Source organism: Nicotiana tabacum, chromosome 3, assembly GCF_000715075.1.
Source record: "Nicotiana tabacum cultivar K326 chromosome 3, ASM71507v2, whole genome shotgun sequence".
Classification (NCBI taxonomy): domain Eukaryota; kingdom Viridiplantae; phylum Streptophyta; class Magnoliopsida; order Solanales; family Solanaceae; genus Nicotiana; species Nicotiana tabacum.
Window position 1 is genome coordinate 123,090,003 of NC_134082.1, and position 72,089 is coordinate 123,162,091.

A 72,089-nucleotide genomic window follows, 5' to 3' on the forward strand; every position below is an offset into this window, starting at 1 on the left:
GTTAGTGCAGTATGTTAGACTTGTAGGCCCTGTACGTACATTTTGTTGGCTTGTCAATTGTAGTAATTATGATGGCCTTGCCGGTCCAGCTTTATGTTGACATTTAGTCAGCGTTAGTTTCTATTCAGTTTTATATTTTTGCATTGCACATTATCTTGCAATGTGGCCCATGGCCAAAGTATGATATTACATGTTTAGGGTCTCTTAGTCGAAAGTGGTATGCAAGTATAAGTGAGGCACTGAGTGCCGGTCTCTCCCCCAGGCTCAGGTGTGACAAGGCTAACCCAGTCAGAAATGTCCCCGACCAAAGGAGGGGGCGTAGTCTTGGCTGCACGAAGAAGGGACAAAATTTCAGGGACTGCGACTAAAATAGACAGATCAAATGTTTTAACAAAGAATAAACACTTATGAGCATAATTCCAAGTCTCAGGGAAGCCGTTCGCGTTGGCCATGTCACGCCCCTTTTTCTAGCGAAATCGCGTTTTGACGTTGACAACTCTTTTAAAGGAAGGTGTTTTAAAAGAGAGAGTTGCCACCTAACAGATTAAGGTGCATTAGGGTGCCTATTTGCAGATAATTCTGCTTAACCAGTTCGTGCCACCAGAGATCGGATAAGGACTCGAAATTACCTCAAAGAGAAGGGGTTAAGCACTCTTCAAGGTCCACAACTGTGGGTCCCGACCGAACTCAATTATATGAATTAGTCTTATAAAGAAACGAGGGAATTATTTAATAAAGATAGGGGAGTCCTAAGTTTTTTATCCTAAAGGATCACCCCGTGCAACATAAATAATACTTCGTAACTCCCACGAGATGAGGTGTTACTCATATTATTCAGCGGGCACAAACTATCATCTCCTACTACTAGATTATTATCTTTAAGTTGTTTACCTAAAGCGATATAATCAATTCTAACTCGTATCCTATACGTGCACTACCCGTCCCTCACCTATGGTCCTTGAGGCATTGAGACCTCTATTTTGGATGGTTCTAGACTCTACTTAGGTTGCTCAAAATTGCAAAACTAGGCGACATACAAAATAAGTTGGACTTTCATACAAGAACAGTTAAAGGCTCATTTTAGCCTCCACACACTAAGCAGTAAATGCACGCAAATAGATTAGCATGTTGACAGTTTTAACAGTTACGACTATTGGATCCTATGGACATGGTTTCTACATGATTCTAGATTTTTTTAAACATGCTGACAATTTATGAAGGTAATTTCTAGGTGATTCTATAATTGCCCATAGATTTCAATTACAGGCGTTTAAACCTATAGGCAGGTTTTCTATGTGATTTTCTCGACAGTCGACAAAAATGCTCAGAATTATTTAGTTACTCCTATTGGCATGCTTTCTAGCGGCATTTAGCGAGACGCTATGCAGAGTTCCAATTTTAGTATCTGGCACAAATAACAATCATCCCTATAGGCATGAGTTCTAAACAATTATCCCTATAGATAGATTCGAATGCACTGTAATGCAACTTGAACTTGGTTATTTTATTTCCTATAGGCATAATGTTTAGTCATGTAAAAAGTAGGCAAGATATTCATAGAATTTTATTTGAGCTAAAGCAAGTTCCTATAGGTAGGTTTTCTAACAATAATAGTGAATACCTATAGGCATGTCATCTAACATACAATAGCATAAAAGACCTATAGGCATGTTATCTAACATAATAATAGAATGAGCCAAGCAAACACCTATAGGCAGGATTTCTACCCATTCCCATGCAAACGTTAAAACTAAGCCTAGTTTTTCCGATTCACTATTGCCCCAATCATTATTACAAATAATCATTACAGACCACAATCGAATGAATGAATTACAGAGTATATAAACAATAGGAAGCCTGCAACATGCCCAAATGCACCTGGACGAACCAGGTCTTCAACTTGCAGTATCTCCAAAGCACATGTTCATAGGTACAACATGACCAATGGTGAGTGATTCACCCATATCTCATAGATAATCATACAAAACCCAAATCTCTAGTGTGTCAGAGTTCCCAAGGGTTTTGAGAACCCAAGGCAGTGCTCATACTAGAGAAGAATGATTAGAACAGTTCCAGGGAAAACTATGGACCAAATCCTGTTGCGTCAGAGTTTACGAGGGTCTCATAGGAACCCTGAGCAATGCTCACACCAGGAAGGCCAATGGACACAACCTAGATTGTTTTGGCTTTCAGCCAACAAGGAATCATAATTCAGGAGTGTCACACCTCCTTTTTACACCCGAGAGTATATGGGAGTTTTTTCAATTAAAGTGATGCAAATCAAAATGAGATTAGTTAATTTATCAGAGTCACCACTTGGAATAGTTTATTTGATGTTCCAAGTCATCGGTTTATTTTAAAATCCCAAATCGAGAAAATTTCGACTTTACATTTATAAGTCTGCAAACCACAAATTCTAGATAAGGAATTCTGTTAACCCGGGAGAAGGTGTTAGGCATTCCCGGGTTCCTGGTTCTAGCACGATCGCTTAAACTATTAATTATTGGCCTATATCTGATTAATTACAAGTTTTAAAGCTATTGTGCATTTTAAATTTATGACCGCTTCTATTAATTTAAAACTGCTTTTAGGATTTATGGGATTATCTATTAGAATAAAACACAACGCGAATCATGCTACATGAAATGCACCCGCGATTCACGACATGTTTATTTTATTAAAATTCGAAGTTGTTATGATCGGGTTACATGAAATGCACCCCCGAATTTTAGAAATTAGGTATCATAAACTACGTCACGGGAACTGTACCCGTAACTATGTTTATTTTATTTTATTCTAGACCTGGCTTACCCGAGCGAATAGCTCGAGCCGAGGGGTAGCGTATCGGCAATACAGAAGTTTCACCGACTTTGCAACTTATCCGAACCTTATTCTAAAATTGGTATATGACTCTAACAGAAAAGAAGTTACACGAAGTGCACACTTCCCAGATGATTTAGAAGACTCAGAGAGAGGAGGGTTTCGTAGCAATTTATATACAGTTCAAACAATATCAAAGCGGTAAAAAGCGGCAATTAGCACATTAGGATCAAACATGTAAAATTCAGATAATTAATAAAGCCAAGTATAACAGCTATTCTAAGCTCGAATTTTTGAACTCTGAACCAAAAGTTCTGGGTTATGGTCCGTAGTAGAGTCGCCAGAGCTGTAACACCTCCTTTTTACACCTGAGGGTATATGGGAGTTTTTTTAATTAAATTGACATAAATCTAAATGGGATTAGTTAATTTATCAGAGTCGTCACTTGGAATAGTTTATTTGATGTTCCAAGTCACCGATTTATTTTAAAATTCCAAATCGAGGAAATTTCGATTTTACTTTATAAGTCTGCGAAACAGAAATTCTAGATAAGGAATTATGTTAACCCGGGAGAAAGTGTTAGGCATTCTCGGGTTCCGTAGTTCTAGAACGGTCGCTTAAACTATTAATAATTGACCTATATCTAATTAATTACAAGTTTTAAACCTATTGTGCATTTTAAATTTATAACCGCTTTTATTAATTTAAAACCGCTTTTAGGATTCATGGGGTTATTTATTAGAACAAAACACAATGCGAATCACGCTACATGAAATGCACCCACGATTCACGACATGTTTATTTTATTAAAATTCGAAGTTGTTATGATCGGGTTACATGAAATGCACCCCCGAATTTTAGAAATTAGGTATCACAAACTACGTCACGGGAACTGTACCCGTAGCTATGATGATTTTATTATAAACGCGCCTAAAGCAAACTACGAGTGTTTAAAAATGATGTTTTACTATACAAAGTTAATACTTAATGTGAGGACCATAAGTTATGGGTTTTGCTTGTGTATGGAACACCTCAATTTTATTTTTAACAAGGGTTGTATTTCACTTAAGCAAAGTATAATGATACTAATATCTTACTCCTAATTTGGAATTTAATAAGAATCTATTAAATCAAGGACATGCTTAAAGGGTGAAGGACCAAGCTTTTAAATTATTTTTGAAAAGGAGTTTGGGCTTGGGCCAGCAATGGCTCATTACTTAGGAAATTCAGCTTTTGAAAGCTATATTTGGACTCAGGATTTTGGCCCAGCAGAAAAGAGCCCGAAGCACTGCGCCTCTAAAGAGGTTTCAATCAGATTTGCCCACATTGGGCTAGTATCAGGCGGGCCCAGTTATATCTAATGTCTGGGCCTATCTACCTTTATGTTCTAAACTTACCCAATTGCCAAAAGCATTGCAAAACAAACGGTTCATTTTGATATAGAAAATCAGACACAAAAACGTCAAAAATGCAATCCTAATTTGAGGAATAATTTTACTAACATGATTCACAAGACATGAAATACATACATTCATACTATATGTGTACAAAAGGAGACTTTATAACCAAAACTAGCTGTTAATTTTAGTACTCAGGCCCAATGGCCTAAGCCCAGGCTTGTGGAGATTTATTCTTCTCGCAGCTGGGCTCAATTGCAGGCCTAACCCAATTTGGCCACAGAGACAAGCCTTTTAACCTTAAAGGTTTGGCCTGTAGCCTTGGCCATTGCATCGTCTATACTTATGAAAGCAGCATGACAAATAACTATATTCCAAACAGCATTTTTTGATTTAACAAGAATAGAAATTAACTCATTACAAGCCTCCAAATGAATATAAAGCTCTCCAAATCATAAACATTACATTATAATCAATTGTAAACATGAAATACTATATTAACAACTAAGCTATTACAAATTTCATGTAATTGATAGCCTAATGAATACTTTCCCCTTTTTGGATATGACTTATCCATCAGAAGCCTAATCCACCACATAAAAAACACCAGTTTCAACATGCTTTTTGACAGCAGAATCCCATCTTTAGCTTCGATCTAACTGATTTGCCAACTGGTGGCCAAATCTACAGATTATAGCCATGTGACCAACAACAGCAATATCCTTAGGTTAATATCAATCTCCTTCAGTCACACATGCATAAAATTATTGGAATCCTGTATATACCTAAAGCTAGAGCTAAAACATGCAATCTTTAACCATATTACCTTATTCATACAACATTCATACCCTACTAAATCCTATAGATAAAAACAGCTCACAGATTCAGCTTTTAAAAATGAAATGCTAAGGTACCAAATAGATACATTTCAACTATGGACTAACTTATGCTAAATCATTTTACCTTAAAAAGAACATTAATTTAATATGCTGGATCAAACTATGTAACATGCTGGATCAAACTAGATTATGACATAATCATTCCAAACATTAATTTAGCAAGTCAAATGTGATAGATTTCCGGATAGCACTAAACATATACAACATAATATGATACTTGACACAAAAATACATGTACTCAAGCATGGATTAAACAAAGATTTTCATTCAATGGAAAAGTATGGAGGTACAACCACATACCTAAAGGCAGAAAAGAAAAGAAGAACATCAGAAGACCAAATGAGAGGTCAAAATAACCAGATCTGGAGCTCAACCAAGCCTTAAACAAACACAGCAATGAACAACAACAAATAGATCCCAGCAAAAGAAATCTTCAACTTCAAACCATTTTTGACTTATGAAAAAACCAGAAAAAACTCTCAAAGAGGTTCTTTAAGTTTGTTAAAATCAGAGGAAAATAAATCCACTTTTCAGATAAAACAGTTAAACTTTTTAGAGTGTATTTTTAGGGTTCCAAAATCTGATCTTTTTAGTGAAAGAAGAGTCTATATATAGCCTTTTAGGGGTGCTATGTGCTGATGAAAACAGAATGAGAATTATTCCCTTACAAGGCATCTTTTCTAACAAAAATGGTATAGCTGACAGCCTTTGATTGGCTCCAGCATTTGTGCTGGCCAAAATTGGGCCAGCTGCCCAAGATTCTAGAAGTTTCCCTTCTAAAAATCTGATTTCCTATTCCCAAATTAACCTCCTAAGTTTCATCTATTCAATTAATACCCTAAAAGTTCTAAACATTTACAAACCTAAGTAAACATAAAACAAACTAACTAATATCTAACAAACGGATTGAAAGCAAATAAAACTTTAAAGTTGAAAGCTGAGCATCTGAAAACTGGCAAATGAACCCAAACCTCTAAAATGAAATCAATTCATAATGAACTCTAAATTAATCATGAACTAAGTCGGATTATGAACCCTAAATGGAACTTGCACAAATACTGGAATGATTCTGGAAACTAGAATGGATAAATCGATGCACTTTAAAACAAAATTATTAACTAAACATGTCCAAATAACCAACAACAATGCATTGAACCTTTAGCTACACCTAAATTCTTCTAACATAAACTAAAGTCAAAAATTACTATTTGAACAGAATTATTTCATACATTGAACTAAAATTGACATTAGACCTGTGATGAAATCCTAACATGATATTGACTAATTTGAAATCCTAAATACAAAAGCAAAACAAATGACACACAAACCTAAAATGCAGCTAAACAGAATTAAAATCATGATGAGCAAACCAAAATAAGGAAGAGGAAAAGAACATCCGACCATTTTTTTTAATAAAACGAAATGAACCTTAACTAACATTAATCGATTTTCCTTAACAAGGAACAATCGACTAATGAAAGTTTGGGGTTCACTTGACCAACCACTGACCAAGAAAAGAAAAAGGGTAGAATTTAGAGTTTTTCCGGAATCTTAGATTTAAGATTCGACCAGATTGGGGCTGATTCGAGAGGACCCATGAGGATATTTGGGAAGAGGAGGAAGGGGGATTGCATGGTGTGAATTTGGTGGCGTTTGGGTGACTTAGGGTTTAGAACCTGATTTTTGGATCTAAGATTCGAGGGTTTGGGTGGGGGTTTTAGAGAAAAGCTTATGGATTTGGAAAGAGGAAGGGTCAGGGGTTATGGGGTGTTAATTTGAAGGTGTTTGGAGCACCGAAACCGCCGTGAGGCGATTTTCGGTGGCAGTTGGCGGCGGAGATGGTGAGGTATTTTAGGGCGGCTAGGGTTTGGGGTTAGATACAGGGACGATGTGAAATGGGGGGTGTTTCTGGGGTTAGGGGAGTTTCGGCCGTTTTATATTAAAATAAGATTAGTTCCCAGCCGTTAGACTTGTGATGATCAACAGCTAGGATTATGTGAGGCGAAAAACGGTGTTGTTTCCAGGGTGGGGTATTTGGACTGGGTAAGGCTGATTTGGGCTTGGGTTTGGGTTAGTTTGGAACGGGTTTTGTCATTAAAAATGGCCCAAATTCATAAAAATAAATCCGTTTTCAATTAACCAATTATTTCCTTTTTTCTTTTCTTTTTTCTTTAATTAAAACTCCTATATTAAATTCCTAAATTAATCTAAAATTGTAAAATTAATCCAAATATCTAATTATCAAATATTTGGAAATTACTTGATCCTAAATTAAAAGACAAAAATCACTAATCTAAAAACTAAAAAGGTTAAAAATGTAAAATGAGCTATTTTTGTGATTTTTATCTTTTAATAAAATAAATAATTAACTAATTAATCCTAAAAATATAAAAACAAAACCTAAATGCAATGCATGGTATTTTTGATATTTTTCATGATTTTAATAAAAATTAAACTTGCACAAAAATGCAAGCAATTAATAAAAATCCTACAAAAAATCCTATAAAATGGCAAATAATTTGAAAAAGTTTATTTTCTTGGATTTTATAGGAGTATTTCATATAGGGCAAAAATCATATGCTCACAGCTGCCCTTCTTTGCTGGGAAACACGAAGGATTTTCGGGCAAAGATAAAATAAGCAATTACGAGTGATTTTTGCCCGTTTGAAACCCCATGAGAAGCATCTTTTGAAAAAGTCTGACCGAACCTTGCTTCGGAGGTTGCCTACATATCCTTGGCTATAAAGGAATCAGGTCAGTGTAGTTCTGGAAGTTTTGGTTGCTAAAACTACCGGGAAACTGTGATTTCACTGTTGTTGCTGCTGCTACTGCTTGCTGAACTCCTTATTACACAAAAAATAAAAAGCTAAACTAGCTAAGCCTATCAACTACAAGTTACTAGATTCCTATGATTCCTATCTATGAACCTTATGAAGCTTGATCATGAGTCTTGGATGATTCTTCCTGCAGACTTTGATATGAATCTTGATGCTTGTTAGCTGCAACCGCGGGTTCGTTCTTCTTTAGCTTTTCGGATCAAGGCGAGACATGCAAAACTTGTGACTTCAATCATATCTTGGGTAGTCCGCATCTTTTCTTCGCTTCTAGACTTAGAGTTTAACTTCTTTTCTTGTTCTTTTTTTCTTTTATTTGGGTTGAGACTTCTTTTTTTGGTCATCTCAAACCTTGTGCCTCACGGTGAAAACCTATTCAGGTACCAAAGCAAACGAATGAACAAAATTTTCTGCCCCAGTTTTCACTAGAAAAATTTCATGAGTTATTGTAACAAAAATCTAAACCATTTCTTTATTGAAAACAATTAAAATAGGGATTGTGTATCCCTGAGAAAGAGATTAGGGAGTGGAGACCCTATATCTAAAATACAATCAAATGGGGATCGGAGGCCCCAAGTTAGGAAGATTACCAGGTTATGCAGGAGAAATGACCAGGTTATGCCGAAAAGGAAAAAGGTCCTCGGGTTATGTCGGGGAGGTTCACGGGTTATGCCGGGGAGGTCCACGGGTTATGCCAGGAAAGTTATCGGGTTATTCCGGAAAAGAAAAAAAAGTTCCTCCGGTTATGCCGAGGAAAGTCATCGGGTTATGTCGGAAAAGAAAAAGGTCCTCGGGTTATGCCGGGAAGGTCCACGGGTTATGCCGGACAATAAAAGGGTCCTCGAGTTATGCCGGGAAGGTCCACGGGTTATGCCGGGAAAGTCATCGGGTTATGCCGGAAAGGAAAAAGGTCCTCGGGTTATGCCGGGGAGGTCCGCAGGTTATGCCGGGAAAGTCATCGGGTTATGACGGAAAAGAAAAAGGTCCTCGGGTTATGCCAGGGAGGTCCACGGGTTATGCCGGAAAAGAAAAAAGGTCCTTGGGTTATGCCGGGGAGGTCCACGGGTTATGCGAGGAAAGTCATCGGGTTATGCCGGAAAAAGGAAAAGGTCCTCGGGTCGGGGAGATCCACAGGTTATGCCAGAAAAGTCATCGAGTTATGCTGGAAAAAGGAAAAGGTCCTCGGGTTATGCTGGGGAGGTCCACGGGTTATGCCGAAAAAGTCATCGGGTTATGCCGGAAAAGAAAAAAAGGTCCTCGGGTTATGCCGGGGAGGTCCACGGTTATGCCAGGAAAGTCATCGGGTTATGCCGGAAAGAAAAATGGTCCTTGGGTTATGCCGGGGAGGTCCACGGGTTATGCCGAGAATCAACTAGGGAGTGGAACCCTGTAATGAAAAAGACTACCAGGTTATGCTGAGAGCGACTAGGGAATGGGACCCTATGTTGGGAAAACGTAGCTAGAGATTGGGAACCCTAGGCTACCATGATTTCTTCTTTTCTTTCTTCTTTCTTTTATTCTTATTTCCTTTCTTTTCTTTTCTTTTCTTTTATTTTCTTTTTACTTCACTTTTATTTTATTTAGGAGAATGAATGAAGAGTTTAAAAGGACTTCCTTTTTGGGTCAACTTTTGCTGCAGGACCGTTTTGGTTTCTGTGTGCCTTGCTTTTATTGCTCCTGCTTCTTGCAAGGTTGTTTTGGACTGCACCTGTTTTCCTGTTTTCAAACAAAGAACAATTTGTCAGTTTAAAATGGTGGTTGGTTTTGTGGCCTTGATTGTTTTGATCACTTGATCTCGGTCCAACTCTTTTGATGAAAAATCTCTATTGCTCGCTGGCTTTCTGGAGATCGGTTTCCTTTCTCAACCCAGGGATCTTAACTTTCCAAAATTCTACATGACGGTTAACCCGTGTGGGGCTTTGGCCTTTTCACCTTATTTTGCCTTTATGGGCGTTTGACTTTGGATTTCTTTCCTTTTCAATAATTTTGAATCCGGAGCATCGGCCATCATGGCCAGTCGAGATCGACTTGATGCACCTGCTGAGGCTGGGTGCTTTTCCTTGAATTTTGGCTTTTGTTAAGAAGAACCCTGTAAAACCAATCTTGCCATCTTTTCTTTGTAGTTTTGGAGAAGGATTAAACCGAAAGGGATTCAAAGAAAAGTAAATAAAGGACAGGATAATGAATTTAACGAGAAGTGTCCCTTTCGGGGGGAAGGAAAGAAGGACTTATCTGGAGTGCATGCAGACTTCAATAGACATGACATACTTCTTGGACCGAACACCCGATCTGCGCAACCATCCAATCTCTCATAAACCCATCATAACTCGTATCTCAAAATCGAGAAACATCGCCAGGACTCTATTAGTGCCGATGGTTGTAAGGAATTCATTCTTTTCGATCAATGGCGCCCTTTGCGGGTTTTCACCAACTGACCTCTCTCATTTCTCTTCTCACTGTCGTCTTATAGTGCTCTTTGCGAGTTTTTACTAACAAGACTCTCTCATTTTTAATTTCTCTACTCACCATCGCCTTATGGTGCTCGTGTGGGTTTTCACCAATAAGACTCTCTCATTTCATTTCTCTCATTTGATTGTATCAGATCCAACAACCTCCCATTGTGAACTTCTTTACCGATCGATCTGGAGGGCTTTGAATAGGATTTTGGGTAAAAAGAGTTTGGATTGAACTACAACTTTGGAACCTTTCAAGCGAAACGTCGCCGAACCATTATAAATTTTGCCCCAGTTTTAACTTTGGGGAAATGTGGATTTTTGTTTTGGTGTGACCAAACCCCAGAGAGAGGCTGCCTACATATCCTTTCAGAATCAAGTCGAACATAGTTCAGGAAAACTTTGTTTTGATTTTTTTTACAAACGTTTTCGGGTTCCAAAGAGGGTAATCAAGGAAAGGTAATTGGCTCAATGGCAAAGGGTTGAAGTGTTTGGGGTAGCGAGAATAAAAGCCTTCGTCATCCCAATCGGATAATATTGGTACCGCAGAAGGGTTAAACGTAATACCTTTTGACCGCGTCTGCATTGATGGCTATTTCAGGGTCATTTCCTTCAATGTCTCCCAAGTACAATGCCCCTTTCGGCAACAATTTTCTTATAATATATGGACCTTTCTAGTTTGGAGTGAACTGTCCTTTTGTTTCCTTGTGATGCGGGAGAATACGTCTCAAAACGAGTTGCCCCACTTCAAAGTTCCTAGGCCGCACTTTCTTGTTGTAAGCACGGGCCATTCTTTGTTGATACAACTGCCTATGGCAAACTGCGGTCATCCGCTTTTCATCAATCAAAGTCAACTGTTCTAAACGGGCTTTGATCCATTCACTATCTTCAATCTCAGCTTCAACAATGATTCGAAGAGATGGAATCTCAAATTCTGCGGGTATTACGGCTTCAGTGCCATAAACCAAGAGATATGGTTGTTGCTCCAATTGATGTGCGCACGTTGTGAAATATCACAACAATGCAAACAACAACTTTTCATGCCATTGTCTAGAACTTTGAATCATTTTTCTAAGAATCTTCTTAATGTTCTTGTTTGCTGCTTCAACAACACCATTAGCTTTGGGACGATAAGGGGTAAAATTCCGATGCGTGATCTTAAATTTCTCACATATCTCCCTCATCAAATGACTATTCAAATTTGTAGCATTGTCCGTAATGATGGGTGTAGGAATACCAAAACGACAGATGATGTTAGAGTGTACGAAGTCTACCACTTCTTTCTTAGTGACGACTTTGAGAGTGACTGCTTCAACCCATTTTGTGAAGTAGTCAATGGCAACCAATATGAACTTGTGCCCATTTGAAGCTTTTGGCTCGATTGGCCCAATGATATCCATACCCCAAGCAACAAACGGCCATGATGCTGACATAGGATGTAATTCTGAAGGCGGTGCATGAATTAAGTCACCGTGTACCTGACACTGATGACACTTTCAGACAAAACTAAAGCAATCCTTTTCCATAGTCATCCAGTAATAACCTGCTCGAAGGAGTTTCTTTGCCAGGACGTATCCATTCATATGGGGTCCACACACTCCTGCGTGTACTTCATTCATGATTCTTCCGGCTTCTTGAGCATCCACACATCTTGAAAGGTTGAGATCTGGAGTCCTTTTGTACAAGACCTCTCCGCTCAAGAAAAAGCCACTAGCAAGACTTCTAATGGTTCTCTTTTGGTCTCCACTATCTTGCTCGGGGTATTCTTTTGTTTTCAAGAATCTTTTGATATCATGACACCATGGTTGAACATCAGGATCTATTTCAATTGCGCTGTAGTAACCATGCCTTTCTCGAATTTGGATTTCCAGTAGATCAATGTGGACATTTCCTAGATATGGCAACATCGAAGCCAAAGTAGCTAGCGCATCAACTAACTCATTGTGAAACCGAGGAATGTACCTGAACTCGATGGACTTAAACCTCTTGCTATGATCTTCCACATGTTGCCTATATAGAATAAGCTTAACATCCCGAGTTTCCAACTCTCCCTGAGCTTGTCAGATAATCATGTCCGAATTTCCCATGATTAATAATTCTTCTACATCTTGATCGATTTCCATGTTCATGCCCATAATGTAGGCTTCATACTCGGCAGTGTTGTTGGTGCAAAAAAAACCGAAGTCGGGTTATGGTCGGATAGTGCTGACCGGTGGGTAAGATCAAAATTGCCCCAATTCTGACACCTTTTGCATTCATAGCTCCATCGAAGAACATTTTCCAGCATTGCTGTCTTCTGAAATTACCTCGAATTTTTACTGCCTTGTCCGGAAAGTAAGTACTCAGAGGCTGATATCCATCATCAACAAGATTCTCAACTAGGTGATCCGCTAAAGCTTGAGCTTGCATTGTCGTGCGGGTGACATAGACTATGTCGAACTCGGTGAGCAGGATTTGCCATTTTGCTAACCTTCATGTGGGCATCGGCTTTTGGAATATGTATTTCAAAGGATCCAACCTGGTGATGAGATAGGTGGTGTAGGCCAACAAGTCATGCCTAAGCTTCTGAGCGACCCAAGTTAAGGCACAACAAGTTCTTTGAAACAAAGTGTATTTGGCTTCATAACTAGTGAACTTCTTGCTCAAATAGTATATTGCATGTTCTTTCTTCCAAGTCACATCATGTTGCCCGAGAACACATCCAAAGGAATTCTCCAACACTGTCAAATACAAAAACAAAGGCCTTTCAGGTTCGGGCGGGACCAAGACTGGCGGATTCGACAAATATTCTTTGATTTTGTCGAAGGCTTCCTGACACTCATCTGTCCATCTAATCGCCGCATCTTTCTTCAACAGCTTAAATATGGGCTCACATGTGGAAGTCAATTGGGCAATGAACCGGCTGATGTAATTCAACCTTCCCAACAGACTCATAACCTCTTTTTTGATTCTCGGAGGAGGCAAATCCCGAATAGACTTTATCTTTGTTGGATCTAGCTCGATGCCCCTCCGTCTGACTATAAACCCCAAAAGTTTCCCAGATGGAACTCCAAATGCACACTTAGCTGGATTTAACTTCAAGTCATACTTATACAGATGGATTTAACTTGAAGTAATACTTATGCAGACGCTCAAAGAACTTTCTCAGATCCCGAACATGGTCGTCCTGTGTTCTTGATTTAATGATCACATCGTCCACATATACCTCGATTTCTTGGTGCATCATGTCATGAAAGATGGCAGTCATAGCTATCATGTAAGTTGCCCCGGTGTTCTTCAAACCAAAAGGCATGACCCTTTAACAGTAAGTGCCCCAAAGGGTGGTGAAAGCCGCCTTTACCACATCTTCTTCATCCATCAAGACTTGATGATATCCAGCATAATAATCCACGAAAGATTGTATCTCATGTTTGGCATAATTGTCAACAAGGATGTGGATGTTTGGAAAAGGGAAGTTGTCTTTGGGACTTGCTTTGTTCAAATCCCAATAGTCAACACACACTCAGGTTTTCCCATCTTTCTTTGGCACTGGGACCACATTAGCCAACCATGTGGTGTATCAAACCACTCGGATCACACCCACTTTCAACTGTTTAGTGACTTCTTCTTTGACTTGTCACTGATGTCTGTTTTAAACTTTCTATTCTTTTGTTGGACAAGGGGATAACCGGGGTAAGTTGGCAATTTATGTACCACTAAATCAACACTCAGTCCTGGCATATCATCATAGGACCAGACAAACTCGTCTTTAAATTCGAACAAAAGTTGGATCAAGGCATCCCTAGTTCTTTCATCAGTGTGAATGCTTATCTTGGTTTCCTGGACCTCTTCTGAACTACCCAAATTAACTAACTCAGTTTCATTTAAGTTTGGCTTAGTCTTACTCTCAAATTGTTCCAATTCTCGGTTTATTTCCCTAAAAGTCTCATCTTCATCATATTCTGGTTCTTGATTCATTATTTAGACAGCGTGTTAGGATCTAGGCATGAAGTCCGCAAACATGCCATGTTATTTAAGTCCGCATTATTAGAACTGAAAGAAGAAATAAGAAAATAACAAAAATCAAAAAGAATAAAGAAAGAGATTCATAAACGATGAAATTTTGATTTCATTTCATTGAATTTGAAGATAGAAGGTTTTACATTGGAATTTTAAAGACAACAAACTAAAAGAAACATTCGAGTTACACCCTAGAATAACTCGGACTGCAGAAAAGGTGGCAAGACTGAACTACCGGGATTCCCGCCTGACTGGGAACGGAGTAGCCTTCCAGTTTTTTAGCTTGGCATCGGGGCCCATATATTGCACCTCAGCAGTGCTCGAGTCTTCTCCCGGCTGGACCATGTGGGTCTCATACAACATTTGCCTCATGGCTCCACATATGTCTTCAATTTCATCGGTCGTTAAGGCCTCATCTTCTTTCTCTATGTATCTTGGCTTGATGAATATTTTGTAGAGATGTGGGACCAGCTGAGGCAACACCCAACCATTGCTCTTTCGTTCATTTGCCCATGTCACATCAGCTTCTGAAGCCTGGAAACCTACACGGAAGAATTTCTCACTGGCAGCTAAAGTGATGGGTTCCGTGATACCTTGAAAAGATACCCCGAGCCCCTTCCCAGGCTTATAACCATGCTTGATCATTTCAGCGGCGACCATGATTGATGCATTTGACAGAAAGAGTTGAGTACACGGGCTTCCTGCCTCACACTGATCTGCGACCACAATCTCAAAAGCTTGATAGACTATGTACTCTCTACCTTCCTTAGCCTCGAGACATGGGATTGACGGGTCCCGGTAAATTGATTTCTCGTCCTCTCCATGTACCACAATTTCTTGATCTTCATGTTCAAACTTCACCATTTGGTGGAGACTGGAAGGTACGGCCCCTGCAGCATGGATCCAAGGCCTTCCTAGGAGAAAATTGTAAGAGGTGTCCATGTCCAAGACCTGAAATGTCACTTCGAAATCCACAGGACCGATAGTCAAGATCAAATCAATCACCCCTATTGTATCTCTCTTGACGCCATCAAAATCACGTACACAAACATTATTAGTCTTGATTCTCTCAGTCCTGATTTCCATTCTTTGCAAAGTTGAGACAGGGCAGATATCAACCCCAGATCTGCCATCCAGCATGACTCTTTTCACATTGTACCCTTCAAATTTAACTGTCAAATGAAGAGCTTTGTTGTGGGTAGCCCCTTCCGAGGGCAAGTCATTTCTGCTAAATGAAATTCGGTTGACTTCGAAGAATCGTTCCGCCATTGTTTCCAGTTGCTCAACAGTGGTTTCAATTGTAACATATGCTTCATTGAGGGTCTTTATCAACACTTTATGATGCTCATTCGAGCTTATCTGTAGAGACAAGAGCGAGACCTGAGAGGGAGACTTCCAGAGTTGGTCAATTACCTCGTAGTCCACAGTTTTTATTTTTCAGAAGAATTCCTCTGCTTCTTCGGCACTAACTAGTTTTTAAGCAGAAAACGCTTCTGTTTGGCATTGTTTACTTCTTCCAGATTGAGGTATTTCCCAGCCGGGTTTGTTTCATTCACTTCCCCCATGATTTCTTTTCCCTTGTACGTCACTACCGCTTTGCTGTAGTTCCAAGGTACGGTAGTAGGATCCTTCATGGGCTTTTGTGGTGTACGGCTGATAACTATGGGCTCATTCAGCCTTGGTGAAATTATCGGCCCCCGCGCTACATAAGTCCCCTTTGGTACGTACATCTTGTTTAGCTCGAACCTTTTGGGGGGACTCAACACAAACTGTTCTTTCCTGGGGTCCTGGGGAACATAAAGAATGGCATCTTTAGGAGGTACTGCCCCTGTCTTTACTTCCACAGTCTTTTCTACACTTCGAGTAGTGGCGTTTCTCTTATTCTCCCCCTTTTCTTGCTTTGCAACCATCCTTGGCTTCTTTTCAACATTGGTGATAGCAATGATAGCTTTCAGAGCTGGTCAAACTCTTTATCTTCACAAATCTTTCCAATAACTGACCCGTTGTTATGAGCCAGCAATGGGTTATTGGTCACATTAGGGGCCTCTTCATCTCTCAGCACTACCCTCTTTTGCTCTATTAGGTTTTTGACCGCCCTTTTGAGAGTCCAACAGTCCTCAGTGTCATGCCCTTCTGCCCTAGAATGATAAGCACATCTGATACCGGGTCGGTAGGAGGGTGACTCTGGGTTTTCCTAGTTTGGGGTACGGGTTGCAACAAACCCATTTGGACCAGCTTAGGGAAAATGCTAGAGTATGATTCACCAATAGGCGTGAAGTTGGTTCTTCTGGGTGGCTCCCGGGCACGGGCATTGTATGGAAAATTATTTTGTGGGGAACGGGGATTATATGGAGCTTGGTGAGGAGGGTTATTTCTAGGAGGTAGAGCTTGGTTTTGGTTAAACTGTTGTTGTGGTCGAGCGTATGGCTGGGCATTCATCACCGTATAAGTCTGAGGATCTATGGCATAAGCCATATCCTGGTGAGGATAATAATGTTGCGGGTTGTTTGAAGGGAAGTAACCTTGGGGTTGATGGGGGTTTCTCAGGCTTGAAGCCACCATCACCACTCCTTCTTTTTTCTTCCGGTTTGCTACACCCCCTGACCCGCTCTAGATTGCCTAGGACGTAGCTTTTATAGCGGATTGGCTTAATATGCGACCCATTTTCAGACTATTCTCGACCATTTACCCAATCTTGATAGCCTCAGCAAACCGCTTTACCATAGCAGACATCATATTCTAGAAATAATCAGCCTTTTGGGCTTGCAGGAAGACACTGACCATCTTGGTCTCATCCAACGGGGGTTTCACCCTGGCAGCTTGTTCGCGCCATTTGACAGTATATTCTCGGAAGCTCTCCGAAGACTTCTTTTTGAGATTAGATAGAGAATTTCTATCTGGAGCTATGTCTATGTTGTACTGGAATTGCCTGACAAAATCTTGAGCCAAATCATCCTATATGTGCCAGCGAGATATGTCTTGATCCATAAACCACTCGGATGCAATGCCGACTAGACTCTCTCTGAAATAAGCCATTAGGAGTTCTTCTCTTCCACGTGCCCCTCTTAATTGATTGCAATACCTCTTGAGGTGGGCTATGGGGTCCCCGTGTCCGTCATACTTTTCGAACTTGGGAGTCTTAAAACCAATAGGCAGATGAACATGCGGGAACATACATAAATCAGCATAGGATACGCTCTTCTGGCCACTTAAACCTTGTATATTCTTAAGGATTTGTTCCATGCTTCTCATTTTCCGAGTGATTTTTTCTTGCTCGGGATTCTTTGTAGCTCTCTCTTGTCCTGCGGTAAACTCATACCGAGGTTGTTGAGGGTAAAAATTGGTAGTGAAATGAGTCGTGTCTAATGGAAAAGGTGGTACTTGGAAAGTAAAGGATGATGGATCAAAGCTTGGCCTGGGCAAGGTTGGCTGTGTCATAGCCGAGGTTGGTGGTGCAGTGAATATATTAGAAGCTACTCCCGAAATCAATGCCTGGGGGCAAACCTCAGAAGGCATTCCAGTGAAGTGGGCTGACATGGTAGGGTATCCAAGAGGGGTGTTCGGGTAACTTATTGGGATGTTGGAAGTTCCACTTACTCTGGGAAGTAGCTTGGGGAAACCAGGTATTTCACTAGGCGGCTCTCTACCATTGGACCAAGCGTCCCACATTTCCAACATACGGAGGTGCAGTGCCCTATTCTCTTTAGCAGCCGCTGACTCTGAGGTTGGAATAATTGATATCGGGCTATCATCTGGGATGGGAATTGTTGGTAGAGACTTTCTGATGACATTTCAATACTTCCCTTGGATCTTGTAAAGTAAGGGTGCGAATCCAGGTTACCACAAACCAACCACCTTAAAACAGAACCTAAACTCAACAACAGACACAACAAACCGGTTAGTTCGAGGCAATTAACATATAGGGAATCGCACATTGGGGGTTGTGATGCACCTATATAGTTAAATGTGTTTCTACATGTTTTGCAATGATTACATGTCTCATCCCGGCTTTTGTTTATCTCCCCGATCTTTCTCTTTCTCTCTTTTGCACTCTCTTATTATTTTTTCTCTTGTTTTCGTTCTCTTTTTCTTGTTTTCTCTTTCCTTTTGGTTTTCTCTTTTCATCATTTTCTCTTTTATTTGAGTTATTTAAAACCATGGCCGGATCCGATAGGGATTGCCTATGTATCACGATGTCACGTGAATCAGATCATCACGTAGTTCAAAGAATAAATGCAGAAATAAAAGAAAGAAACAATTTGTTTTTTTCTAAATTTTCACTAAAAATAAAAACTTCTAATTTTTCTATTACAATGACTCCATCATGCCTTTATAGGAATTGAAAAACTTAGAACATACTCGAAACAGACTCTAGAACTGAAAACTGAAATACAGACTCAAAACGAAAATCAAGAGTACATAAGTGCTTCCAAAACTACTCCAAGGACCCGTGGGACATCAGTTGGTCTCGCCACGGGCCTATGTGTAAGATCTCCTTGGAGGCGATCTAGGTCATTCATTATTTGGCGAACAAAGGTCCTCACTACGGTGAAGAAGGTGGTTCTAGCCATGTCCTCACATTCATGGCATTTCATGACGATATAGTCGGCAATTGCTCTAACCCTTTCCCTAATGATGCCTTCTCTTGGAGAAAACATCCAATTTGTTGAGACCTAGCTTCTAGCACTTGGGTGTCATGATGGCTTTGACCCTGCAACTGTTGTATATCCTCTTCTAGCTGAGACATTAGTGCATAACAATGCTCCCTCTTTGCTTTAAAGTTCTTTGTTTGTTTGGCCATCTCATTCTCGAGGGTAGTTAATTTTTTCTTCAGGTTTGTGACTTCTCCATCATATTTCCTTTTCAATTGCCAGACAAACTCTGCCCGTCCCCCTGCGTTCTTCGCCAACTGTGCTCGGGCTCTTGCTAGACTACCCTCGAATTTTTCCAAATCATCCTCGTACTCAGATATTTTCCTCCTAAGACCATTTATGAGTCTTTCATCTGCTCTGCTTCTTTCCTGGTTCTCAGCAACTATCTTTATTTTTTGGATCTGGGCTCGAAGGGCTTTGTTTTCTTGGGACAGCTTTTTCTTTTTCCCTTCATCAACAGCAGCCTGTACACTACTATCAAATTTCAGATCTTTGATTTGCCCCTCCAATTTGCTTATCTTGGACCTGTAGCTTATCTCTTTTGCCAACCGATCTCATTGTTCTCGTGCCCCATCAGTGAATTGTTGGACATGGGGCCTTTTGGCGGGCCGTTCAGGCTCTTGATTGAAACCTTTTACCATACCAGGTCGTGTAACTAGGCTCTAATTTGCCTTTGGACAAATCCCGCACCTGAGTCTGTGGCTTCAGGAACCGACACTGATGCCAAATCTGGAGAACCTTTTCTTCCGGGAATGCAGCTTTTGGACCTAATTCAATGACTTGTCGACTCAAATCTTCATCATGAGAGATTGTTTGGTACCAGCCTAGCTGGCGCAAAATCCTGTGTGGAGCATATGGCTGAATACTCTGAAGACCCCTCAATAGAATAAAACATACTTCAGCCGACATATAAATGACTTCAGTGACCGGGAGCCAACCAAACGTCCACTCAATTCTGCTAGCAGTCAAAGAACTCAAGTGTGCGAACCATGCCTCCGTACCTTCCGAAAACTCATGAACCTCCATCTGGTTTTCATGTTCTTCAATGCAGTTAAGACCAGTCATAACATAGTTCATGTACCCCGGACGATGGCAAAGGTGTTCTTCCATCCAAAGTTGTAAAAGCATGTTGCGACCCTCAAAAAATTTCCCCCCTGCTCGGCAAACAGTTAGAGCTCGATAAATCTCTGCTAGGATCATCGGTACAATGGTGCCATTAGCCTTTTAATCATGAAGTCGGTCATTCCTACGAGCCCCAACTCTATATGTCCATCCTTCTTCAGGCAGATTAAGGTGCCCAAGAATGCCACTATAAAGGCCAGTCCCCGACGTGCTTCCCATTTACTTTTGTTCCCTGAATGAGTTAGACCAGTGTCCGGAGCCTCAAAACCATGGGGATCCCCATAACGACGGTACATGAAGTAGAATGTGCAAAATCCCTTAGCCAAATTTTCATTTTGACTTCCCGACTGATACTCAGAAGGTCCAGAAACTTGTGAGGAGTCACCGCTCTTAGTGCCACTGGGTACCGGTTCCTGAGATTCCCACTAAGACCAGTATAGACCGCTATTTTCTAAAGTGTAGGGGTTAGCTCAAAATCAGAGAAATGAAATATATTATGCGTCGGGTCCCAAAAAGGTATTAAAGCCTCAATTATATCCAACCTCGGTTTAATCTTCAAAGACCAATGAGACCGACCAAAGCTTTTACCGCAGCACCTCTACTGACTTCCCCTAAGTCATTTCACCACATATGGAGTTCTAACGGGATTTTCTTGAGGAGTGTGAAGGGTTCATTTTCAATAGTGCTCATCCTGCACATTTATTTAAAGTGGTCGATTAAAAGACTATGATTTATTTTGACTCAAGAGAAGATTATCAATTTTTCAAAATTGCAATTCAAAACAAAAACACCTTTGCAAATACGGCCCTTCAGCACCTCACGAAAGAAGATTTTAGGGTTGTGTTCTCTAATTGGCCAAAAATTTGAAAAAGGACCATAGGTGGTTATTCTTGTAAAATCAGCCTTCCAACGCCATTTTGGGACATTTTGGCTATTTAGAAAAGAACGGCATCACCTAATTTTATTTACGACAGAATAACAACATTTTATATTTTTGGGTTATTTTTTGCAAAAATAGAGTTGGACCCGGTGAGGGTTGCCTACGTATCCATCCGGTGAAAATCAAACTTGCGTAGTTCGGGCAATTTTGACGCAACAGAAAACAACACCAAATAAATTTTTTGAAACAATTTTCCTTTTTTCTCTCTTTTTCTTTTCTTTTTTTTAAAAATCTCAGTAGAGTTTCGGTACTTTTTGGACACCAAATTTTCCAAAGACGGGTAATTTTCTCTCTCATACCTCAATTTAATTTTTTTAATTTTTCTCCCTTATTCTAGAAATCGGTCAACATGAAATCTGAAGCAAATAAATGTACAAGTAGCAAGTAATATGCATCAGGATGGTCTTTTGATTTCGGGTATACTTGTCCTAGACGGACCCAACCCCTGTGTTGAGTCCCCAAAGTCAAATGCACGTGATGCAAACAAGCGTTCCTACTAAGGATCCGGCATGAGGCTATGTTATACTAGGTTTAAAAACCTGGGTGTATTGTTCTAGACCTGACTTACCCGAGCGAATAGCTCGAGCCGAGGGGGGTAGCGTACCGGGAATACAGAAGCTTCACCGACTTTGCAACTTATCCGAACCTCATTCTAAAATTGGTATATGACACTAACAGAAAAGAAGTTACACGAAGTGCACACTTCCCAGATGATTTAGAAGACTCAGAGAGAGGAGGGTTTCGTAGCAATTTATATACAGTTCAAACAATATCAAAGCGGTAAAAAGCGGCAATTAGCACATTAGGATCAAACATGTAAAATTCAGATAATTAATAAAGCCAAGTATAACAGCTATTCTAAGCTCGAATTTTTGAACTCTGAACCAAAAGTTCTGGGTTATGGTCCCTAGTAGAGTCGTCAGAGCTGTAACACCTCATTTTTACACCTGAGGGTATATGGAAGTTTTTTCAATTAAATTGACATAAATCTAAATGGGATTAATTAATTTATCAGAGTCGCTACTTGGAATAGTTTATTTGATGTTCCAAGTCACCGGTTTATTTTAAAATTCCAAATCGAGGAAATTTCGATTTTACTTTATAAGTCTACGAAACAGAAATTCTAGATAAGGGATTATGTTAACCCGGGAGAAGGTGTTAGGCATTCTCGGGTTCCGTAGTTCTAGAACGGTCGCTTAAACTATTAATAATTGACCTTTATCTAATTAATTACAAGTTTTAAACCTATTTTGCATTTTAAATTTATAACCGCTTTTATTAATTTAAAACCGCTTTTAGGATTCATGGGATTATTTATTAGAACAAAACACAATGCGAATCACGCTACATGAAATGCACCCACGATTCACGACATGTTTATTTTATTAAAATTCGAAGTTGTTATGATCGGGTTACATGAAATGCACCCCCAAATTTTAGAAATTAGGTATCACAAACTACGTCACAGGAACTGTACCCGTAGCTATGATGATTTTATTATAAACGCGCCTAAAGCAAACTACGAGTGTTTAAGAATGATGTTTTACTATACAAAGTTAATACTTAATGTGAGGACCATAAGTTATGGGTTTTGCTTGTGTATGGAACACCTCAATTTTATTTTTAACAAGGGTTGTATTTCACTTAAGCAAAGTATAAGGATACTAATATTTTACTCCTATTTTGGAATTCAATAAGAATCTATTCAATCAAGGACATGCTTAAAGGGTGAAGGACCAAGCTTTTAAATTATTTTTGAAAAGGAGTTTGGGTTTGGGCCAGCAATGGCTCATTACTTAGGAAATTCAGCTTTTGAAAGCTATATTTGGGCTCAGGATTTTGGCCCAGCAGAAAAGAGCCCAAAGCCCTGCTCCTCTAAAGAGATTTCAATCAGATTTGCCTACATTGGGCTAGTATCAGGCGGGCCCAGTTGTGGTTATCTAATGTTTGGGCCAATCTACCTTTATGTTTTAAACTTACCCAATTGCCAAAAGCATTGCAAAACAAACGGTTCACTTTGATATAGAAAATCAAAAACAAAAACTTCAAAAATGCAATCCTAATTTGAGGACTAATTTTACTAATATGATTCACAAGACATAAAATACATACATTCATACTATATGTGTACAAAAGGAGACTTTAAAACCAAAACTAGCTGCTGATTTTAGTACCCAGGCCTGATGGCCTAAGCCCAGGCTTGTGGAGATTTATTCTTCTCCCAGCTGGCTCAATTGCAGGCCTAACCCAATTTCGTTGCACAGACAAGCCTTTTAACCTTAAAGGTTTGGCCTGTAGCCTTGGCCATTGCATCATCTATACTTGTAAAAGCATCATGACAAATAACTACATTCCAAACAACATTTTTTGATTTAATAAGAACAGAAATTAACTTATTACAGGCCTCCAAATGAATATAAAGCTCTCCAAATCATAAACATACACTACAATCTATTGTAAATATGAACTACTACATTAACAACTAAGCTATTACAAATTTCATGTAATTGATAGCCTAATGAATACTTGCCCCTTTTTGGATATGACTTATCCATCAGAAGCCTAATCCACCCCATGAAAACCACCAGTTTCAGCATGCCTTTTGACGGCAAAATCCCATCTTTAGCTTGGATCTAGCTGATTTGGCCAACTGGTGGCCAAATCTGCAGATTACAGCCATATGACCAACAACAGTATCCTCAAGTTAATATCAATCTCCTTCAGTCACACATGCAGAAAACTATTGGAATCCTGTATTATACCTAAAGCTAGAGCTAAAACATGCAGCCTTTAGCCATATTACCTTAGTCATGCAACATTCATACCCCACTAAATCTCATAGATATAAACAACTCACAGATTCAGCTTTTAAAAATGAAATGCTAAGGTACCAAATAGATACGATTCAACTATGGACTAACTTATGCTAAATCATTTTACCTTAAAAAGAACATTAATTTAACATGATGGATCAAACTATGTAACATGCTGGATCAAACTAGATTATGACATAATCATTCCAAACATTAATTTAGCAAGCCAAATGTGATAGAAACCTGGACAACACTAAACATATACAACAGAATATAATACTTGACACAAAAATACATGTACTCAAGCATGGATTAAACAAATATTTTCATTCAATGGAAAAGTATGGAGGTACAGCCACATACCTAAAGGCAAAAAAAGAAAAGAAGAACAACATAAGACCAAATGAGAGGTCAAAATAATCAGATTTGGAGCTCAACCAAGCCTTAAACAAACACAACAACGAACAGCAACAAATAGATCCCAGCAAAAGAAATCTTCAGCTTCAACCCATTTTTGTCTTATGAAAAACCCAGAAAAAACTCTCAAAGTGGTTCTTTAAGTTTGCTAAAATCAGAGGAAAATAAATTCACTTTTCGGAGAAAATAACTGAACTTGTTAGAGTGTATTTTTAGGGTTCCAAAATATAATCTTTTAGTGAAAGAAGAGTCTATATATAGTCTTTTAATGGTGCCATGTGCTGATGAAAATAGAATGGGAATTATTCCCTCACAAGGCATCTTTTGTAATAGAAATGGGATAGCTGGCAGTCTTTGATTGGCTCCAGCATTTGTGTTGGCCAAAATTGGGTTAGCTGCCCCAGATTCTAGAAGTTTCCCTTCTAAAAATCTGATTTCCTATTCCCAAATTAACCTCATAAGTTTCATCTATTCAATTAATACCCTAAAAGTTCTAAACATTTACAAACCTAGGTAAACAGAAAACAGACTAACTAATATCTAACAAACGGATTGAAAGCAAATAAAACTTTAAAGATGAAAGTTGAGCATATGAAAACTGGCAAATGAACCCAAACCTCTAAAATGAAACCAATTCATAATAAACTCTAAATTAATTATGAACTAAGCCAGATAATGAACCCTAAATGGAACTTGCACAAATACTGGAATGATTCTGGAAACTAGAATGGATAAATCGATGCACTTTAAAATAAAATTATTAACTAAATATGTCCAAATAACCAACAGCAATGCAATTGAACCTTTAGCTACACCTAAATTCTTCTAGCATATACTGAAGTCAAAAATTACTATTGGAACAGAATTATTTCATGCATTAAACTAAAATTGACATAAGACCTATGATGAAATCCTAACATGATATTGACTAATCTAAAATCCTAAATACAAAAGCAAAACAATCGACACACAAACCTAAAATGTAGCTAAACAGAATTAAAATCATGATGAGAAAACCAAAAGAAGGAAGAGGAAAAGAACAGGAAAAAACGAATAGAATTAAAGCAAAAGAAAATTACCTATGTTCAATCTGGATCCAACAAAACATCCGACCACTTTCTTCAATAAAATGAAATGAACCTTAACTAACATTAATCGATTTTCCTTAACAAGGAACAATCGACTAATGAAAGTTTGGGGTTCACTTGACCAACCACTGACCAAGAAAAGAAAAAGGGGAGAATTTAGAGATTTTCCGGAATCTTAGATTTAAGATTCGACCAGATTGGGATTGATTCAAGATGACCCATGGGGATATTTGGGAATAGGAGGAAGGGGGATTGCATGGTGTGAATTTGGTGACGTTTGGGTGACTTAGGGTTTAGAACCTGATTTTTGGATCTAAGATTCGAGGTTTTGGGTGGGGATTTTGGAGAAAGGCTTGTGGATTTGGAAAGAGGAAGGGACAGGGGTTATGGGGTGTTAGTTTGAAGGTGTTTGGAGTACCGGAACAGCCGTGAGGCAATTTCCGGTGGTGGTTGGCGGCAGAGACGGTGAGGTATTTTAGGGCGGCTAGGGTTTGGGGTTAGATACATAGACAATGTGAAATGCGGGGGGGGGGGGGGGTGTTTCTGGGGTTATGGGGAGTTCCGACTATTTTATATTAAAATAAGATCAGTTCCCAGCCGTTAGATTTGTGATGATCAACGACTGGGATTATTTGGGGCAAAAAACAGTGTCGTTTGGAGGGTGGGGGACTTGGACCGGGCAAGGCTGATTGGGATTGGGTTTGGGTTAGTTTGGAACGGGTTTTCGCTTTAAAAATTGTCCCAAATTCAGAAAAATAACTCCCTTTTTTAATTAACCAATTATTTCCTTTTTCTTTTTCTTTTTTTTCTTTTTTCTTTAATATAAAACCCTATATTAAAATTTTAAATTAATCTAAGATTGTAAAATTAAGCCAAATATCTAATTGCAATAATTATAAAATTACTTGATCCTAAATTAAGAGAAAAATCACTAATCTAAAAATTAAAAAGGTAAAAAATGTAAAATGAGCTATTTTTGTGATTTTTATTTTTTAATAAATAAATAATTGACTAATTAATCCTAAAAATATAAAAATAAAACCTAAATGCAATGCATGTTATTTTTGGTATTTTTCATGATTTTAATAAAAATTAAACATGCACAAAAATGCAAGCACTTAATAAAAATCGTACAAAAATTCCTATAAAATGGCAAATAATTGGAAAAAATCTATTTTCTTGGATTTTATAGGAGTATTTCATATAGGGCAAAAAACACATGCTCACAAGGAGAGTGCAGGACAGGATTGGGAAGCATATTTAGGGATAGAATTGCACATAGAACAGGGACAAACACTTTGAAACTAACAAGTATGAAAATAAACGAAGTCATAAACTAATAATGACCAACTCATGAGCATGCTTTCACAGAAGACAATACAAAATTCAGGCTAGGATAAGTCACAGAAAAGCAATCCATTGATCACTAATGGGTCAAGAAGTACATTAATTATTAATAAAAGGTATCAAAACATACTTAATATTAAAAGACAGTTTTAAGTTACACATAATTAAGCAAATTTCGCCAAGTAATCTATCGAGTTAAACATGTCTAGAATACAGAAAGTAACTAATCAATTAGCAGTAACATATTGAATGAGTAACAAAGTAGGAAAGAGTTTCAACGACTTACTAGTTCAGATAAAACAGAAAGAAGTTTAGCAATGCAACAATGATTATCAACAGCAGCAAACGATAGAAGATTTTTGGCCTTGACTTCCAGCCGGCCAGGAATCAAAGCAGAATAGAATAACAGTATAGTATATAGTTTTAGTAGTGAGATACTAGAGTTCTGAGTCTTGTTGTAAGGGGAAAGAGGGAAGGAGTTTAAATAGCATTAGATTAGGGTACCTATATATGGAAACAATAAATCAGCTAATTTAAGAAAAAAAACTCAGAACATTATTAAGGCAAGCCAAGAAGAACAGTACATAAAACGCGTAAAATATGCAATCACAGTAATTTTAGGAAATCAAACAGGCTTGAGAAGACCCTTAGGTTAAAAGAAAGAGTCATAAATAGATAGACAGAATCAGTAAGGGAAAAAAGGAATAAGAATTAAAACCCTAATTTTATGGGTAAGTAAAATTAGTTGGAATAATTAAAGGAAAATCATAATAACATGCACATAGACAAATATAGGAAAGCATTGAAGAAAAAATGTTACCAAAAATAAGAACCATAACAAATCTGAGCCCTAATTTTAGGACAAATATAACTGGTCAGCAACATCACGAAAATTTTAATAGAGTGCACATAGATAGGCATACGGGAATATTAAGAAGATTTTTTTGATAAAAAAATAAGAAACAAAATTTAAACAGATCTTAAAGGATCTAAACCCCAATTTTTAAGGTGAATAAAGAATCAAAAGAATCTTCAGAGATTCATACCCAAAGAAGTGAAAACCTGAACATAGATAAAAAAGGGAGGAAAGTTCTTTTGGTCTGGAAATGGGAAATCGTCTTGCCATGTTAGGCAAGCCACTATGTTATACCATAATCGAGTAACCAGTAGCGAGACAAGATAAATAAGGTAAGAATATCATTGATTAAGTTGGAATCGAAGGGAGATTAGGGTGACGACGCTTAGGGTTTCAGAGGAGAAGAGAGGAGGGAGTTTAAGGGCGGCCGTTTGGTAAGAATGACTAGGGTTGGGGGAGAGATTTGGGTCAGGTATAAACGAGTATTGGGTTAGGGGGTTATTTAGTTTGGGCTGAGCGAATTGCGCTAGGTATTAAGTAGTTGGGCTGGGGTAATTGGGTTGGTTTGGGTATCTTAGGTCCGAAATTTTAATTGAAAATAGCGGCCAGATTTTAAATACCCAATTTATTAAACAAATAATTAAAAAAATAATAAGCAAATAAAAAAAATATCATTTGTGCATAAAAATGATTCATAACAATTATTTAATACTATAAAAATATGGAAAGCTATTTTTTGCATAAATAAAGTAATCATAGGTATATATGGGCTATTATTGCAAAATGTGCAATTTTAGCCTTTAAAATACAAATGTATTGTGATAAATATTTTAAAAATATAATCTGGGTGTAAATGATGAAATTAATTGAAAAGATCATCATAAGAATAATTTGTGATGCAACTAATCAGTATTTATATAATAAAATATAGGAATAAATTGATTTAAAACCCCTTTAAATATTATAGAAAATTATGAAAAATGTTTGTATGTGTTTATAAATCAAATGATAATGCATATGTACTATTTTGAGAGTGTGTGTGTATGTATATGTGTGTATATATATATATATATGAAAAAATATGAGGAAAAAATTGGGTATCAACAGGCCACCACATCTTCGGTTCTGACGAAAAAGAAGTTGTGCCAGAACTGACGATTTGCCTTGTCATCCATCTTCACCATCAGGCATTTACCTTCTCGATGGCGAAGGTTCAACATTGTCCCTCTATAGAAACTCGGAGCGAAGAGATGCATCAAATGTCGGAGTGTGACCTCGAACCCGGCCAACTCCGCAAATTTTGTGAGCATCCTAATGAGCTTGTAGATGTATGGAGAGAGATGGGCCGGGCAAACACCATAGTAACGGCAAAACTCCTCCAACAATGGGAGAAGAGGAAGAGTGTAGCCGACATGGAAGGGATATGCATAGAACGCGCAATATCCGGGGCGGTGGATTTGTACCATATCACGCCCTGCCGGGACTAGATCGATGCAGGCAGGAATGTTGAATTTTTCCCTAAGCTCTTCTAGATCGGCCTCTTTCTTCGCCGACTCAGAGACCTCGGGCTCATCTTCAGGCGTCTTCTAAAAGTCAGACGTAACTTTCTCACTACGAGGGATTATTTCCTCCATCGTAGGAAATTCTCATCTTCAATGGCGACAGAGACGCCATCAGTGTGAGGGGGTATAAGCACCGCCAAAGGGATATGGTCAGTTACCACACCGGAACTAGACGATACGTTAGCCATATTTTTGGAGAGAGGATATTTAGACAAGGAAGTATTATAAGCAACAAGAATAATTAAGATCAGGAAAAAAGAAACACAACGATGGTGGAAGAAGAAGAAGGTACAAGGTTTTGATGACAAAAACACGTAAAAAACAAATGAATGTCATCACATCTCTATTTATAAGAATTTGGGCATCAAAACCAAGAGATTATGCCATCATTACCTAGCACTAGAATCGAAACGGCAGCCCTAACTGACAGTCGCACGAGAAACGACGCAAAGCATCGGGAAAATGCATCATAATGATGCATGATGTCATAACGTCATTCTGGTGCGGAAACGACACAACCCCAAAGTTGCAGCTCACGAAAGGCCACGTAGCCAGTTCGTCCCAAACTTAACTGCCCGACCCACTCGTCCACTCTCCTCGACCATAACCAACAAAGTTTGCTCATCGAGGTTGTCTAAGGATGGCCTCAATAAGTGGAGGGACTAACTGTATAGGTTGAAATCTACCACGGAACATTTAGGGCAAGGAAGTATTAAGGGGAGAATCGAGGTCAATCAGGAAATGGCGAAGCTCGTTGTCGGGATACCTACAATGGTCGAGGACGAGGTCCGCGGAAAGAGTTGTAACGGCTAGTTTTTAGAATAAGGTAATAAAGGGAATATCCTAAAGAATATTCTCTGCACATACTATTAGGGTTTACTAGGGATATCTCCTATATAAAGAAGACAAAAGATAGGGAACATATGCATGTAATATTCACTTGACAAGAACAGATTTATAAAAAAGATTCTCTCTCTCTAGCAAAGATACAAACACTACATTTTCATCAAGATTCTTATTCATATTATTCCATACTTTTCCATCAGATCCGAGAATAGTTCGAACATTCTAGGATTTATCTGTCACTCAACATTGTCAGGAGGAAGGATCATCTAATTCATTATTTATTAGGTGAACCACTCCTCCTATTTACTTAAATGTCATTTATTGTTATTTATTGCTAATTACTCCTCCATTATTGCTGATACCTTTTAGAATATTTAATGCTTGTTATTGTCAATGTCTCACCAGATCTGTTCAGTGATTAGCTACATTTTCAGAACTTACATTTAGAGATATTATTATAAACTAGGTTTAACCCGTCATTATAAAAATATTATAATTTTAATCGAAAGTCATACTTTTTGGTCGAACAATGTTAAGTTATTGCTTCTTCTAATTTCTTAACCTTTAAATAATTTTCCTTTTCTTAAAGGATTTCTCAAGTCACGGAAAAAGAAAAGCATTTTTCAAGGGAAAAAGAAGAAAAAAAAATCAACCAATCAACTAGAGTCTCTGCATTCTATTGGTAATCATAATATAACTATTTATACCATGTATATCAGCGTACTTAAAGAAAGTTCTGTTAAATATGATCTGAGACTGACTATGCTTTGTGAACATGAGAGGAGTTTCTAAAAATAAAAAAGTTCTCCGCCCTCTAAATTATTAAAATGAAAAAATAAAAACAAAAAGAGGTGACAGTGGGAGACCTCGGCTTGTGTAAAAGGCATTTGGACTTGGATTGCTGGGGAGGTTGACCTATGTATGATCATGACTAAAACAATAAAAACTCTCGCTTTATTCTTAAACCACAATTTTGGAGAAAACCCATTCTGAAAGATTTGGACTTTGAGATGAAATAAAATAGATAATTGGGATGGCAAAAATAAAACAAAATTATAGAATGGGAAATCAAAATGGAAGGTTGAAGCAAAGAATGAAGAAGAAAATATGTTGAGGCTTAAGACTCTGTTTTCTTCTCTTGCAAAAATGCCATCCCATTCTTATAAGTTTTCCTCTTGTTAATAATTCATTCACTTTTCTTTCCCGTTATTCAACTTGTTTCTTGGTATCATCCGTAGAATCAAAGGTGTTGGGTTCGTTCGATTCTTTTTCACAAATTTAAAACTTTTCGTTTGAGTTTCATTTTTTTTTTCTACTTCCTTTCTTCCAATAATTCGTGGAATATTCTTATTTTTGGTTTACCTTCCCAGTTAATTATGTTCTATGCAATGCTTTAACCTCGTCAATTCAAAATAATTAATATCATTTCTAAGAATTTGTTTTACATGATTTGTAACTACTATGTGCATTATATTTCCTATAGTTCATCCTTTTTTAATTTTCCTGCTCCATATTGCAGGTGAGCTGTGTTGCGAACAGGAAGTTATTTTCACAAAGACTATATGTATGTTCTTACATTCCAAAAAGTTCAAAACATAGTACTGAATTAGTATTACTATGAAAAATATGAGAAAGAATGACAAATTTGTGCTTCCTATATATAGGATGGACATTCATGTAGAGTGTACACCAAGGAAGATGGAAGAATGTAGGATTTGCCATGATGCTGATGAAGATTCAAACATGGAGATTCCCTGTTCTTGCCGTGGAACCCTCAAGGTTTGTTATGGCAACTGTTTGCTCATTTGTTATAGATATCTGATATCTGAAAAATATGCTCATAGTATATATAATTTGTGACCATGACTTTCTATTTTTGGAATTCCTTTGGCTATTATGTGTTAATGTTAGGTGCAGCTCTTAGTACATTTCGCATTCTACCAGAGATTTGTAAAACTTCACAGTTTGGATTCCTATTTGTTTTTGTTTTTGGTTGCACAGAATCCAAAAGGTGAGGATAATATATAGTTTGATTTCATATGAGAAGATCAGTTATGCCATCATTGAACAGAAAGCTTTTTCTGTACTCTGATGTAACAAAATTATCATGAAACTGAACATGTCCTAAATGAAGCTGCAATAACAACGTGGATTTCATCGGATAAGCCAAAATGTAACTGCTGCTAAGACAAGCAGTGCCTTGGATGCTTGCATGCTCAATTGTTTAGTGATATTTTGTTCTTAATGAACCTTTTTCTATGCACAGTATGCCCATCGCAAATGTGTACAGAGGTGGTGCAATGAGAAGGGGGATACTGTCTGTGAAATTTGCCGCCAGGTTTGTAGGTCTAATTGTGATTGCATACTTTTTCATCCTGTGTTCATTCTTTAAACCAGGACCCAAATGTTGCTATTGAGTAGATTGCTCTTAACCATGCTTCTCTTTAATGCGAGATTACAGAATTTTAAGCCAAACTATACTGCACCAGCTCCTGTGTTTGGCCGATTTCCAATGAACATGAGGTACTTTTGACAGCTGAAATTTCACCAGTTATTTCTTCATAAAACTGTTCTTTATAGTTCCAGCTAATAACCAAGGTTGTTGTTGCTTGATCTTGTTCCATATCACAGAGGAAACTGGGAGATTTCCATGAATAGCCTTGATTATCCTCAATTTGTTGCATTGGCTTCTGCAGACCACAATTTTCTTGATTATGACTTTGATGAGTATTCAGTATTTTATCCAACAAGTTTGATATGCTGCCGCATGGTTGCCATAACGGTAAGCACCCACTGTGAATAGACAACATCTTGCTTCGAACATAAGAGTTGCTCAGAGTAAATTTGAGAAAAGAGCTGATTGTAGGGAAGAGTAGTTATGTAGGGACATCCTGTATTGCTCAATGGCGCATCCACTCTGGATAGAAAAGGCATATAGAATCACTAGACTAATCCACCTAAGCACTAGTTCTTGCCTCGAGCGAGATTATATTTTTATTTCTTGTTATCGGAAACAACATCTCTACCTTTAGTAGGTAGGGTAGGCTAGGGGTAAGCCTACGTACACACTACACTCCCCGTACCCCACTTGTGCGATTACACTGGGCTTGTTGTTGTTGGAGATACAATTTGTAAATTTGATTTCTTCCCTTTGTCCATGCAGTTTGTGCTTCTTCTGATGTTACGTACAATCCTGCCACTTATCCTTAGTGTTGCTGGAGATAATTCGATAACATTGATCATGGTTAGTGACACAATTAAAACTTAATTCAAAAGAAACTTTTTCGTTGGTTTATGTATTTGTCTTTCTAGTTATCAGTGTTGAAAACTGTCGGAATCCTACTGGCGGTCTATGCATTGGCGAAAGTTTTTCTTGCCATACGACATCGCAGGCATCAACAGGTGGGTAAAATATCAAATTTATTGTAGTAATATTTTTGAAGCTAAATCATCTCATAACATTCTATACTATTCTTCTTTTCTAATAGCTAGTGGTCTCTAATTCATTGTTATTTCTGTTGCCACAAGCTTCTAATAGCATCAGGCATTTCAACCTGTTATATTTCTGCTAATGGGACTCCACACAACTGCGCGTGAGCACAACAATACTCTCTATATATCCCATGAAATTTGCATAAACACCATATCTAAGACTAAAAAAATCAATCTGTTGATGTTTATTCTGATTTTGAATTACAGCAAAACTGCCTTTAATATACTAGTGATATTGATCTGCCAGATATGAAATGTAAGTTAAGAAGATGAGATGAGACTGATTTTGACATATACTCTTTGACAAATGACACTATGGACCCAAAACCTGAAAGAAATATTACTTGCAATGATAAATCATTGGCAGTACACTCTGTAGCACTGTTGAAAATGTTGTAGCAATGAGTGGTTGTTGATTTCCAATTTCCTCTCTTCTTTATGTTTGTTTTAGGATCTTCATCACTCTCAGATTACCCCATCAGATGAGGAAACTGAGTTGCCATTACAACAGCATCCGCATTCTCAGATTGCTCCATTAGATGATGAGAATGAACTACCACTACAGCCACCTCGGCCACATTTTATACATGTCCAATGAATCCTTAATTAGCTTAAAAGACTAAAATCTCAACACCAGTGGGAAGTTTGGCATTGCAACTGGTGGTCCTCTATTAATGTTCATCAGCTCGCTGCTCCGTGATGGAGTATTCTTCTGCTGAGATTCGATCATAAGATGGTTGAGCAAATTGATTGTCGCCATACATATTAGGCAAAGCAGCAAAAAGAAATCAAATGATCTGGTGTAACAGTATCTGCTAGCTTTGCTTGTATATCTTGTAACCCATCTTACTTCAGATTTACTTTTAACATTACAAGAGAAAATGACGTGTAGCAGAAGAGCAAAATGATATTTCAAGTGCAACTTTATGGCACTTAAAAGAATTAAGTTAAAAATATGATACGCAATTTAAATGCGAAAAATAACAAAATTGCCATCATATTTTTGCGAAGCTCGTTTAATGAAATACCACCACAAAAATATTTGCTTACAACCTCATCACTGAACCACGGGAAAGTTACTACTTTACGTGAATAAGCATTTAAACTCAAAAAAAATTATTCATCCTCCTCAACAAGAATAAGTAGCTAGCATATTCTGCATAGTACACCTTTCCACCTTAAAACGTTGAAAAGAAAGCAAATGCATCACACGACAGAAGTACCACGAAATTAGAAACACAGACCCAGGCAAAACAATAAATAAAGGAGAACACATGAAATCCAAACTAGTAATAGTCTCTCTGGCAAAGCACCATACGGATAAAAGATGCCAGAACATAAGCCTGCAGAGAACACAATCTAAACAAGGATGAGAATTGTGATCTCATTCCTCCTCGGACTCCGACTCGGCACTCTGCAGCCAATCAACAAAGGGTTTAACATTCTTCCAAATTTTGGAGTCCTTTTTATCCCCAGCAAGACCCTCTTGAAACCACTGCACTATAAATTCCTCCTCCAATACATCAGCATCATACAAAGCTTTCAAAACTAGAGCTACTTCTTTCACAGCTGCTGTGTTAGATTTCCCACAGAATTCTTCAAGTGCTCGGAGCAAACATAGTTGTGACCCCTCCTGTTGACCAACAGCAGCGAGAAGGAAACCTTTCTTCTTAATAACCTCCTTGGCAAATCCTTTCTCAACACCATCCAACAGTGCCTCATAGACAGCAGTAACTATGTCCTGAGGAGATCCAGCGAGTGAACCCAAGAAGGATCGAAATTGGCTGGCCGTGACTCCCTTCTTCAGATGTACTTTCACTTCCTCAACAAATGTCTTAGAGCTTCTCTCTCCATTCTCAGCTTTGGAATCATCCTCAGATGGCGCTGAAACAGCCTTGGAACTTTGGCGTGCTTGAGTAGCTGCCTTGGGTTTCTTCTCTGGCTCATTTGTGGAGAGCATAACCATTTCAGCTGTCACAGCACTCAACTGTTCCTGGATGCGCTGGTGCGCAGCTTCCATTGATGTATCAGTTTGCCACTGAACATCATCTTCTTCTTCATCCTCCTCTTCCACATTCACATGGCTTCTGGGTGGGGAAGCATGATCCTCATCAGAGCCACTGGCTTTCTTTTTGGAGCTAGGTTTTGCATTGGCTTCCTTGGAAGAAACCTTTTTCTTTGTTTCTTTCTTCAGCTTCTTCAGCTCTTCATCAGCAACCTCGCCTTCCTTTAATCGCTCCTTTTCAGCTCTTCTCATTGCTTTCTTGTCCTTGGCACCTTTCTTAGACTCAGGTGGGTTCTTAAGAATAAACGTTGTCAGCTTGTCTCTCATGTCTACATCAGAAATAAAACCACATGCAGCACACTTCAGTTGGATCATCTCTTTTTTAGTGATAATGATCTCAGTTTCAGGGTTTCCACACCCATAGCACTGAACGAATTTCTTAATGAAATTCTCAAGAAGACCAGCAAGCTTGGCAGTATCATGAGCTCCATTGACAAGGGAAGTTCCTGTTTTTTCGTCAAACTTTGATTGAGCCCCAAGCTCACAACCAAAAAATTTTGTGGTGTAAGATGCTGGCCTTGCTAGAGCTTTGGCAATGTCGACCATGTTGACCACGTTTGTCTTGATGCCATTTCCGCGTCCCTCTATCTTGGTAATCATCCTCGGCATCTTGTACCTGTAGAAGGCATCATCACTGTTGGCAGCTCCAATATTCTGCAAAGCCATTTTGATTCAGTGAAATTTCCTAAACAAAGCGTTAGGGGTTTTCAGAGGATCCTTTGGCCCAAAATTTGTTGAGAGAAGGTTGCGTCTGACTGCAACCACAAAACTCTAAGTGTCCTTCCGAAAACGAGTCGAGATGCATACAGTCTACCCGATCAGATATATGACTGCTACTTCTTCTTAAAGTAGGACAATATTCTCCAAGCAATCCAACAGATCCCAAATAGAGTATGGCTTGTTTGGACATAAAAGAAGCTTCAACTTGGACACTACAACTTGAAACCCCACAAAGATAAGATGCCAGCAACCTTCAGAAAGAAAGCCACATCAAAAACAAGGGGGAAGTTATACGAAAAAGCAGTTGTTACAAAATACAAGCAATGCCGTAAAAATTTAAAAATAAAAAATGATACTTACTTTTAAAGTCAATTCTTTCAGTCATATAGCTGAAGCAAGGTAAAATTTAAGGAAAATGATATATTCTGGGATTTATGTATATGAATAAATAGAAGGCCATAGGTAATGTTCTCATCATTTCAGAAATTTAACCCCAGCTAGAGTATAACATTACTTAGGAAATTTAATATTGAAATTTCATATCCGAGCTTCTGAGTTGCAAACTACAGTACCACTTGCTGGAAGAGTCGAAGAGAAACCCATTATTGTAAAATTTTAGAAATCAAAAGATATATCGCACACTAATAGGCAACGGCCGAGTCTTTAATATGAAATTGGTCAGATTTCTTCAAGCTGAATCAAATCGTATATGCATAACCATAGTTAATATAGCCTACTAATCGCCGTAACTTAATAAGTTATGATAATCCACTATAGGATGTTCAATCCTATGACCATCTAAGAGAAGCACAAATTGAGCATCAAGTAGTAAACCTAAATATCCAGTGCTATCTAAAATAAGAAGATACTCATAATCCACCTCATATGAAGCAAAAGAAAAAAAGGAAAAAAAAAAAGAGCATCAATGGTGGTAACAACTATTTCACTGTACATATACATTGGTACTTTCCTTTGCCTAATTCTACGGATGCTGACTACTCAGTTATACAAAAAATTATATGTGGCAGACGACTAAGGTATTGGCATTAAATACACAGAAGTGTACAACTTACTATAAAACAGGTATAAAGACATTGAAAAATCAATTACTACTCAATCAAAAAACTGAAGATAAACTATGTAATGCATAAAAACACGAAGCCGACATTCAATCAACAGTTCTATACGAGCAAAAGGAATATAGAAAAAAAAATACAGAGCAAATCGTAATTAGATATGTTACCTATTGAACGAAGCAAATAATATTTGAAGGAACAGGAAAAGTTGAGCAGTTGGAAAAGGAAGAGTAGGGTTTGAATATATAAAGGTTTAAAGGAGGTGAAGAGGAGAGGCGGCGAAGCGATTGGTTATATAGGGTTTGAAGGAAGGAAGGAAGGAATTGGTAAATACTTCTCTCAGTCCGTAAGAAATTTCAATTCTATTTTATTGATTTTTGGTTTCTATTACCCCTCTAAAAAATTCCCCATTTGTTCATCTTCACCGTTCATTATGCCTATTCATCCTCACAGAAAGAAAAATACCATTTCCTTCGACCAAGATGTAGGCATATAAATTTTATTAAAATTAAATTCATAAAATAATTTGGACTATATTTTAAATTCAAGATATATTGGTCCAAATAAATATTATGGGCTAATATATAAATGAATTAATTATATAAGTCCAATATATATGGATTAAATAAATAAGTCTTAATTCATTGAGCTAGCTCATTTAATTGGGCTAAATTGATGAGCTCACTTTATTATGCCCAATATATCATCTTCCTAGAGGCCCAGTTTGGTGCCACGTGTCAAATGATGTGGCACGCCAAGTCAAACTGAAGAGCCAATGGGATCATGCCACGTGTCAAAATGACAAGGCATGCCAAGTCACATTAAAAGGCAATGAAACCGCGCCACGTGTGCAAGTGACATGTTCTGCTCAATCAAATGATGTCTTGTCACACTTTAATTTGATTGGTCGAAAAGAGTTTGTTTTTATTATAACTCTTCCCTCCCACAACTATAAATTGGGGTCTTCATAACTCAGAAAAGACACTGGAAGTTATAACAAGAAGCAAGAGAGAGCTCATGGATCAAACGCTGCAGATTTCTCTAAAAACTACAAGCATTCAGGTGTTCTAAGGATTAAAAAATCAAGACGAAGATTCAAGAACAAGCTGCAAGACGTCAAGATCAAGATCAGACCTCAAGCACTTGGATTAAAATAAAACAAAATTTAAGATTAAGCTCAAAGGCTTTTTTATTTTCCATTGAAAAGTAGAATCAGAGGATTCATAGAGATTATAGCACTCAAATATTCGAAATAAAATACTACGATTGTTGCAATATTTTTCGGTCTTGATTTTATTTTCTCGACGCAATTTATTGTCTACAAACTCTGGAATGCCCAGTGGGATAATCTCTACCTCTCATCTCAACTTTTCAATCACCAAAATCCAAGAACATTGAAATGGCTTCAAAGAAAATCAACTCCGGTTCAACTTCCACCAAGGCTGCTAGCTCTAGGTTCTATGCTGATGTGGAAAGCATCCTCGATGTTACCTTTGGAAGCTTTGGACCAGTTACGAGGATCAAAGCGAGCGCTTTAGGACAACAAGCATCCTAAGTGTCGTCCGCATCAACACCTGTTTTCGGATCTTCATCCTCATAAGGAGCAAGATCTTCCACAAACGCAGCTGAAGGAGGAAGCGATGTTGCTGAAAAGATCAAGAAAACTCTTGCTTTGGTTGACCTTTCCGGATCCAAGCACTCTACTGTGAAGGAAGATGATGATGCTTCAAGTGATGGATCATTCCCACTTACACCACATAATGTGAGTCAATCAAGGATCAATCTGTGTGAAAATCGATGCTACTCTCCGTCATCCACGACAATGCCATGGTGACAAACACTTCATCTGTGGAGGAGCAGTTGGCAAACTTAACGGAAGCAATTGCTGGCTTGACCAAATTCATGCAAAATCAAGAGGCTAGAATTGACAAGCTAACAGACACGGTGGGAATCTTGATGGAAGAAGAATCCACCCATGCACCTGGTAAGCTCCCAGAAGTTCAAGGGAGTGACTCTCCCCCAAGACTAAGTAGCATCCGCTAAGGCTATACCTGTCTCGTCTAAAAGGATCATTCCAATCGATCAACTGAAGGAGTTCATTGAAGGAACCATTAAGAACAAATATGAAGTTGCTGCCAAATCCTCCCTTACATATGTCACACACCTTCTTCCACCAAACTTCACTAACCATCTTAAAATAAATAAAAGAATTTTTGAAGCTCAAAAGGGTTTTTAATTAAAAAGTGACAAAGTTGTGTTCAAAAGGAAATAACTCAGAGTCTCCACCTGACTTTGATTTCGGTGTGTCATGTCAATGTTTTTTTTTTTAAAAAATAATTTTTCCTTTCAAACACTTTGGACTCCAAAACTAAGTCTACACCAGAGATTTGGGTAAGGGGGTTCATTATACTCGTGGAGAAGGTGTTAGGCACTCCCCAAGTCTCGTAACTAGTACGGTTGCAAACTTGATCTAGTCGGCTTTTAAGAATATTCTAATTGAGGCAAAAAAACACAAAACAAGATAAACACACAAGAGGCTCGAGGTCGTCCCCACCTAATAAAAGAAAATAGAAAAGAAAATTAAAATAAAGTCCAAAATACTAATATATATTACTCCCTCTGTTTCAATTTATGTGAACCTATTTCCTTTTTGGTCCGTTCCAAAAAGAATGACCCCTTTCTAAATTTGGTAATAATTTAGCTTAAACTTACCATTCTACCCTTAATGAAAAGCTTGTATCATCACACAAGTACTTTGAGCCCTTTTTTGACTTGTTTAGGACCACAAATTCCAAAAATCTTCATTTTTTCTTAAACTCCGTGCCTAGTCAAACAGGTTCACATAAATTGGAACGGAGGGAGTATATTTTTCCTCAAGGTTCGTCATGGCCTCCAAATACATGATATTATGGGGCATACCCCGGATAAAAATAAATACAAATGCTTCGGGGCATTCCCCGGATAAATTTAACTAAGGAAACGACATCTCGCCTCGAAACTAACAAAAATCCTAAGGCTTGCCTACCCAAGCGTTGACGGCCTAATCCTGTTGCTAGCGGCCAAAGTAAGAAAATTAAACAACAGAACTAAAAATATAACGCTAGTCCATTCCTTTAATATTATCCAGACCAACCATTTAATTCATTCATTAGCCTAACTTTCCTGACACATCTCACAAAGCTTTATTTTTTCCACGTAGCCCACCATCGTTCTAATTTTATATGCCAAACTTAACAACTAACGGCAGAAAAGTAGGTGGCAATCATCCGCTAACTTGCAATCAAATGAAATACTCAAATCCCGGCAATAACATACAATCAAAATAGACAAGGCATGAAAATAAGCAGTAATGAATCAAAGCTATCCAAATACCGAACGACACAGGGAAAGCATAGAAAGAAAAATAAAAGTGAACCCAAATGGACTAACATCACATTACAAATCACATAGTATCAAGACAATGAAGATTAAGGGAAGAAATGGACCTCCAGTAGAGAAATTTTCCTTCGAGCTTGAAGAATTTAAGAAACCAAAACTTGAATTACACAGTAAAATCGAACCATCAAAATCACGAATCGGAACCACGAACTCGGCAACCACGAAAGGAAATTCCAAATCCGAACACCCACTTTAGCTCGATTCCATTCTTTGAAGATCAAATCAAAAAGGAGGAAATTCCGGAATATAATTTTTTTCTGATTTTTAATAAATCATGAAGCCGAACGAAAATTGAAAAATGGAAAGAAGAAAACTCTTTGCTCTGCCGTCCTCCCCAAATTTCTGCTAAGGTTTTTGCTTATCGAAATTAGCTATTCTAGATAAGGGAAGGAAGATGAAATTGAAGAAAAGAAGGCAGCCATATTTTTCGCTCCTTCCCTTTCCCCTTTTCGTTCCTGTTTCGTCTTCAGTCGACCTCCCCATTCTATGTCTGTGTGTGTGTGTATGGATCTCTATACGTTTTTGTGTGTGTGTGTGTTTTTCGACGGCTTTTGGTGGAAAAGATTTGGGGGTGCCGCTGGTCAGAGGGGTAAGGCAAGCGGCTATCGGGGAAGGTTATGGTGCGGTGGCAGCTGGGATGATTCTCTAGGGTTCAGCCTAGGGTTTTTGTCGTTATCTCCATAAAGAAGAAGCTAGGGCAACGACTGGTCTCTTTTCTAGGTCTAGGTTTTTTTTTTTTTTTTGTATATTATGCTAAATGGGGTATGGGCTAACAAGATTTGGGCTCTAGTTTCCTACAAAAATTGGGCTAAGAAAGCTAAAAATTCAATTTGTTTTTAAGAAAATATGAATACTTATAAAAGATATAAAATTACTCTTACTAATTGATTTTAATAAGCTATTAACATTCGAATAACATTAAAATTAAAGTTGAAACTATTTTTGGTATTTTCAAGGATTATATTAGAATAAAAATAGGTTCAAAGTAACATATCCTTCTAAAAATATCTAATACGTGAATTAAGTAGAGAAATATGGAACTATTTTTGTAATTTTTAATTTTTGTTCTTAAAATAAAGTAAAATAGTTAAAACTAGGTAAAATAGCAATATTAGGCCTAAACTAAATATTTAAAAGCTAAAAATAGTAAAATCTCGGGGATGGTCAAAAATTACATGTCTACAACATATGCAAAGTCGTACACGACAAGGGTCGATATGTTGAAGATGCCTACTGGCTATCAACCTCCAAAGTTTCAACAGTTTGATGGTAAAGGAAACCCAAAGCAACATGTGGCGCACTTCGTGGAGACGTGCAACAATGCTGGGACTTATGGTGATTACCTCATCAAGCAGTTTGTCCGCTCGCTAAAAGGAAATGCTTCGTACCTGGTTGGCTATATGCGTGATGAAAGGGTAAATCAAATTTTGGTTGATGGTGGATCCTCAGTGAACATTTTGCCAATTCGCACTGTGAAAGAACTTGGTATTTCCATGAACGAACTCTTAGAAAGTCGTGTGATGATCTAAGGATTCAACCAAGGGGGCCAAAGAGCCATAGGCACGATCAGGCTGGAAATCACCCTTGAAGATATGCAATCAAGTACATAGCTACATGTGATCGATGCAAAGACTTCATACGACGTCTTGCTTGGAAGGCCTTGGATACATGAGAACAAGGTGGTTCCATCTACCTACCATCAATGTTTGAAATACTACGAGGGTGAAGTCGAGAAGAAGATAGTTGCTGATAATGAGCCATTCACCGAGGCTGCATCACACTTCGTCGATGCAAAGTTCTACTTGAAGAACCGCATTGTGAAGGAGCTAAAAGCCGATGATGTCATAAAAAGCAAGAATGACGAGCCCACAACTAAAAGAGCCAAAGTGACTACTGGTAGAGTCAAAGATGTTACCGAGGAGGTACAACCCAACACGAATAAATCTCATAGAGGGGCTATTGTGTCTTATGGAAAAAAAGTAGGTTTGCGCTCCAATATGTCCCTAAAAGGAAGAAAGACGAAAGTGAATCATCTAATATCCAAACTAACATGCTAAAGGAGTTAACTCTTTCGGTAAAACGAAATGAGGCAGTAAAGTTGTCCTTAAAGCCACTTGCAGGGTTTGTGGCCCAAAATCGTTTGCAGAATGTGGCACTCCCTACAAAGCGAACAGATGAAGGTTTTGATCCTAACGCCTATAGGCTATTTGCAAAAGTTGGATACAATCCCAATGAGCCATCAAAGTTAGGGAAACTCCCATCACAAGCTACAACAAGGCAACCACGTGAAGGTTTGGGGTACAAGCAACCACCACTAGTGCACATCTCTATAAGAAGGGGGAGCAACAATCATATCACTGAAGAAGATGAATCGGCCGTTTCTAACAAGCCTTCTATCTTTGATCGACTTGGAAAATCACCTGTGAGGACCTCCGTGTTTGAAAGATTGGGTCCATTAAAGAAGGGGAACAAGTTCCAGAGAAGTTTTCAAAGCATAAGAACACCCGCTTCGCCCAAAATCCAGAAGATCTCTAAGGATTTCCAAAGTTTGGTTCCTTCTAGAATGAGGCGACAAACAAAACTTGTGGTTTCATGTAAAGAAGTACTAAAGGTAAAGCCATATATTGTGGTCTATGATCACTTCCAACTCCACACTACTAAAAGGTAGGAAGAGAGGGTTGTAATAGCTTTTACCCGATATGAGGGTCGGGATCGATTTCCATAGGGAGCTAGGAATGGAGTCGAGTATCTATCTAGACTAGAGTTGTGTATTTGTTCCTAATGTCACTTCCATACATTTTTGGGTTTTTGATTATAAACTATTAATTGAAACTAGATTATGCTACGAGATAATTGCTAAGTTGTATCTAATGGAAAGAAAGGCACTAGGGTCATGACATTACCTAGGTGGCTAATTGACGGGTAGATGTTACTAAGGTTCGATTGACATAATTGGGGCTTATGCTATAACCGTTGCACAATTTTACCCACTCTCAAACCTCTCGGTAGAGAGAGTGATTTTGCCCAATTGACTCTCTCGAGACCAAATGGGTAGGCAAATTAGCTCAAGAAACTAGGGTTCAAGTTGGGTAATTACTCTCTCGAGGATTAACCCTTTGATTGGGACTATCAATTCTCTTGAGTCCATCCCAATTCCTTGTTGGGTCAATTTTAGAGACTTAGACTCTCTTTCTCAAGAAGAGCCAAGTCAACTTAGCACAAACCAGTGTTTGCAACCACCAATTCATAGATTAAACCATAAAATTGACCCAAATAACAAACATCCATAGTCAATCTAACAATAGATGGCAACACTCATCAATTACCCATACTAGCGTTGAGCCACAACCCTAGCTAATGGGTTTAGCTACTATGCTTGAAGGAGAAAATAGAGAAATAGATGAAGAACAAGACATAATAATTAAATACTAAATTAAAATACAAGAATCTATCGTTAATTTGAAGCTAAGATGCCAAAAATGGCTACAGATGAAGTTCCCACGAGCGCATCTAAGTTCTGGATATATCTGATGACCTAAAAATGGTAAAATGTTCTATTTATACTAGGCTGGAAAAACTGGACAAAAATACCCCTGCGGGGTCAGCGCGGGCCGCATAAAATGGATCGCGACCGCGCTAGGCTCTTGGACTTCAATTCTGGGCTCTCTGACTTGGGCTCCGCGGTCCGCGTTGCCTGAAGCCTGGTTTTGCCATCTCGCTGAATCACCTAGTGCGGCCGCATTCGATTTTGTGCGGTCCGCACTAGGCTTGTTTGCCCTTAGTTTACTTTGTCTTTGATACTTGAGCAGGTTTCACTCCGTTTGAGCCGATCTTTAACATTTCGTCACTTTGTCGATCAAACCTGCAATCAACCACAACTTATGAGCCTTTTGGGACTATTTTGTAACGATTTATAATCAACATAGGCAAGAAGGAGCATGAAACTCGTTAAAATCCCTACTTATCAGTCTACACTAAGGAGCGTGACGAAGATGAAGAAAATGTGGGTTCCTCGTATCATATTACTATACAAGGCGAGAATGGTGTTCCATCTTCAATGGAGGATAATGCAGAATTGGAGGATGTTTCACCGTGTTATCACATATCCTTCAACGATGGGGACCCTCAAGAAGATGAAGATGTGAAAGATGCTCCACCTGAACTTGAATAAGGAGTAAAGACGACAGTTGATGCCTTGAAAGAAGTTAACTTTGGCACCGATGAAGAACCAAGACCCACCTACCTAAGTGCTTTACTAGAAGCTGATGAAGAGAGCACTTATATTGAGTTACTCAAGGAGTTCAGGGACGTCTTCGCTTGGAGTTACAAAGAGATTCCTGGCTTGGACACGAAAGTAGCAGTCCATCACCTTGTAGTCAAAAATGGTGCTCGCCCTGTTAAACAAGCTCAAAGGCATTTTAGGCCGGACTTGGTTCCCTTGATTGAAACCGAAATTAACAAACTCATCGAAGATGGCTTTATTTGTGAAGTTAAATATCCAACATGGGTTTCAAGATTGTCCCTGTAAGGAAGAAAAATGGCCAGATTCGAGTGTGCGTTGACTTTAGGGATCTTAACAATGCGTGTCCGAAAGATGAGTTCCCGCTTCCCATTCCAGAATTGATGATTGATACTACTACTGGGTACGAGGCAATGTCATTTATGGATGTTTATCAGGCTATAACCAAATTCGCATGGCGCCAAAAGATGAAGAGTTTACTGTATTCCGTACCCCCAAGGGTATTTATTGCTACAAGGTAATACCTTTTGGCTTGAAGAACGCTGGTGCTACTTAACAAAGAGCTATGCAAAATATCTTTGATGACCTTCTCCACAAGAATGTCAAATGTTATGTTGATGACTTGGTGGTAAAATCAAGAAAGAAAAGCGACCACTTGAAAAACTTGAGAATGGTGTTTGAGTTGCTCCGGAGATACCATCTTAGGATGAATCCATTAAAATGCGCCTTTGGAGTTACCTCCAGAAAGTTCTTGGGTTTTATTGTCCGACATCGAGGGATTGAAATAGATCAAGCTAAAGTAGATGCAATCTTGAAAATGCCTGAACCCCGCAATATTCATGAATTGAAAAGTCTGCAAGAAAAGCTAGCATACCTTAGGAGATTCTTCTCAAACCTAGCTGGGAGGTACCAACCATTCAGCCACCTTATGAAGAAAGGTGTCCCTTTCAAATGGGACCAAGCATGTAGCAATGCCTTTGAGAGAATTAAATCCTACTTGATGAAGCCTTCGGTTTTGGCAGCCCCTATACTTGGAAAGTCGTTGATACTATACATTTCAACACAAGAAAGGACTGTTGGAGCACTGTTGGCTCAAGAAAATAGTGAAGGGGGAGAAAACTCCCTTTACTACTTAAGCAGGATGATGACACCAAATGAGCTGAACTATTCGCCAATTGAAAAGTTATGTTTGGCGCTAGTCTTCTCAATCCAAAAGTTGAAGCACTACTTTCAAGCTCATGTCATTCGTTTGGTTTCTAGAGCAAATCCCATCAAGTTCGTGATGTCAAAACCTATCCTTAGTGATCGACTAGCAAGGTGGTACCTCCAGTTTCAACAATTTGAAATCATGTACATCCCTCAAAAGGCTATAAAAGGACAAGCGTTAGCGGACTTCTTGGCAGATCACCCTATACCTGATGATTGGGAGCTAACTGATGAACTACCTTATGAGGACGCAATGGTCATTGAAGTTCAACCTCCATGGAAGATATACTTTGATGGTGTCGCGCATCGTGGAGGAGCTGATGCTGGTGTGGTATTTGTCACTTCCCAAGATGAAGTCTTGCCCTACTCTTTCACCTTAACACAACTCTGTTCCAACAATGTTGTTGAGTATCAAGCATTAATACTTGGGCTTGAAATGGCCGTTGATATGAAGCAATTGCAATTGCAAGTCTTTGGTGACTCCCAGTTAGTGGTCAATCAGCTTTTAGGTAGTTACGAGGTCAAGAAGCCTAAACTACGCCCATATCATGATTACGCTAAAAAATTAATGGGGTGGATCGACGATGTGACTATTCAGCATGTGCTAAGGAAAGAAAATAAGAAGGCTGATGCTTTAGCTACCCTAGCTTCATCATTATTAATCCTGCCTGATCAAGCAAGTTACTGTCTACCAAAAATGGGTAATACCGCTGCCAAATGTGGCTGAAGGTGAAGAAATTGAACTCAAGCATCTTGTCGTTGTTTCTGAAGTTGAGAAAGAAGAATGGCGACAATCCATTATTGACTACTTGTGCTATGGGATACTTTCAGAAAATCCATGGAGAAGGACTGAAATCCGTTGTCGTGCACCTCGCTTCCTTTACTTCAAAGATACTCTATATAGAAGGTCATTCGAAGGAGTACTCTTGCGATGCTTAGGGGAAGAAGAAGCACTCCAAGCTTTGCAAGAGGCATATTCTAGGGTATGTGGGTCACACTAGTTCTGACCAAAGCTCCACTTCCATATAAAAAGGATGGGATATTATTGGCCAACGATGGTTAAAGATTGTTGGGACTACGCTCGAGGATGCAAGGCTTGTCAATTTCATGCAAATTTTATTCATCAACCTCCTGAAGTGTTCCACCCGACTATTGCATCCTGGCCATTTGACGTTTGGGGATTGGATGTTGTTGGACCACTGCCAAAGTCCTCTGGTGGGCACCTATACATCTTGGTTGCAACTGACTACTTCTTAAAATGGGCTGAAGTTGTTGCTCTTAAGGAAGTAAAGAAGGAAAATATTGCAAGTTTCATCTGAGTAAACATTATTTATCGCATTGGCATTCTTCGTTACATAATAACAGATAATGGAAAGCCATTCGATAATAGGTTGATGAACAAGATTTGTGATCTCTTTGACTTCAAGCAACGTAACTCTTCGATGTACAATATTGTCGTTAATGGTCTAGCTGAGGCATTCAACAAAACTCTATGCAACTTGTTAAAGAAAGTTGTCTCCAAATCCAAATGAGATTGGAATGACCGTATGGAAGAAGCTCTATTGGCATATAGGACGACTCACCGCACGCCAACACAGGCGATTCCTTATTCACTCATTTATGGAGTCGAAGTCGTCTTGCCACTTGAGTGTCAAATACCTTCGTTACGACTAGCTATTCAAGAAGGGATCACTGATGAAGAAAATGCTCGACTTCGATTAGCAGAGTTGGATGCTCTTGATGAGAAGAGGTTGGAAGATCAAGAGAGTCTTGAATGTTATCAAGCTAGATTGCCTCGCGCCTTTAATAAAAGAGTTCGCCCGAGATACTTTCAAGTAGGAGATCAAGTCCCTGCCGTACGAAGACCATAATTACTTCCCATAAACCTGTAGGGAAGTTCACTTCAAATGGGAGAGGCCATATGTCGTACAAGAAGCTTACTCAAGCGGGGCTTACAAGTTGGTTGATGCAGATGGCATGAGAATCGCCCCTATAAATGGCAAGTTTTTAAAGAAGTATTATCCTTGAAGTTGCCACGCTCCTTGACGCATGAGCCTAAACTGCATGTTTCTACACTCCTGACCCGTATGAGTCCAAACTGTGTACGACCCCTACAAAAAAAAGGAGTCCGGTGGGTTGAAAACTTCGAAAAAGGCGGCCTAGGCAAAAGTTAGGACATAAAAATAAATAAATAAATAAATAAATAAATAAAAAATTACCCAGTCTAAAATATGGTATGACTTGATCCTCTTCACCGAGGTACGTAGGTAGCTTAGAGTTTCATTCTAAGTTCAGTCGCATAAGTTTAAAAGATACATATTGCCCCAATTGTTGTTCGAATGAAGTATGAAGGAATGTAAAATCAAGCTGAAATGTCATCTTCCTATTGAATTTTGATCTTATTTGATTTAAAGAGGGCAACCCTCCATGGTTCACCAAACCTTCAAGTTTGTTGGTCTCCAAGTCCGCCCTCTGCCTTAAAAAAAAGGGAAGAGAAGAGAGGCGTCAAAGGGAAACACAAGTATAAGGAAAAGATTGCTTGGCACAACGTTTCAAATTCAGTGAGACTTGAACCCAAGATATTTGTGAGAATATAGCTCTTAAATTTCGATTGATATCAAGTAAGACATCTTCCGATATACAAAAGTTTTGGTAAAGTTGCGCAATCTGAAATCGTCAGCGTGTCAGAATTTTACATTGACTTTGGAATATTATCTGAAACAATCCTTAAGGTATTAAATTTTTTATTTTGGATATGATTTAAATTTCGAAGCTTGGTTTCCGAAAAATCAAATGGTTCGTAATTTCGATATTTCTACACCAAGATATGATTTTTTTGGTGAGACTGCACAAATCTGTAATTGATAGCGTGGTGCAATATAAAGTTGATTTCAAAATATTATCTGGGATAATTCTGAAGTTGTTTGATTGAGAATTTTGGATATGTTCTTGGTCTTGAAGTCTAGTTTTCAAGAAATCAAACGGTTTGTAATTTCGACGTTCCTACACCAAGATATGGATTTTTTGGTGAGACTACACAAATCTGGAATTGATAGCGTGGTGCAATATAAAGTTGATTTAAAAATATTATTTAGGACTATTTTGAAGTTGTTTGATTGAGAATTTTGGAATGTTCTAGATCTTAAAGTCTAGTTTTCAAGAAATCAAACGGTTCGTAATTTCGACGTTCCTACACCAAGATATGATTTGTTTTTAGTGACACTGCACAAATCTAGAATTGACAGCATGGTGCAATATAAAGTTAGTTTCAAAATATTGTTTCAAATAAAGCCAAGTTTTGTTACGTAAATGTCAACGCATCATGCTAAGTAAGAAACTATTGGTACTGATCAAAAAAAAGAAGGGGAAACATCAATAAAAACATGCAATGTAAAGTAAAACAGGTGGAGTTTTCAGTTTCAAGGATAGTCGCTAGTTAACTAAATGCAAGGAAAAAAAACAAGAGGCAAATAAAATACTCTATATAGGCTAATCTAAACACAACTTGAAATTGACTAAGTCTTTAAGGGTGGCCTCTAAGTGTTGTTTCTTCATCTCCACATCGGCCAAGTCATTAGCAGTTGCCAAGGAAACATCAGAACATCTCTTCAACCTCTTTCTTGGCAATAACTCAAAGAGCTCTTAACTGTTTCACCTTCTCCTTGGCCTCTTTGAGAGACTGACTGGTGGCAGACAATTTCTCGACCTTCTCCCCTTTCTCAATCAAGACAAGATCAAGATGTTCCTTGGCATTTAAAAATGACTCAGATTTTTCAACATCTACAACCTTGTTAGAAAGAGCTAATCGTGCCTGGTCATATGAAGTGGCAAGCTCGAACAAAGATGCCAATAGGTCTTTTAGAGGGGAAATATCCATGCGCTTTTCGTCCATCTCCTCGAGAATCACTTGGATTGCGAATTGAAGAGAAGAAGCATTGTCTGTGGTAGCATCCTCGAGTTTGGCCTGAATTTTAGCCCAGGCATTCAAAATGTAATCCTTGCGAAGAGTCAAGACAACCTTTCTTCCATCAAAGATAGACATTGTTGGTGTTGATTGTTGATGAAAATTAGGCCTCGATTTTGCTCCAAGACTAGGAATAAAAGTCGCCTCTAGGTCTGACTTAGGTATTGGAAGTGATTTCCTCGAATCTGGCTCCGCCACGGATTCACTACTACCCCTTGGCTTGCTCTGGTGTGACGCCATTGAAATATGAACACCATTTGGCTGCATGGAAAAGAATATACGATTACTAAAATTACTTGGATATTAAAGGATAATATGAAAATTTTAATCATTACCTTTTTGATAGCCGTCAAAGTCCTTGAAGTTGTCGATGCTATCAATAATCTCGACTACACCCAAATTAGCATCTTCCTGTTTGTTTAAATATGGCTTCACCCACTTAAAGTTTTGATCTCCATGACTACTATCACTCTCATTTTGGGGTGGGCGTTTGTTGGAGGTAGGAACAATGGTGCCTAAATGAGAGGAACCCCATGGACTTGGTGAGCCTGAGAAGGTCCCTTCTTTTGACAAACTTCTTTATATAGAGGTCCCTTGACGTCTCGTGGTGCAACCACTTTGGATTTTAAAGTAGGAGGCTTTCCCTCCCTGTTATGCTCTTGAGGCATGATCTCTAAAGGCGTAGCAGTAACTAGCCCAACGGTATTCACCAAAGATTGCAAGTGGTTTTCAAGGAAGTTTCCATGCACTCTTTTCCACCAATACTTATAATCGGATGAGACATACTTCTTCATCTTGGGCATAATAGGGGAAAATTTGGCCTTTGACATGCTTTTAGACAAAACACAAGTTCGTAAGAGTTCCAAACCTTTGTCTAAAGAGCACTCACGAAAATCTTGATCCAAGCAACCAGGGATGTCTTGATAAAAACCAAATTGACGACTGAAGCAATGAGGGCTATAAGGCTCCACGATGAAGGTTGATCCATTTCTCAAAGGAAGGTAATTCGAGCGAATACTCATAAAATAATTTGACTCGGACTCTTCCTCGTGGCCATCATCGCGATAATAATATGGTTGAGAATTACTTGGCATTGTGGAAGTCCATACGACACTTTCTCCTCCATGAATATGTTTTCTCGCGTCTTCATTCCCAAACTATCTCGATGTTCCCTCACCAAAATATATGGCCATCATAGGGGTAGCCGGCCTATTTGTTAGAGAAAAATGAGTCTTGAAGTAATAGGCCAACCAACCATACACACAATAATTGGGAAGTTAACTCTAAAAGGATCGAGTGGTAAGAAATTTGAAATTATGTTTAATCCCCTGTAAATGCTAGCTACGACTGGAACGATGAGGTTAATTCTTTTCCCACACACTAGAAGGCCTACAATTTTGAAAGTCTTAGGCTGAATAAAGTCGCCTTCTTTTGTATGGAGCGCAAAGACACATAACCAGCATGATAAAAAGGCAACCAGGTATATTTCGTCTTTTTGACACTTCCAACGCCAAGTTTAACAAATAGTGCATCTTCAACTTCCGACCAATTGACCATTTTACCTATGGCTCCAGTAGGGTTGTGTGTTGATTTGGGACGAGCTGACTTCTTTTCTTTTCTCGCTGGAGGTTGTTCATACTTCACAACCTTTTTGCTCCAAAACTCTATCCATCCTCTCACAGGGACATTATGATTTTTAGTGTTTCCCTCTCGGAGTTAGTGATATGCATCAAACAATTGCTGACAGGCTTGTGGAATAAACATTTTATCCTTGTCGTAAGCACCTGTAAGTTTTCGAGTATTTGGAATAACCTCTTTATAAGGAGACACGATTAAAGGCAGACCCGCAATAGTGCACAAGTCCCAAAGGGATATGGATAACTCTCCAACTGAGGTAAGCAACATGTTTGTAAGAGGACACCAAGCCTCACAAAAGGCTTGCATGATACTTGTAAAATGATCATAAGTAAACAATAAGGCATAGACAACATCGTAAATATTGGTGGATCGCAATGCTCGATGGTTCCTACTAAGGATATATTCGGTCCACTTCTAATGGCCGGGAATATAATGAAATTCGCCAACAAAAGTTAAGGAATCACTCCAGTATCCTTCTCCTTTGAGGATTCGTCGCCCTAAGCATGGGAGGGAACTTGCCACATTCTTAACTTTGTGATTATGAGAACGAAGAGTCCATGTCTTGAATTTACATTTGGTGTTCTCAAAGGTCCAATCTACCAAACAAAAGGGATTTTGCAAGGATGGCCACAAAGCTGCATATAAGCCGGTAAGTGGTGTGTCAACTAGTAATCTGGTCTCTGTTTTACTATCCTTGTGCTCTGAAATTACAAGATACTTGGACGTGGAGGAAGAGGATGCTGAATCTCTGAAGTAAACCATGTTCAAGCTGCATAAAAATAATTGTTAGTACCTAAGTTAAAAGGGAAGAATAACAATCACAATCTTGAAAGAGAGCATGGATAAGAAAAAAAGAAAATTTCGCTTCAGACATTAAAAAGAAAAAGGATGTCTGTATCAGACTTTTTTTAAAAGGTTTTCGTTGCGAACTTTTAAAGGTATTCGCCTCGAACTTTTAAAGGCATTCGGATTTTTAAGGTTTTCGTTCTGCACTTTTAAAAGGCGTATGCTTCGAACTTTTAAAGGTGCTCGTCTTGAACTTTTAAAGGTACTCGTGGCAAACTTTAAGGGTCCCCATTGCCGACTTTTAAAGATTTCTACCACGAACTTTTTTGGATCTTCGCCGCGAACTTTTAAAGGTCTTCACCGTGAACTTTTAGAGATCTTGACCTCGAGCTCTTAAGGATCTTTACGCGAACTTTTAAGGGTCTTCGCCACAAATTTTTTTAAAGTCTTCATCGCGAACTTTTAAAGGTATTCACCACGAACTTTTAATGATCTTGACCACGAGCTTTTAAGGATCTTTGCATGAACTTTTATGGGTCTTCTCCGTAAATTTTAAAGGTCCTCATCGTGAACTTTTAAAGATTTATGTCTCGAACATATAAAGGACTTCGTAGTTTTACGAAGTTACTTCTAAAAAGAAAAAAGAGACAACAGAGTAAAACAAAGAAGAAAGCACACGAAAAGAAGAAGAAATTACCTTCGCGTCAATACTTTCAGTTCGTCAAAAGTAGACTCAAAGTGATTTGCAAACGCTGAAAGTGATGCTACTAGAGTTAAAAGTATACTGTATTTATAGAATTTTCAAAAGGCATTATTGAACATATAGGTTCGATGTGGGAGGAGCAATAGTTAGAGTCCAACATGAATTTGTTATCCTAATTTAGTTGGAATGAGAAAAGCTGAGGCGGCAAGGGGGTACGCGGCGTCAGCGTTGAAGCTACTGGCGAAACAATACGCCATTAGACATAAGGATTGCAATATACAATTGCATTTCGAAAATGCAATTGCAAAATGAAGTTTTTGCACCAAAAAAAAAAAAGTTCATATATTTACAAGGAATTGATGGTTTTGTCCATACAGGCCATCAATCACGTGCAATCATGTTCCAATTAAAAAGAAATGGTTTATTCATGTCTCACAGTGACAAATACAAGTAAATTTGTACGTTGTCTTTACGTACTTCAAAGCCCGTTGTCATGACCCATCTCCATAATAGATCATGATGGCGCCCAATATCATTGTCGGGCAAGCCAACACGGAAATATAAATAAGTTCTCATTTTACTTTTACCAAAATAATTGCAGCAATTTGTTAAGTTAAAGTTAAAACAAGTAATAACCAGTAATGTACCAAAATAATTATACAAATTCCCAAAAGAATAGTCTATTAATATGTGTGTCAAGACCTGGTGTCACAAGTTTTGGGCAATTAGTAGAATATACAAAAGAATAATTCTATCCTACTGTCCGAAATAGAATAGACAGCAAAAATAAATAAAGAAAGACTCCATCAAACTGCTGAATGACACAGGAAGGAGACAGCTCACCGTGGAGGTCTCGGAATATGCTCAAGAATGCGCATCAGACTGATAGCCAGATGTATATGTCTCAGATCATGTACAATTAAGTACAGAAGTGTAGTATGAATATATAAACAATATGCACCCAGTAAGTAACCTATCTAATCTCGAAGAAGTAGAGATGAGAAGTCGACTTGACACTTACTAGGGTCAAATAATATGAGAGATGAATTATACTGAGTATGGATAAAATAAATAATTAACAGTGTATAGAAAGAACTAACAGGTCCTTTCCTAGATAATGTCACAGTTGGCAAATTCCATTCCAGGACAAATAATAAACTCAAGTCATAGAAAAATACTAAGTAAAGCATGCGCAAGTAGTGCCGAGGTCGTACGGCCCGATCCAACATAAAAGTAAATTGTGCACTGCCGAGGGTTGAACGGCACGAATCATAGATGCATCTATTACCCCGCTCGCGAAGCAACCATGAGACGCGGTCAAATGTAATTAAACACAGCAACAAGCAGACAAGAACATATAACTGGGGAGAAATTGCTCAATGAATTATCAACTTCTCTTTAAAAAGGCCAAGAAAGATCATGTTCCTCTTAACTAGTCTCATTTATCATAATCATCATGATTTAAACAATCCAAATTAAACATAGAATTGCAAGAATACCACATAAAGCATGCTTTTGGCTCCTAAACTACCCGGACTTAGCATAATAGTAACTATGCACGGACTCTAGTCACCTAGTGCGTACATATCCCCCGCATTTAATGGCAAATTATTAGATTACATCACCTATGGGGACAATTCCCTCTTACAAGGTTAGATATGAAACTCACCTCGCTCCAAAGTGTACTTCCAATACCAAGAACGAGCCCGAACTCTCAATTTGGAGCCGAACGATCTAAAACTAGATAAACGAGGTAGGAACTAGTCAATACAAGATCACAAGATCGCATTCTAACGATTTAAGCAATTTTCCATCCTTAAACACAAGTTTCCTAAAATCTGACCCCGAGCCCACGTGCCCGGATTGTGAAATCTTTCAAAGAAAGTTGTTCTTCATAACCCAAGGATCAATAATATATGATTTCTAATTCATTTCATTACAAATTTCATGGTCAAATCTAACTTTTGTCAAAACCCTAGGTTTTGCTCTAACCCCATAATTTTACCTTAATCCTAGTGTTTAATCTACCTAAGACACAAGTATTAAACTAGGAATAGGTGGGATAAACTTACCTCAAGATGCTAGGTGGAAGTCTTCTCTCAAAAGCTCCAAAATCGCCCAATGGAGGAGTGAAAAATGGAAAAAATAACTTAGAACCCGTATTAAATGAAGCTCACTGCTTCAGTGATTTCCGCATTTGCGGTCCCGCTTTTGCGAGGAAGAGGCCGCATTTGCGGAATTGGCCAAGCGGGCTAGGACAGATTCTGCGGTCTTGAAGCCGCTTCTGCGGTTTGGACTTGGCCTTCCTTGGTCGCATCTGCGAGAAGGCGACCGCTTCTGCGGTCTTTCACCTACGGTTGCCAACCGCAAGTGCGGTTATGACAGAAACCAGAAGCTTCAGCTCTTCTCAACTTTTCCCACTTTACTCGAGCCTCATCCGATTGACGCTCGGGGATCCAAGGCCCCGCCCGAATATACCGACAAGTCTGAAATCATGAAACGGACCGCTCGAACCTTAGGAACACCCGAAACAATGCTAAATCTACGAATCACCCCCTAAAACCAATTGAATCAAACTTATGAACTTCAAGTTCTTAAATTCACTTCTAACGTGCCGAAACGTACTTATACTACTCGGATTGACACCAAATTTTGCGGGCATGTCTTAAATGTTATATTGGACCTGTATTGGGCTCCAGAACCAACATACGAGCCCGATACCAACGTGATCAATCATTATTTAGTTTCTTTAAATCCTTTGAATTTCAGTTTAACAATTTCTAATAAAAATTCACTACTCGGGCTAGAGACCTCGAAATTCAATTCCGGGCATACGCCCAGGTCCCATATTTTCCTACGGACCCTTCAGGACCGTCAAAATACGAATCTGGGTCCGTTTGTTAAAAATATTGACCAAAGTCAAACTTAGCCTTTTAAGAAAATCTTAAGGAATCAAATGAGCATATTTCAAACCAAATTCTTCCAAATCCCGAACCAACCATCCCCGCAGGTCGTAAATTAGGTAAAGAAAGCGTGGGAAGTTTTATTTAGGGGAACGGGGTTCTAAAAAGCAAAATGACCAGTCGGGTCGTTACATTCTCCACCTCTTAAACAAACGTTCGTCCTCGAATGGACATAGAAAAGTACCTGAGGTGCTGAACAAATGTGGGTATCTGCTTCGCATGTCCTCCTCGGACTCCCAGGACGCCTCCTTGACTGGTTGGCCCCTTCACTGGACCTTTACTGTTGAAATCCTCTTGGATCTTAACTGGCGATCATGTCTATCAATAATGGCAACTGGCTTCTCCTCATAACTCAGACTCTCATCTAGCTGAATAGTGCTGAAGTCTAACACATGGGACAAGTTGACATGATACCTCCGAAGCATAGACACGTGAAAAACTAGGTGAACTCCCGATAAACTGGGGGGTAAAGCAAGCTCGTAAGCAACGTCCCCAACTCTCCTCAATACCTCAAATGGGCCAATAAACCTTGGGTTCAACTTGCCCTTCTTCCCGAACCTCATAACACCCTTCATTGGCGAGACTTTCAAGAGGACCTTCTCGCCAACCATGAATGATACATCACGCGCCTTCTGATCCGCGTAACTCTTCTATCTGGACTGAGCTGTGTGAAGCCTCTCCCAAATCAACTTTACCTTGTCCAAGGCATCTTGCACCAAATCTGTACCGTATAACTTAGCCTCACCAGGCTCAAACCCGATAGGATAATGACACCATCGACCATATAAAGCCTCAAATGGAGCCATCTCAATGCTAGACTGATAGATGTTATTGTAAGCATACTCTGCCAAAGGTAAGAACTGATCCCACTGTCCTCCAAAGTCAATCACACATGCTCTGAGCATGTCCTCCAAAATCTGAATTGTCTGCTCCGACTGCCCGTCGGTCTGAGGATGAAATGTTGTGCTAAGCTCTACACGGGTCCCCAACTCATTCTGAACGGCTCTCCAGAAATGGGAAGTGAACTGAGGGCCTCTATCTGATACGATGGAAACGGGCACACCGTGCAACTTGACTATCTCCCGAATGTAAATTTGGGCCAATCTATCTGAAGTGTAAGTAGTCACAACCGGAATAAAGTGCATCGACTTGGTCAATCTGTCAATAATGACCCATACCGCATCAAACTTCCGCAAGGTTCGGGGCAATACAACTACGAAGTCCATAGTAATGCACTCCCACTTCCACTCTGGTATAGGCATATGCTGAAATAGGCCACCCGACCTCTGGTGCTCATACTAAACCGGGTAGCAATTCAAATACTTAGCCACATACTCCACTATGTCCTTCTTCATTCTCCGCCACCAATAATGCTACCTCAAGTCACGATACATCTTCGTCGCACTCGGATGAATGGAATACCATGAACTATATGTCTCTTCTAGTATCCTCTCCCTCAGACCATTAACATCAGGAACACATAGGTGACCCTGGAGTCGCAAAACACCATCCTTGCCAATAGAAATCTCCTTGGCACTGCCTGGAAGCATTGTCTCTCTGAGAACCGCCAAATGTGGATCATCGAACTGTCGGGACTTGATCTACCCCAATAATGAAGATTGAGCAACAACGCACGCAAGAACTCCCCTAGGCTCTGAAATATCCAACCTCACAAGTCTGTTAGCCAAGGACTGAATGTCCCAAACTAGTGGTCTCTCCTCTGCTGGAATGAATGCCAAGCTACCCATACTCTCTGCTTTCCTGCTTAAGGCATCCACAACCACATTTGCCTTACCCGGATGATAAAGAATTGTGATGTCATAATCCTTCAGCAACTCAAGCCATCTACGCTGCCTTAAATTGAGATCCCTCTACTTGAACAAGTGTTGTAAGCTGTGATGATCTGTATAAACCTCACATGATACCCGTATAGATAATGCCTCCATATCTTAAGATTATGAACAATCGCGGCTAACTCCAAATCGTGCACAGGATAATTCTTCAAATGGATCTTCAGCTGACGTGAAGCATATGCAATAACTCGCCCCTCCTGCATTAATACACATCCCAATCCAACGCGCGAAGCATCACAATATACCGTATACATCCTTAAAATGGAAGGCAACACAAGAACTGGTGTTGTAGTCAAGGTTGTCTTGAGCTTCTGAAAGCTCGCCTTACAATCATCGGACCAACGGAAAGGAGCACCCTTCTGGGTCAATCTAGTCAGAAGTGATGCAATAGATGAAAAACCCTACACGAATCATCTGTAATAACCTGCTAACCCTAGGAAACTCCTGATCTCGGTCACTGAAGTAGGACGTGGCCAACTTTGAACTGCCTCAATCTTCTTGGGATCCACCTTAATACCCTCTCATGACACAACATGTCCCAAGAATGCCACTGACCCTAGCCAAAACTCACACTTGGAGAACTTATCATATAGTTTTTGCTCTAGCAAGGTCTGAAGCACTACTCTCTGTTGTTCGTGCTCCCCCAGGCTGCGTGAGTATATCAAGATGTCGTCAATGAAGAAGATGACAAAGAAATAAATATAAGGTCTAGACACCCTGTTCATCAAGTCCATAAATGTTGTTGGGGCATTAGTCAAGCCAAAGGCCATCACTAGAAACTCATAATGGCTGTATCTAGTCTGGAATGCAGTCTTCGGAACATCTGAGTCCCGAATCTTCAACTGATGGTACCCCAACCTCAAGTCGATCTTAGAGAACACCGTAGCAGCCTGCAACTGGTCAAACAATTTATCAATGCAAGGTAATGGATACTTGTTCTTGATAGTGGCTTTGTTCAACTGGCGGTAATCAATGCACATCCGCATAGTCCCATCCTTCTTCGCAAATAACACTGGTACACCCCAAGGTGATACACTGGGTCTAACAAACCCCTTTGCTAACAACTCAAGCTGCTCCTTCAACTCCTTCAGAGCCATACGGTACGGTGGGATAGATATAGGCTGGGTGCCTGGAGCCAAATCAATATCACGATCCGGTAGCATGCCAGGAAGATCAGAAGGAAACAAATCGGCAAACTCTCGAACTACTAGAACTAAATCAATCGTCGGAGACTCTGCGATGGTATCCCGAACATAAGCCAAATAAGCCAAACACCCCTTCTCGACCATATGCCGAGCCTTCAGGAAAGAGATAACCTGGCTAGACATATCAACTATGGAACCCTTCCACTCCAACCTTGGCAACCCTGGCATTGCTAATGTAACAGTCTTGGCATGGCAATCTAGGACGACATGATATAGAGATAACCAATCCATGCTCAGGATGATCTCAAAGTCAATAATATCATGCAACATGAGATCCGCTCTAGTCTTGAACCCACAGAATGTGACCACACAGGACCGGTAGATCCAATCCACAACCATAAAATCGCTTACAGGAGTGGACATATGGATAGGAGTGCCCAAAGGCACATGAGGAATAACCAGGAAATGAGCAAATAGAGATGATACATATGAATAGGTGGGACCTTGATCAAATAATACTAAGGCATCTCTACCGCAGACGAAAATAATACCTGTGATGACAGCATTTGAGGCCAATGCATCTGGCCTAGCCGGAAGGGCATAGAATCTGGTTGGGGCACCGGCTGGCTGGCCTCCACCTGACTGAGCAGTAGATGACTAACCTCTCCCTGTCTGGCCTCCACCTCTAGGATGACCTCTACCCGTCTGTCCCCCGCCTCTAGGAGGCTGAGCAACCGGTGCTGAAATCATAGGTTGTTGACCCTGCTGTATTGCCTTGCCCCGAAGTCTGGGGCACGTCCTCTTCATGTGACCCAAATCTCCAGACTCGTAGCAACCCCTCGGCACCATAGTCTGCTGCCCCGAAGTCTGAGCCTGCTGACCCGAATATCCATTAGAAGAACCCTAAATGGCTAGTGGGCGATATAAACTCTCTGGCATGGCACTGAAGTAAGCACTGGAAGATCCCGGATGACCAGAATACCCGCCGGAGGAACCCTGAATAGCTGGTGGATGGTAAGACTTCTCTGGCATCGCACTGAAATAAGGTCTCACTTGAGCACCTCAGGGAGGTGGTGGGGGTGCTAAATATGGGGGCCTGCTAGTCAGACCCCTCCTTGTATGCCCCCTAACCCTAGCTGGGGCACCTCTGAACTCTCCAAAAAATCGAGCCCTCTTGTCCTGCTGAAATTGCTCTCTACCCCTCTGGTGATAACCCTCAATCTTGCGAGCAATCTCCACCACTAGCTGATACTCAATACCCATCTCTACCTTTCGGGCCATGCTGGCTAGAATATCGGGGTGCAACCCCGCAACAAATCTTCGCACCCTCTCTGTATCCGTGGGAAGTATCATGAGTGCATGGCGAGATAACTCAGAGAACCTCGCCTCATAATCGGTCACGGATATCTAACCCTGCTCAAGATACTCAAACTAATACCGCAGCTCTTCCCTCTCAGAGGGTGGAATATACCTATCCAAGAATAACTGAGTGAACTGACCCCAAGTGAGGGGAGGCGAACCTGCTGGACTGCCAAGAACATAGGACTGCCACCATCTACGGTCCCTGCCCTCCAGCTAAAAAGTAGTGAAGTCAACTCCATGCGACTTCAATTTCCTCATGTTGTGCAGTCTATCACTGCACCTATCAGTGAAGTCTTCGGCATCCTCATGACGCTCACCCCCGAAGATAGGAGGGTGAAGTATAGTCCATCTATCCAATAACTTCTGTAGGTCGCCATCCGCAACTGGTTTGGGCTCGGGCACCACTACAGTAACTAGGTAATCCCCATCTGTGGGTAGTTTACCCGGAGTCTGATACATTGCAACCGCGTGACCAGGAGCCTGAGCAGTAGGGGTCTGTGCTCCCCCTCTTGCTTGTGATGCAGCTGGATCTACTAGAAATAAACCAGCCTGAGTCATGGTGTCCATGAACCACAGCATATGGCCCATGACCTTCTGGAAACCCGGTGCTGTCATAAAGTTCGTCGGGGTAGGCTCGGCTGCGGGCACCTCGCCCTGCTCCTCAACGATAGGATCCCCCCCAGGATCTGCTGGTGGTGCTACTGGGATAGCTCTAGGACGCCCTCGTCCCCAACCTCGGGCCGGTGCCCTCCCCCGGCCTCTACCTCGACCTCTAGCAATGAGGGGAGCAGCTCCTCCCAGGTCTGGATCATCAGTCGTGCGTGTCCTCACCATATGTGAGGGAATAGAAGAAGAAAATTTAGTATACCAACCACTGCATGATAGGAAATGAATAAAGAGTAGGTTTCCTAACACCCTATAGCCTCTCGAAGATAAATGCAGACGTCTCCGTACCGATCCGCAAGACTCTATTACGTTTGCCCATGACTTGTGAGACCTACGTGAACCTTGTGATTTGATACCATGTTGTCACGACCCATCTCCATAATAGGTCATGATGGCGCCCAACATTATTGCCGGGCAAGCCAACGCGGAATATAAATAAGTTCTCATTTTACTTTTACCAAAATAATTGCAGCAATTTCTAAAGTTAAAGTTAAAACAAGTAATAACCGGTAATGTACCAAAATAATTATACAAATTCCCAAAAGAATAGTCTACTAATGTGTGTGCCAAGACCTGGTGTCACAACTTGTGGGCAACTAGTAGAATATACAAAAGAATAATTTTATCCTACTGTCTGAAATAGAATAGACAGCAAAAATAAATAAAGAGAGACTCCATCAAGTTGCTGAACGACACAGGAAGGGGGCAGCTCACCGTGGAGGTCTCGGAATATGCTCAGGGATGCGCACCAGACTGATAGCCAGATGTACCTACCTCAGATCCTGTACAATTAAGTACAGAAGTGTAGTATGAGTACATAAACAATATGTACCCAGTAAGTATCCTGTCTAATCTCGAAGAAGTAGAGACGAGAAGTCGACTTGACACTTACTAGAGTCAAATAATATGAGAGATGAATTATACTGAGCATGGATAAAACAAATAATTAGCAGTGTATAGCAAGAACTAATAGGTCCTCTCCTAGATAATGTCACAGCTGGCAACTTCCATTCTAGGACAAATAATAAACTCAAGTCATAGAAAAATACTGAGTAAAGCATGCGCAAGTAATGCCGAGGTCGTATGGCTCGATCTAACATAAAAGTAAATTGTGCATTGCTGAGGGTCGAACGACACGAACCATAAATGCATCTATTACCCCGCTCGCGAATCAACCATGTGACACGGTCAAATGTAATTAAACACAGCAACAAGCAGACAAGAACATATAACTGGGGAATAATTACTTACTGAATTATCAACTTCTCTTTAAAAAGGCCAAGAAAGATCATGTTCCTCTTAACTAGTCTCATTTATCATAATCATCATGATTTAAACCATCCAAATTAAACATAGAGTTGCAAGAATACCACATAAAGCATGCTTTTGGGTCCTAAACTACCCGGACTTAGCATAATAGTAGCTACGCACGGACTCTCGTCACCTAGTGCATACGTAGCCCCCGCATTTAATGGCAAATTATTAGATTACATCACCTATGGGGACAATTCCCTCTTTCAAGGTTAGATAGGAGACTTACCTCGCTCCAAAGTGTACTTCCAATACCAAGAACGAGCCCGAACTCTCAATTTGGAGCCGAACGATCCAAAACTAGATAAACGAGGTAGGAACTAGTCAATACAAGCTCACAAGATCGCATTCTAACTATTTAAGCAATTTCCCACCCTTACACACAAGTTTCCTAAAATCCAACCCCGGGCCCACGTGCCCAGATTCCGAAATTTTTCAAAGAAAGTTGTTCTTCATAACTCAAGGACCAATCATATATGATTTCTAATCCATTTCATAACAAATTTCGTGGTCAAATCTAAGTTTTGTCAAAACCCTAGGTTTTGCTCTAACCCCATGATTTTACTTTAATCCTAGTGTTTAATCTACATAAGACACAAGTATTAAACTAGGAATAGGTGGGATAAACTTACCTCAAGATGTTAGGTGGAAGTCTTCTCTCAAAAGCTCTAAAATTGCCCAATAGAGGAGTGAAAAGTGGCAAAAATAACTTAGAACCCGTATTAAATGAAGCTCACTACTTCAGTGATTTCCGCATCTGTGGTCCCGCTTCTGTGAGGAAGAGGCCGCATCTGCGGAATTGGCCAAGCGGGCTGGGACCGCTTCTGCGGTCTTGAAGCCGCATCTGCACAGCCACTTCTGTGGTTTTGGACCTGGCCTGCCTTGGCCGCATCTGCGAGAGGGAGACCGCTTCTGCGGTCACGCACCTGCGGCTGACCAACTGCATGTGCGGTTATGACAGAAACCAAAAGCTTCAGCTCTTCTCAACTTTTCCAACTTCACTCGAGCCTCGTCCGATTGACGCTCGGGGATTCCGAGCCCCGCCCGAACATACCGATAAGTCTAAAATCATGAAACGGACCCGCTCGAACCTTCGGAACTCCCGAAACAACGCTAAATCTACGAATCACCCCCTAAAACTAGTTGAATCAAACTTATGAACTTTAAGTTCTTAAATTCACTTCTAACGTGCCGAAACGTTCTTATACTACTCGGATTGACACCAAATTTTGCGGGCAGGTCTTAAATGTTATATTGGACATGTACTGGGCTCCGGGACCAACATACGAGCCCGATACCAATGTGATAAATCATTATTTAGTTTCTTTAAATCCTCAGAATTTCTGTTTAATAATTTCTAATAAAAATTCATTACTCGGGCTAGGGACCTCGGAATTCGATTTCGAACATACGCCTAGGTCCCATATTTTCCTACGGACCCTCCGGGACTGTCAAAACATGAATCCGGGTCCGTTTGCTAAAAATGTTGACCAAAGTCAAACTTAGCCTTTTAAGAAAATCTTAAGGAATCAAATGAGCATATTTCAACCCAAATTCTTCCAAATCCTGAACCAACTATCCCCGCAGGTCATAAATTAGCTAAAGCAAGCGTGAAAAATTTTATTTAGAGGAACAAGGTTCTAAAAAGCAAAACGACCAGTCAGGTCGTTACACCTGGTGTTCGATATTTCACAAGTTTCCACCAACACAAGCCTTAAAGTAGGGGGCATTTGTAGGCATATAAATTTTATTAAAATTAAATCCATAAAATAATTTGGACTATATTTTAAATTTAAGATATATTGGTCCAAATAAATATTATGGGCTAATATATAAATGAATTAATTGTGTAAGTCCAATATATATATGGATTAAATAAATAAGTCTTAATCCATTAGGCTAGCTCATTTTATTGGGCTAAATCGATGAGCCCACTTTATTAGGCCCAATATATCATCTTCCTAGAGGCCCAGTTTGATGCCACATGTCAAATGACGTGGCACGACAAGTCAAACGGAAGAGCCAATGGGATCATACCACGTGTCAAAATGAGGGGGGAGGGTGTTACAACCCATATCCACATGTGTTAGTTCATGCCATATACTAGTTAACATAAATCCAAGAAGGAATTATCTTTGAGATGATAAGAAGTCAATCCTATTGGTCTTAAGTGATACAAGAGTGTATAAGGGTGATTAACCAGTATTAGAAGTTAAACGAATCAAGGTTGTTGTAACTCATATTTTCAGGTAATCTAGCGGTGCTTAATACACTCAAGAGGTCATTTATTAAGGTATTTTAATCATATAATATCCGTATCATAAGTCATGAAGTCAAACGAGTTATGAAACAAAAGTCGACAAAAGTTGTCGCAACTTAGGTTCATAATTTTACTTAAACATTGGGTCAAATGTTTCTAATCTTTTCTCATAATTTACAAGGAATTATGGGGTAATCTACCAACCAAATTAAAGATCTAGGAGTCTAGTTTCCAACACATTAAACCGTTCATCGATACGATCTTGGAGTAGAGAGATATTCGCGTTTTTGCGAGACTGCGCCAAGCACCTCTCTATGGGGCCCACTAAGTCGGTTTAAGATATTTGGACCTATATAGGATGACTCCAACCCGTTTTAAGTCATTTCTTTTCACTATTTTCAGACCTTAAAACCCTAGGAACATCCTCTCAAGGTTCTCTCAAGATTCAAGACCCAAAAAAGGGCAAACAACACAAATCAAGTGTCGGGAATTCCGTGGCGCTAGTAAGTCTCTTGTTCTTCTTGTTGTTGCTCATTTTTGTGTCGTTTCAGCTCGTGTGGGAGGTTTTTTTAAAGGGTTTATGTTCTGTAAATACTCCCTCATGTTCTTAATATCAATCCTAGGTGATTTCAAGCCTTCTAAAGTGATTCTAGTGCCGAAAAACACTAATTGATCGCTAGTTTCACTTTTTTGTTGTTGTGGCAGCATTGGAGGGATATTTCTTGGAAATTTAAGGTCAAATTGGAGTTGCTCTTTCTGTATAAAGGTAAGGAACCTCTTACTCTATATGTATTTAAGATTATCCAAGTTGCGGCTAAGCCATTGAAGCTAGAACTTGTGAGATATATATCGAAAGGCTTGGTAGTAATGTTATTGTTTTGTGGACTGTTTTGCGTTGTTGTTGGGCTGCGTATTTTACTACTATATTGTGGAGTTTTGGAGGAGGAAGGGTGTGGAGAAACACCATATATATGTAGGGTTATGGGCTGATATTTATTCGTAACATTTCCAGGTTGTTTGACACGACTACGGTGGTCGTCGTATGAATGGAGTGATTAGGCTGTGTGTGGACTATTTTGGGAGGCTCAATATGTTTATTATTGATGTTGTTTGGGCTGTTTGGTGACTGTTTTGAATGGTGTGAGGTCATATATATAGGGGAGGTGTTGTCCGTTTCATCGTAAAATAGGTTGTGGTCGATACATAATAGTTATGACGCTTAAATGATAACGATAGTATCGTTTCTCTTATTGTAGACTAAGGAGTTTAGACAATTGCATAGCTTGAGATTGGGGCAGTATATACAAGGTATGTGAGGCTATCCCTTTCCTTCTTTTGCACGACTCCGATTGTACATAATGTAATGAACGAGCTTCCAAGATACTCTACTCTTAGAAGCTAGCAGTACTTACATTGTTTTCCCTCTTATGGAACGATTGATGTTAATGTTACTTCTCTTATTCTTATGTTATCAATGTTGTTCGTACTTCCTAAATCTTATAAGGTTCATAGTGAAGAGTTAGTCCTAATAACGTGTATAGAGGATACCGACCTTACGTCACTCCGAAAGGTTTAGAATGTGATTCCATGAGTCGAGCATGCATTATATATATGTATCTATTTTACTCTACCGAGCCACGCTATAGTTGGCCGGGTACGACACCTATTGTGCAACCACTGATCAGTTGGGTTTTACCGAGCTCCACGTGGCCGGGTACGATTCTACCGAGCCTATTATGGCCGGGTACGATATGATGATGATGATGCCCACAAAGGCGAATACTTTAAAGGTTTATGTATTTATACATATGTATCATGCATTTCATGTAAGTAACCCTCAGAGGTACTAAGATGTTACATGTTGTATATTCTCTATCCTTGCTTACATTACTGATCGTATTTATGGTTCCTTGCCTTACATACTCAGTACTTTATTCGTACTGACGTCCTTTTATTTGTGGACGCTGCATGTCGTGCTGCAGGTCCTGATAGACAGGCAGGTGCAGCTCCCCCACCACAGTAGACTGTCCAGTTCAGCGGTGATTGGCGAGATCCCTTCTCCGGACTTGCCTTGGTCTTGGTATGCAATTTTTGTTATAGACATTATGGGTATGTCGGGGCCCTGTTCCGGCTATGTTGCAACACTTATGTTCTTTTAGAGGCTCATAGACAGGTGTCGGCTCATGTATAGTTTGGTATGCCTTGTCGGCTAGTTTTTGTTGTATAGTCTTTCATAGTAGCGTGGTAGCTCATACCTTATATGTAGTTTCTTGATTGTCTGGTCATCCCCTGCTATGTATGTTCATGCCGTCATATTTTATTGCTGGTTGTCCATGATCTAGGTCTACCATTTATATTGATCTCTTTAGCCTTAAAAGATAATAATGAAGGTTAGATGAAATGTACGTTGGTGCTCGGCAAGTGTGGTCGGGTGCTAGTCATGACCCTTCAGTTTGGGTCGTGACAAACTTGGTATCAGAGCAAGTCTGTCCTAGGGGTTGTCTATGAGCCGTGTCTAGTAGAGTCTTGATTATGGATGTGTAGCGCGCCACATTTATAATCAGGAGGCTACATGACATCTAGGGTTGTTACCTTCTTCCTGAATCTAGATCGTGCGTAGAGTTGAGTCGTAAGTGTTCGTCTCTAATATTCACCTTGTTTTTTTCCAGTGATGCCTTCGACTAGGAAGCAAACGATTAGTAGACGGCTTGATACAGCAGCGGGAGAGGGTACCAGTCAGGTGCCCCAAGTTAGAGCAGGACAAAGTGAGGCTCAAAGTGAGATGCCCTCTCATACCTCATCTACTCCATCTCCTCCAAAGGATATTAGAAGGCACCCAGCGCCTCCAGTTCCTCCGTCTGGCACTCCAGACCAGGATATGCGGAGTGCTTTGCAGTTATTGACTAGCTTGGTAGCTGCTCAGGCTCAGAGGCAGAATATAGGTGTTGCTGAGAAACCAGTTAGTACAAGAGTTCGTGATTTTATTAATTTAGACCCTCCAGTGTTTACCGGATCAGACCCCAAGGAGGACCCACAGACTTTTATTGACCAGGTTCATCGTACACTTCGGGTTATGCATGTTAGTGATACAGAGGCAGTAGAGTTGGCTTCTTATCGGCTACGGGATTTAGCGGTTCTCTGGTATGATAGTTGGGAGAGATCCAGGGGTCCGAACCCTCCTCCAGCTGTGTGGAAGGAATTTTCTGAGGCCTTTCTTCGTCACTACTTGCCAGTTGAGATACGACGAGCTAGAGCTGATAAGTTCTTGAACCTTAGATAAGGTAATATGAGTGTGCGAGAGTACAGTATGCAGTTTGATTCTTTGGCAAGGTATGCTCCCCATATGGTGGCCGAGATGAGTGATAGGGTGCATATGTTCGTGAATGGGTTGGGACCACATCTGATAAATGAGTGTACGACAGCCTCCTTGGTGGAGGGCATGGATATTTCCCGTATTCAAGCTTATGCCCAGACCCTAGAGGATCGTAAGCGCCAGTAGAGGGCAGTTAGGGAGCAGGATAGAGGCCAGCATAAGAGGGCAAGATTTGCAGGGTATTCTGATGACTTCAGAGGCCGCATCAGGCCACAGTTTTCGAGGAGTTCGGCGCCACCTGTAGCTAGTGCTCCTCCACAGTTTCAGAGGCCTCGATATGATCGATCCTATTCTAGTCCAGGTCAGAGTTCGCGGGCATCTGGCTCGCAACATCACAGGGATACTAGTCAGATGAGACCCCCAACACCACATTGTGATCAGTGCGGCAAGGCCCACTTTGGACTGTGTCGTCGAGGTTCTGATGCATGCTATTCATGCGGGCAGCCTGGCCATATGATGCGGGATTGTCCTAATAGAGGAGGTGATGGTATGGCTCAGCCGACTGGATCTGTGTCTGGTTCTTCCTCATCAGTTCGACCTCCAGCACGGGGTTTTCAGCAGTCGACAGGTCGTGGTAGGGGTAGAGGTGCAGTGCCGAGTTCGAGTGGTGCTCAAAATCGAACCTATGCTCTAGTAGGTCGACAGGATCTCGAGTCGTCTCCAGATGTTGTTACAGGTATTATATCTGTGTTTTCTTATGATGTATATGCGTTGATTGATCCGGGATCTACATTATCATATGTTACACCCTTTGTGGCTAATAAGTTTGGCATTGAACCTGAATTGATAAGTAAACCCCTCGCGGTATCTACTCCGATAAGAGATTCTGTGATTGCTAGAAGGGTATATAGAGGTTGCACTGTGATGATTTGTAGTCGTCAAACCTCGGAAAATTTATTTGAGTTAGAAATGGTTGATTTTGATGTGATAATAGGAATGGACTGGTTGGCCTCATGCTATGAAAATGTTCACTGTCGTATGAAGATGGTTAGGTTCCAATTTCTGGGTGAACCCATCATTGAATGGAAAGGGAACATTGCTACACCGAAAGGTAGGTTTATTTCTTATCTTAAGGCAAGGAAAATGATCTCAAAAGGTTACATTTATCATCTCGTTCGCGTTAGGGATGCGGAGGCGAAACCGCCTACTTTACAATCAATCCCTATGGTCAACGAATTCCCAGATGTTTTCCCAGATGAACTCTCGGGCCTTCCTCCTGAAAGGGAGATTGAGTTTAGCATTGATGTGTTGCCTGACACTCAACCGATCTCTATTCCTCCATACAGAATGGCCCCGGCAGAGTTGCGAGAGTTGAAGGTGCAGTTGAAGGACTTGCTGGATAAGGGCTTTATTAGGCCTAGCACTTCACCTTGGGGTGCACCAGTCCTATTCGTGCGGAAGAAAGACGGGTCGTTACGGATGTGTATCAACTATCGACAGTTGAATAAGTCTACTATAAAGAACAAGTATCCACTTCCAAGAATTGATGACCTGTTTGACCAACTACAGGGTGCCAAGTATTTCTCTAAGATTGATTTACGTTCAGGGTATCATCAGGTGAGGGTTAGGGAGAAGGATATTCCAAAGACGGCCTTCCGAACAAGATATGGGCACTTTGAGTTCTTGGTGATGTCGTTCGGGCTAACAAATGCCCCAGCAGCTTTTATGGATCTCATGAATACTATATTCAGGCCCTATCTTGATGTGTTCGTGATTGTATTCATTGATGACATTCTAGTGTATTCTCGTTCGGAGGCGGAACATGTGGGCCACTTGCGGATAGTATTACAGACGCTTCAGGATCGTAAGTTATATGCTAAGCTCTCCAAATGTGAATTCTGGCTGAACTCAGTATCATTCCTTGGCCATGTGATATCTAATGAGGGTATTAGTGTCGACACTCAGAAGATCGATGCAGTAAAGAATTGGCCGAGACCTACAACACCATCAGAAGTCCGCAGCTTCCTAGGGCTAGCAGGATATTATAGGCGGTTTGTAGAAGGATTTTCCTCTATATCATCACCATTGACTAAGTTAACACAAAAAGCTACCAAATTCCAGTGGTCTGACACTTGTGAACGTAGTTTTCAGGAGTTGAAGAATCGATTGACATCTGCACCAGTGCTCACTCTTCCTGAAGGAACAGAAGGTTATGTGGTATATTGTGATGCCTCAGGTATAGGTTTGGGGTGCGTATTGATGCAGCGTGGGAATGTGATTGCTTATGCATCAAGACAATTGAAGAAGCATGAAAAGAATTATCCAACCCATGATTTGGAATTGGCTGCAGTAATATATGCTTTGAAGATATGGCGGCACTACTTATACGGCGTCCATGTTGACATCTACACAGATCACAAGAGTTTACAATACATCTTCAAGCAGAAAGAGTTGAATTTGAGGCAGCGTAGGTGGCTTGAATTATTGAAAGACTACGACGTCGAGATATTGTATCATCCCGGTAAAGCCAATGTTGTGGCAGATGCTCTCAGCCGTAAATCAATGGGAAGCTTAGTACATATTGAGGCAGGTAGATGGGGGTTGATTAAAGAGCTTCATCAGCTAGCCAATATGAGAATCAGATTGTTAGACTCTGATGATGGAGGTGTTACTGTACAGAATACATCAGAATCATCTTTGGTAGCAGAGGTAAAAGCACGACAATATGAAGATCCTATCTTAGTACGATTAAGAGAAAGCATTCAACAGTGTAAAAGTATGGCTTTTGGGATCGGAAAAGATGGAACACTGAGATACCAGAGCCGATTGTGTGTGCCTAATGTGGCAGGGTTGCGAGAGAAGATTATGAATGAGATTCATCAATCCCGATATTCCATCCATCCCGGCTCGACAAAGATGTATCATGATGTCAAAGAGCAGTATTGGTGGGATAATATGAAGAAGTCTATTGCAGAATTTGTAGCCCAGTGTCCCAATTGTCAACAAGTAAAGATAGAACATCAGAAACCCGGTGGATTGCTTCAAAATATAGAGATTCCGACCTGGAAGTGGGAGGTGATTAATATGGACTTCATTATTGGATTAGCTCGCTCTTATCATAAGTTTGACTCCATATGGGTGATAATTGATCGACTTACAAAATGTGCCCATTTTCTGCCAGTGAAGACAACTTACACGGCTGAAGATTATGCAAAGTTGTATATCAAGGAGATTGTTAGGCTTCATGGTGTGCCCATATCTATTATATCAGACCGAGGAGCTCAATTTATGGCTAACTTTTGGAGGTCTTTCCAGAAGGGTTTAGGCACACAAGTAAATCTCAGCACTGCATTTCATCCGCAGACTGATGGATAGGCTGAACGTACCATTCAGACACTGGAAGATATGCTACGAGCATGTGTTCTAGATTTTAAGGGGAATTGGGATGATCATCTTCCACTCATAGAATTCGCCTATAACAATAGCTACCATTCCAGTATTAAAATGGCCCCATATGAGGCACTATATGGGAGGAGATGTAGATCACCAGTTGGATGGTTCGAAGTCGGTGAAACAGAATTATATGGGCCAGATTTGATTCACCAAGCTATTGAGAAGGTGAAAGTGATACAGGAGCGATTGAGGACGGCACAAAGCAGGCAAAAATCTTATTTTGATGTCCGACGTCGTGATCTAGAGTTTGAGGTTGGTGATTGGGTTTTCCTGAGGATCTCACCAATGAAGGGTATTATGCGTTTTGGGAAGAAAGGTAAGCTGAGTCCAAGGTATATCGGGCCGTATAAAATTCTTCGACGGATTGGACAGGTTGCTTATGAGTTAGAA

At 39.7% G+C, this 72,089-nt stretch overlaps 2 protein-coding genes across 2 annotated transcripts; one reads left to right on the plus strand and one right to left on the minus strand.

Annotated features, from left to right (window-relative positions):
• Nucleotides 1–31,121: 31,121 nt before the first annotated feature.
• Nucleotides 31,122–35,308, plus strand: LOC107780872 (uncharacterized). Its single transcript, XM_016601476.2, has 9 exons — nucleotides 31,122–31,291; nucleotides 31,565–31,609; nucleotides 31,710–31,824; nucleotides 32,312–32,383; nucleotides 32,507–32,568; nucleotides 32,677–32,827; nucleotides 33,209–33,289; nucleotides 33,358–33,447; nucleotides 33,989–35,308. Coding segments are annotated over exons 2-9 (720 nt in total). The 5' UTR covers nucleotides 31,122–31,291; nucleotides 31,565–31,607; the 3' UTR covers nucleotides 34,136–35,308.
• LOC107780869 (eukaryotic translation initiation factor 5-like) lies at nucleotides 34,613–37,762 on the minus strand. The gene is made up of 2 exons (XM_016601473.2): nucleotides 37,566–37,762; nucleotides 34,613–36,573 (listed from the first exon to the last, which is right to left on the minus strand). The coding sequence occupies exon 2, from the start codon at nucleotides 36,266–36,268 to the stop codon at nucleotides 34,922–34,924; it is 1,347 nt and encodes a 448-aa protein (XP_016456959.1). The 5' UTR covers nucleotides 36,269–36,573; nucleotides 37,566–37,762; the 3' UTR covers nucleotides 34,613–34,921.
• Between the last annotated feature and the right edge of the window lie 34,327 nt (nucleotides 37,763–72,089).

Bases quoted from the DNA above. Each gene is read 5' to 3' on its own strand.
- LOC107780872 (XM_016601476.2), top strand. The intron at 32,384-32,506 runs GTTTGTAGGTCT...GCGAGATTACAG, and splicing joins TCTGTGAAATTTGCCGCCAG to AATTTTAAGCCAAACTATAC. The intron at 32,828-33,208 runs GTAAGCACCCAC...TTGTCCATGCAG, and splicing joins GCCGCATGGTTGCCATAACG to TTTGTGCTTCTTCTGATGTT.
- LOC107780869 (XM_016601473.2), bottom strand. From the start codon at position 36,268: ATGGCTTTGCAGAATATTGGAGCTGCCAACAGTGATGATGCCTTCTAC.